Source organism: Dermacentor andersoni, chromosome 4, assembly GCF_023375885.2.
Source record: "Dermacentor andersoni chromosome 4, qqDerAnde1_hic_scaffold, whole genome shotgun sequence".
NCBI lineage: Eukaryota > Metazoa > Arthropoda > Arachnida > Ixodida > Ixodidae > Dermacentor > Dermacentor andersoni.
The window spans coordinates 174,738,399-174,810,487 of NC_092817.1; the positions used below are offsets into that span (position 1 = coordinate 174,738,399).

At 48.7% G+C, this 72,089-nt stretch overlaps 2 protein-coding genes and 1 long non-coding RNA gene across 3 annotated transcripts; 2 read left to right on the forward strand and 1 right to left on the reverse strand.

Annotated features, from left to right (window-relative positions):
- Positions 1–1,624: 1,624 nt before the first annotated feature.
- On the forward strand, positions 1,625–46,678 carry LOC126531943 (uncharacterized). The gene is made up of 6 exons (XM_072287670.1): positions 1,625–2,032; positions 18,449–18,657; positions 33,121–33,388; positions 34,572–34,703; positions 44,551–44,823; positions 46,333–46,678. The coding sequence occupies exons 1-6, from the start codon at positions 1,625–1,627 to the stop codon at positions 46,540–46,542; spliced, it is 1,500 nt and encodes a 499-aa protein (XP_072143771.1). The 3' UTR covers positions 46,543–46,678.
- Positions 46,679–64,820: 18,142 nt separating this feature from the next.
- LOC126522601 (uncharacterized) lies at positions 64,821–67,651 on the forward strand. The gene is made up of 3 exons (XR_011893692.1): positions 64,821–65,250; positions 65,980–66,136; positions 66,924–67,651. It is a non-coding gene; the product is annotated as an uncharacterized lncRNA (long non-coding RNA).
- A 367-nt stretch (positions 67,652–68,018) lies between these two features.
- On the reverse strand, positions 68,019–70,185 carry LOC126522598 (uncharacterized). The gene is made up of 2 exons (XM_050171368.3): positions 69,669–70,185; positions 68,019–69,098 (listed from the first exon to the last, which is right to left on the reverse strand). The coding sequence occupies exons 1-2, from the start codon at positions 70,088–70,090 to the stop codon at positions 68,162–68,164; spliced, it is 1,359 nt and encodes a 452-aa protein (XP_050027325.2). The 5' UTR covers positions 70,091–70,185; the 3' UTR covers positions 68,019–68,161.
- Between the last annotated feature and the right edge of the window lie 1,904 nt (positions 70,186–72,089).

Genomic DNA, 72,089 nt, shown 5'->3' on the forward strand with positions numbered 1-72,089 from the left:
ACGCGAGCACTTGGAGTCGCAACCACTATAAAGTATACGCTGCTCCATTCATCCATTTCTAAATTTTTACTTACACACAGCTGGTCTGATTTCCTCACCGAGAACTGCCTCTCTTTTGGGCAACATGAAATAATAGATCACTTTCTTATTGATCGTCAAATGTATTCTGAATTGTGAAAAAGAAGATTATGAACACCGTACCCGCCTTAGCTTGAACCTAAATGCTCAAAACTTACTATCTTTGGGGGCCTCGACCCTTGCGCTCAGCGACAGGAAGGTTGGCGATGCTATGCAGGATTTTATTGCAGGGTCAGAGAGATTTTGACAATATATAAAATCAGAATACAAATTTCGCCCGCGAGAGGAACGAGTACGCACCTTCCGACCCATCGATGTGGTCTAGGTTTTCATTTGATTTCAATTGTATTATATTCAGTCACAGATACTTAAAAAAAATTCTTCTTGGCTAGTGAGAGAGAGCCGCTTGGGGGCCGAGCCGACAAGACGGGATGCACATTGGCTCCAAAACTTTCCATGATTGTGGCGGAAAAAGGCAGTTCTCGAGTCTAGAACTACCACACTTAACACCGGAAGGTCGACGGACTACGCAGGCATCGGGATTATCCCAGGTGGGCAATTTCTTGAGCCACAATGACAGTCTTAATACACTGCCACGCCGGCGGCCTGGCTAACCCTAACTAGCTAGGTCTACGACGCCACTGTTCCCACCACTTCGGCGGGAACGACGCCTGACTCGGGTGGGGTCGGGCCCCCGCTTCGTCGAGAGACGCGAAGATGGAGGACGTAGAAGTGGAAGGGGAGGCAATTTCCCCGGAGGAATATGATGGCCAGGCCTGGATTGCGGCTCGCGAATGCCGTAGTAACACCAAGAGTCGCCCAGACCTCGATGAACAGTCCAAGAACATCGGAGAATCACCGGTTACAACGGCGTGGAAAACCGCGAGCGCCCGAATTCTACAGCGACCAATGGCCCTGACGCAACCTCAGCTACCGGAGGATGACAACAAGATCGTGATTCGCCTGAGAGGTGGGCTCGACCTGGCGCAACAACGCATTGTGTACATAAAAGATGGCGTTCTGCCGGCAGCCGCACTGACACCAGAAATGCCGGAGGAGATACGCTACGAATCAATCCAAGACAAAACACCATGATCATGAGCATGCCGAAACTGGAGAATGCGAAACGCTACAGCCAGATACGGGAAATCAAACTTGGATCGAACACCTACAGTACGGCCGCTTACATCACTGCGCCGGAGAACACCTCCAAGGGAGTCATACACGGTTTACCAGAATACGACACCCCGAAGACGTTGGATAAAGCCTGGGGAACTGCATAATCCCGACTATACTACACGCAAGACGCATGGGACGCACCGATTCGGTTGTGATAGTGTTTGAAGGTGCATACGTACCACACTACGTCTACTACCGCGGAGCTGAATACCGATGCCAACTATATCGTAAGCAGTACGAAACATGTACCACCTGTGGCCGCCTCGACCACCGAGCGGATGTCTGCCTGACACCGAAAAGCAAGACATGTCGCGGGTGCGGAACTCTCAATCCACCCGAAGATCATCAGTGCGAGGCAAAATGCTTCATGTGTGGGAAGGGACACCTCACCGAGGACAAAAAGTGCCGTGAACGATTCAAGACCCCATATCTTCTTAGAAAGAGGCAGTGGAAACAACAACAACAACAACAACAACAACAACAACGGAATGAACATCAACCGCAGAAAGCTATGGTGGACAATCGCCCGAGTCGGTCCAGGGAGCGATCGGGCAGCACTGAATTGCGCAAGAGATCGACATGGACCAACAGCAACGGCAGCAGACGCTGCGACAGGAGCAGCTCTAGCTCATTCCCGAGACTCCCCGGCGGAGGCGGTGGCGGCAGGTCCAACTCCAAGTCCCGGTCCCGGCCCAGGTCCGAATCGAGATCGAGAGGGTCCCCACTACACGGAACCCCGGAGGGCTCTGGTGGGGACGACGGCAACAAAACGCCGGTGAGATGGGCAGACACGGTCTCCGGCGCTGCTTCTCCTAATATAACACCAAAAATAGAAGGGTCTGCCCTGGAGCAGGAAATGATCCAAATTAGGAAATTACTAGCGCAAATTACTCGTGAAAACGCTAAGCAGAGGGAGGAAATTCAACAATTAAGGCAAGAAAACGCTAGGCTTCAGCAGAATAGGACACACGAGCCAAGTCACACGCCTACCGCCAGTACGGCACAGACGCCTAGCCGCGAGTCAACGCCCGTTCTCGCACAAATGACAGGGACGCCACCCCCACAAAAGAAAAGCTGAAGACGCGCCAGACGCACAAAGCAGCGTCTCAACGCAGTTAGAAAAGCAAGTAGAGGGAATGTTTGTGGAGTTAACTAAGACGCTACAACAATTCGCCGGGTTACAGGTACAGTTCGTGGAAATTCTGCAATGAATAGAAGGCATTGAAACCTGATTAACAGTTGTTGAAAACGCGCGCGCAAGAAGACTTGAGGCCCGCGGGAGGGGGACCGGTAAAAGCGACCACCAAACCATATAATCGACCCGTATTAACAGAAACCAGTAAAGTCACCGGGGAGAATCAAACAATTAAACATGGCTCCGCGTAATAAATACATAATATACCAATTGAACTGTCGTGGGTATCGCCCGAAACGGGGACACCTACAGCAGTTCAGAAGTAGCAACGAGGCCCCAGACGTCATCGCGCTGCAAGAAACGGGGGTACTGGCTAAATTATCCGGTTACAACGCATACGGTGCTTCCGATGAGAAGGCGTCCGTTACAACGCTCGTACATAGAAACCTTACGGTCATAGAACACAACACTGGCGTGACTGGTGTAGGCCACGTCCTGATTGAAATAATTCCCACGCGCAAGGGAGAAGGAGGCGTTTTCATCTTAAATGTATACAGTAGCCCTCGACATGAGATGATATTCAGCCCGCTTCTTCGTAAATTCTTAAATTTTGCAGAAATACATGCAATGGTAATTGTAGGGGACTTTAATGCACCACACGCGGCTTGGGGGTACTGTTTGGAGAAAGTCAAGGGTCGTGGTTAAACGCTCAGCAATAGGGTCTTACTCTCGTAACGTATCCACAGGCGCCCACTAGAATGGGTAACAGTGTGAGCAATGACACCACACCAGCGTAACTTTTACAAAGATCACACCTGATGCGAAATGGATAAAGAGAGGGAGAGAGAGAACGACTTTAGTGAAAATGCCTGCAGAGTCGGTTAGGCTCCCTCCACGCAGGGAGGACAAGTTTTTACCGCGACGCGGCCACTACATCAGTCTCGTGCATTGTGCTCCTCGAGGTCTTGGTTCCTCGCTACTTCCGCGGGTCCGAGAGGGCCGCCGCCCCCTTCCTGTGGGTGTTGCCCCCCTTCTCCTCGGTTTCGCGCGGTCGCTGCCTCTCTAGAAAGTCCGAGACCTGCTGGACGGCCTTGAGTTGTGTCTCTTGGCCATAGCTCCTCGTTGCAGCCTCTAGCTGCGGCGGGATTGTCGTCTTCTCGCTGGCTTCTGGCGGATTTATGCTACAGGCCCAAAGGATGTGAGCCGCGGTGGCTCTCTCCTTCGCGCACAGTCTACACACGTCACTCGCGTACACGCTCGGACACACGTGCTTAGCTAGCACCGGGGTGAGCAGGGACCCCGTCTGTAACTGCCTGTATAACACTACCTCCTTCCGGGTGAGGCCCGGGTGAGGTGGCGGCAGAGTCTGTCTGTTCAGTCTGTACCACTTCACTATTTCGGTGAAGGTGGTCTAGGTAGTGATCACTTCATTGTAGCAACGACTGTACACGCAGGGCCATCAGGACCGAAAGGCAGGAAAATAACGATTGTCGAATGGGACTCGTTCCGCAAAATCCGGGAGGAGGAAGTTGATGAAGTCATACATGACATCGACATTTGGACTAAAAAACTTAATGAAAGTGTGAAACGAGCCACTCAGACTATTCCGGAAAAAGCGGGGATAGAGGTGGCGGACAGCAAACTCCTACATATGTGGGAGGCAAAAAGCAGCATGCAGAAACGCTGGAAACAGCAAACATTAAATAGAAACCTGAGAAGGAAACTCGCCATGCTCAATAAGGAAATAGAGGACTATGCAAATAGATTAAGCCGTCAAAATTGGGAGGCCACGTGCAACGTCATGGAGAGACAGATAGGGCTACCTAAAACCTGGAATCTTCTGCGTTATCTTTTAGACCCGGAAAACAGCCAGTCCACACAACGACACTACCTGCACAAAATAATTCACAGATACAAAGGCACGGCAGAAGAACAGAAGAACCAAACAACAACATCAGTATACTGGTAAGGACAACCCGGATCTTGACAGTCCCATAACCGAGGCTGAAGTTTTAGCGGAGCTCATCAGGCTCAACACGAAGTCCAAGCCAGGCCCAGATGGAATCACCAACAAAATCCTGAGAAATCTTGGTGATGAATCTATCTCGGCCCTCACCAAGTATATTAACAACTGCTGGGAACAGGGTAATATTCCACCCCAATGGAAAGCCGCCCAGGTTATAATGATTCCAAAGCCGGGAAAGAAACTTCAACTTGAGAATCTGAGGCCTATATCGTTAACGTCGTGTGCTGGCAAGCTCATGGAGCACGTCATCCTCACACGTCTAATTACATGGACGATAATGGCCTTTTCTCGTACACCATGACCGGGTTTAGACCAAAACTGTCTACACAAGACATTATGTTGCAAATAAAACACCAAATAATAGACGCGTGACCTCAAACACTAGATACCAAAGCTATCCTTGGTCTTGATCTTACGAAGGCCTTTGATAATATCACCCACAGGGCTATTTTAGAAAACTTACAAGGCCTAGGAGTGGGGCAACGAACTCATGCGTATGTTAAAGACCTTCTCTCTGACCGTATTGCGCAAATCACAATCGGTGAAGTGAAATCCAAAGAAATAGAGCTCGGAAGCCGGGGCACACCACAAGGATCAATCTTATCTCCCTTTCTTTTCAAAGTAGCTATGATTGGCCTGCCAGCAGAACTAGAAAATATAGACGGATTACAGCATAGCCTGCATGCCAATGATATCACCCTTTGGGTAACAGGTGGAAGTGATGGGCAGATTGAGGAAATTCTCCAAACATTCATACATACGGTTGAGAAATATGTCGTGGATAAAGGATTGAGATACTCGCCGCAATAATCAGAATTACTTCCATACCGACCGACACGCAGGAGCCGTAGGAGTTCTACGGATGAACCAAATATCACGCTTTTTCTAAATGGGAAGCAAATACCTACTGTCGACAGCATTAGAGTCCTCGGACTCCACGTATTAGCGAACGGTCACAGTGGGGAAACAATTAGAATACTAGAAAACAGCGCACAACAAACAATGAGACTAATTAAGAGACTTGCTAATCGCCATTATGGGATGGAAGAGAACAATCTTGTGCGACTAGTCCAGGCTTTTGTCATTAGCCGCGTAGTATATGTAACCTCTTACTTAAATCTCCAAGTAGCAGATAAGACAAAAATCGAAGGCATCATTAGACGGTCACTCAAAGAAGCCATAGGTTTGCCGATAAACACATGGAATGACAGGCTCCTAGCCTTAGGTGTCCACAACACGCTCGAAGAACTCATAGAAGCCCATACGATAGCGCAATACGTAAGACTCACAAAAACACCTACTGGCAGACACATACTTAATAAGCTTAGAGTAACACACGCATCACAGTATGGCACTAAAGTAGACATTCCCCACGACATAAGGAAGCAGCTTATCCCACCGCTACCCAAAAACATGCATCCCGAACACTACAGGGAAAGGCGGGAGGAAAGGGCAAGCGTTATACAGATGAGATTCCAACGCTCTCAGGACATGGTGTACGTCGACGCGGCAGAGTACACGACTAATCAGAATATGTCTCTCGTTGCAGTGGACTCGGAAGATGACCTTAAGGTCAGCGGATCTATTAAAACCAACTGAGCCGAGGGGGTTGAGGAATCGGCCATTGCTCTCGCAATGGCTTCCACACTGGCCACGATAATAGTCAGTGATTCTATAACCGCGATTTTAAATTACGCAAAGGGGCACATTTCGCTGAAATCGCAACGTATCCTTGCAAACTTCCGCGGTCAGCGGGTTGTCCATATCATCTGGGCGCCTGCGCACTCCTTCCTCCCTCCCCGGCAATGAGGTGGCCGCCACCGTGGCTCGAGGACTCACAAGCCGAGCCACCGGGGCGCCGCGGCTGGGGCTGACAGGGGGCCGGATGGTTGGCTACAGGGAGATAACTAACCATTACAGATTGGGGAGGTTGCGTTTTCCTCCCGCACACCCATCACTTAATAAGCAGTAGGCGGTGGCATGGCGCCTCCTTCAAACAAATACATATCCAAATCCGATGATTTATAATCATTATTACCCAGACCAATATTCGGCCAAATGTAAATTTTGTCAGGAAAGGGTGGACCTGGATCATATTTTCTGGGCCGGACCTCGGGCGCCCCGACAGGGCCAAAAATTAAGGATCGGAAGCAGTGGGAGACCGTGTTGCTCAGCCAGGCCCCCGAAGACCAACTTATGGCCGTCCAGCAGGCCGAGGATGTCGCTAGAGCTCAAGGCTTCTGGCCGCCATATAGGCGACGTTGCCCCCCCCCCCCAATCTTTCGGCTATATAATTAGTTATTTCTCTCTCTCTCTCTCTCTCTCGGCTAGTCACCATTGTGTGCGTGAGTTCTTATGTAGAAAAAGAAAAAAACAATCAACCAACCATGGGTGAACTACCGCCATATTGTCGAATTTGGCATTGGCGGCATCTTGAAACAGTCGGAGAGGCTCACGGCAGCCTCCGATTAGGTCAAAATGACGCTATTACCAAATCCGACAACATGGCGGAATTTAACTATGTCCAGCACATTATATTTTCGTTTCCTTTTTCGTTTACATGCACAAGATATATTCCTCCAGATCTTTGTTTGCCGTCTTGCGTTTTTGATTATGGTTAAAAATTTTAGAGTACCGAGATGTACAGTGAGGCCGCAAACACAGACATTTCATAAGGTAACGGAAACATCTGTCAGGTTGCGTTGTTAAAGGGAAGTCGTCCTTGCTGCGATTTTTTCGCCACATGTTATTTCGAATATTTTTATTTTCTCAATATCATTGTAGCTGCTCGTGAAACATATTTCCTGCTTCTTTCTAAATTTTCCCGTATGTATTCCCAAATTTAAAATCACATATTTCCTTCAGTCAAGTTTGAGATAACACTCCTCAGGTCGGGGAAGGGGACTGACACTTAGTCAGGCATTCGTGCCTTTTTGTCAGCCTCCTTGACAGAGATTCTTTGTATTTTATTTCTGTCAAAATAAACATTCACATAAAGAATACATCGAAGAGCCACGTCCATTAAAGATGACGGACTAGATATCCCGATAATTTAACTACTAGCCAGGCCCTAATGCTATGGCTAAATCGTGACTGGCGCAGCATGGCATTAGTCGCTTTTGCGCCATTAAACCCGAATTAACTAAGTAACTAGCTATGGCTCAATCAAAATTTTTTCGCTTTATTTTAATTTCTTCCACTTCTCATGTATTATTTCATTTCGAGCTACCTGGTTCAAAAGAATGGGAGTAGTGCGCCAAGCTTCCTCTTCCTCTGTCCTTGCTCTAATTCAACAAGCGAGGCTTGCTGCCTGGCATTCAGCGTTTCCCGAAGCCAGACCCTGCTCAGAACCGAAACATCGTAAGAAAAAGAAACATTTTTTGTCTAGTGCGCTGCCTGTACGAAACACTCGTCAAAAGAAGTTCATAGAGACATGTAATAACTCATTCGTTTGTCCTTGTGCGACCGGTCCCTTTCGCGCGTACGTGCCACGTTCGAAGGATATGAGCGTCGTCAAAAAGAAGCTCATTATGGGTACGAGCCATCGTAGAGGTTCATCATCATCATCAAGAAGACGGTGCACGGGGGCACGCACAGCACGTAGTCGAAGGGACACGGCCAGAGACGCGTTGCTTCGGCCGACCCCAGTCGAGAAGAGCTACATATCTACATTGGAATTAACGCAGGCACTCCAGAGCTCGTCTCTACCTGCCGCCTGGAGGGACCGCGGTAGTCGTCTTGTTCGACAGCATACACACAAGGCACCAACACGGGTGAGTCAACAGTGCACAGCTGTAAACGGAGATTTAGCGCGACGGGTGGCGAGTCCACCAGTGGCAGGCGTGGCCCACGGGTTGGCCTACCTCGATTAATGGGCGTATAGAACAGCGAATACCTTTTGCAGAAAGTGTTTGTAATGACCCGAATCAGTTGGCACACTGTGTTATGAGGCAACACCCTTAGGTCTCCGGATTAATTTTCGAGCACGCCGTGTTCTTCAGCCCTTTAACTGGCAAGGATAACAATAACTTGGCCTAGAAATGGTTTCATTGCTTCATTTCTTTATATTGCTCAAGTACATACGAACTGTAACATTGAAGAGTTTTTCTTAAAGCTTGAGCCAAATACAACAGGTAAAAAAATATTGTTGACGACCTGGTTAAAGGTAAATGTAGGGTCCAGAACTGGTGTTAGTTCACGACAAGCATGAACAGTATAGCGGCGGGCCGCTAAAGTTGCAGGGAAAAACCGTTGCAACCAACTGTTTTTGTTTTCTTTGCCTGCTTAATAAACTTATTCTGAGTAAACAATAGCTAAAAATGTATTACAGGTAGCAAGTACTGGTTGTGATGATTTATTGAAAGCTTTACTTGTGTGTGACGCACCATGTCTTAAGCCAAGACAAGTTCGAGACAATCATCGCACACACACATCGCGGCATCCCCATGTTGGCGCGTCCGCAGTTAGGAAACTCGCATAGACAGTGGCGCTAGGTTGCACTCCAGGTAACATTGCAAAAAGCTCTATGCCCATAGAGTGGCTTCTGAGATCACCCCGGCGCAAGGTGTGTCGTTGCGATCTTGAAGGCCACGCGAGAGCTCTGCACAGAGTTCGACATGAGCGGCGCAGTATAGACGGGGTATGCATACGCGGTCTAGCGCGATTACGCCTGCGATCCGATGTGTGACTTACTGATAGCAAGGAATGTCAAGAAGGGGTCCTACAGCGTAAAACTATTCCAATATGTGTTTATTCCAATGTCCTGACGTTAGACTTTTGTAACCGCCGGCATAGGCATCGGGCGGTGACCCGCAGCGTTGCCTGAACAGCTCAATCAAACGCTCTCCTAGTTTATATGAGGTGACTTTTCTTTGCTTTCAAAATAAATAACATTGCCTACACTGACCGGTTTTTCGTTTGTAATTGGCTGCCAGGAGGCGAGGAGCAGGCTCAAGTGGAGAGGGTTTCGATGGGGCCGAGCCAGTGTACTGAAAATAGATAACCGGATGAACAGGATGCTGCTGGCATCTGTCATTGGTCCGTTTTCTCTTATTTAGCTTGCTGTGGCTGGTCGAAAATCGCAACTGCGGGCTACGGAAGGTTAAGAATGCCACTAAAACGGATCCTCATCAGAGAACAGTTGGCATAGCGAGGTCGTAGTGCTCCAAAACGTTACACGGCCACGCAAAAGGTTTTATTATACACAAGTAAACCCATGCTCTCCGTCAGGGGCGAGCAGCCAGTGTCTCAGGGATCGGCGGCAGCAATCTTTTATTCCTTTCGGAACGCGACAGCCTGTGGCTATTCAGAAGAATATTCAGTTTTGTTCCGCTTATTAATGCATCTTTAACGCGTACACGTAACTTTGACGCGATGAGTTTTTGCGGTTTTGTGACGTTGCGGGACAAGCAGGTGAAGTGGGTGCAGCCAGAAAACTTTTGACCAATAGCAGAGGGATAAAGGCGAAAAGGCGTCGAATCAGAAATAACCCTTTTTCTTTTGTTCGGTCCAATCATGCATAATCAGTGTGTACACGTCATATCATATCAGGAGGAGTTCACCTTCAGTCCGACTTAACCTGGAACTATCACATTGATCTCATTCTAGCAGCTGCTAACCGTTCTCTTGGCCTCAAAACGTTACCTTCGACACGCTCCGGCGCCTGTGCGTAAACTTGCTTATATCACCCTAATTTGACCTAAAATAGAGTACGCTTCAGCCATATGGGACCCGGATCAAACCTACCTCATAGATAACATCGAATCCCTGCAGAACCGTGCTGCTCGTTTCATTTTTTTTTCAGATTACTCACGTTTCACTTGCGTCACAGTGTTAAAGGCTCGTGCTGGTCTTGATAACCTTTCCCATCGTCACAAACTTGCTCGCATAACACTTTTTCACAAAATTTACCATCATCCGTTGCTTCATGACGATTTCTTTCAATCACCATCGTCGCTCTTTCCACGCCGTGACCATCATTTCAAGATCAAACGCATCATTTGCCGCACTTTATCTTTTGCGAAATCATTCCTGCCTAAAACAATTATTGAGTGGAACCAGCTGCCTGCTTCAATCGCAACTGAAATGAATTCGTCTAAATTTCATGAACTGCTAAAAGATGAATGCGATGAGTAGCTTTTCTTTTAGTTTTTTTCCGTTTCCGCAATGTGTTTGATTTTTAATATATATATTGCAAGCATTTATGCGGACTTCATCTTCACCTGTACAAAGTCATCATCAATCATCGGCTCGTGTTCGTTTTCGCATCGGCGCCATTTTCCCTTTTTGGAATAAAGCGTCGTCTTGACCGTAGTATTTCAAGTGGTGGAGGCGCTTTAAGATTCCTTCGACCTCAATCTACTTCAACATCCCTCCTGGAGCTATGTTCTGGATGCTGCTTACGCCAAGAAGCCGCCATGTCGCAAGACGAGACCGCAGCGTCCACCATCTCGGTTCAAGTGCCAGCCACCGCTACTGCGAGCCCTGCTAACAACCGGTATCGCGATCCTGAAATCTTCTCTGGCTTGCCCGGTGGGGCTCGACAACTACGATCGTCTCAGCGAATACAACTGGAACGAGACATCGAGGTTAAACAACGTGCCATTTTACGTCTCTCAAGTAGCCAAGACATGGTTCCTGAATCATGAGAGAGACTTCCGTGATTGGTCGTCTTTCAGGGAGCAGCTACGGCGGATTTTCGGCACACTTACGGTTTGTTCGGAAGTTGCGAAAAAGAGGCTGTCTGAGCGCGTCCAGCATTATGGCGAGTCGTATACCTCGTACATTGAGGACATCCTCGCGCTTTGCCGCCGTGTCGACAGTGCCATGCCAGAACCTGATCGCGTGCGACACCTTCTTAAGGGTATCGGATCTACTGCCTTCAACGCACTCGCCGCTCAAAACCCTTCGACGGTGTCGGACGCCGTCTCCGTCTGTCAGCGCCTCGATGCCCTGCAATCAATCCGCTTGCAACCGGACTTTTCCGACAACCCCCTGGCAAACAGTAATGAGCTCCGGTCTATCATTCGAGCAATAATTCGTGAGGAATCGCAAGCGCATGGCTCAACCGCTTGCAGCAGCGCTCACGTCCAACCTGCTTCTACTGACCTGCGCGGTATTATTAAGGAAGAATTGGCCTCCCTGCAGAACGCCCAGCATACCAACGCTTCTCCTTGCCCACAACCGGCTTCTTACGCCCAGATTGCTGCGATGCCTGTCGCGCCATCTCCAATCACACCACCTGCGCCTGTTCACGATCACCTGGCACCTTTAGTCACCCGAGCTCCGAACCCGCCTTACTACTCTGCCTGGCGTTCGTCGCGGCCTATCTGCTACTACTGCGGCTTTCGAGGACATATCTCCCGGTTTTGCCGACGCCGCCAGCAAGACGAACGTCGTGGTTACGCGGCCTTTGAACGCGATGCGCCACCTTCTCGCGTTTACCTCACTTATGACGATAATCCCCCCGTTCGCCGATCTCCATCTTCCGTCGACTTCTCCAAGACCGCACTCAACACACGTGCCTCGAGACGCCGCTGCCCATCGCCGCTCCGACATTCTGTTTCGCCACTTCGACCTGTCTCCCAACTCCATGTCGAGCGACCGGAGAACTAACCAGTGCAGTTTTCCCTCCAAAAACTTCACTGGTGAGTTTTCCGGTCGCTGGACATGGAGTTGGGAGACAGGTCGAAGTGGCGAAACAGAACGTCGGAGCGGCGTTTTTGGAGGGAAAACTGCATCGCCGCGAAATGCTCCAAGTCCTCCTGAACGTCCTTCGAACATGTTATTGATGTCTGTGGAGGGTGTGCCTTTGTTAGCTCTGATTGACACGGGAGCTACTATACCTGTTATGCGTGCGGACCTGTGTTCTCGTCTGCGGAAAGTGAAGACGCCTTATATTGGATCATCCCTGATTGGGGCTAATGGAGCAATCATTCGACCATCAGCCCAATGTACAGCACGCGTCTTCATTGATGGTATCCGTCATCACATTAAGTTCGCGATTTTATTCCCGTGCGCTCATGAATTAATTTTAGGTTGGGACTTTCTCTCGTCAGCGTCCGGTTTAATCTCTTACCGTCAACGTGTAGTCCATATGACCGAGACAGTTCATTGCAGCGGGAGTGCCGATGAGCCACGACTGCGTTTTCTCACTGCTGCCGATTCTGTACTGCCTCCCGGCCACGAGCAAGTCATAAGTCTCTCTTCTACAGACATCACCAATAGTGACGTGTTCATCACTACTTACGGTCGCTGTCTTACCCGTGGGATTATTTTCGCTTCCTGCCTGGTGCAGTTCAAAAAAAGCTCTGCGTTAATCCTCACTTTAAACGCGACCACTGAGACAATCCTCCTACCTCAAGGCTCCGCAGTGACCTGTTATGTGGATACCCAACCAGTCTCCCTGCTTCCTCTTGCCGCCTTGCAAGCTCTTCCTCAACAGGACAAATCTGCTTCATCTGCCCTTGCTTCCGTGATAAGTCCTGACCTTACTGCTGCTCAACATGAAGCGTTGCTCAAATTGCTTGCGAAGCACCAGGCCTCCTTCGATATGGATACTTCGTCACTCGGACAGACTTCCGTTGCCTTCCATCGTATCGACACCGATGGCCAGACTATTGTACGCCATCGTCCCTACCGAGTCTCTTTGGCCTAACGCAAAATCATCGAGGAGAACGTCGCCGATATGCTGAAACGAAACGTCATACGTCCCTCCGCCTGTCCTTGGTCATCACCCTTCGTTTTAGTGCAGAAGAAGGATGGATCGGTACGATTTTGTGTTGACTACCGTGCCCTAAACAAGATCACCCGTAAGGATGTATATCCGATGCCCTGTATCGATGACGCCCTTGATTCATTGCAAGGCGCGCAACACTTTTCCAGGCTTGATCGTCGCTCCGAATATTGGCAAATTCCAATGCACGAAGCGGACAAAGAAAAGACCGCCTTTTCTACTCCGGATGGTCTTTAAGAGTTTAATGTAATGCCTTTCGGTCTATGCAATGCTCCCGCCACATTTGAAAGAATGATCGACACTGTTCTTCGCGGCCTCAAGTGGAAAACTTGTCTATGTTACCTCAACGACATCGTCCTGTTTTCCGCTACTTTCACTGACCATCTGCAACGCTTAGATGAAGTGCTCACATGCCTTTCTAATGCAGGACTTCAACTAAACACGAGGAAGTGCCGTTTCGCCAGCACAACGATTAAAGTCCTGGGTCATCTCGTTAGCAAAGACGGCATCCAGCCCGATCCGGATAAAATTGCCGCGATGCTCAACTTTCCACGCCCACTTCGTGCAAAAGACTGCGCAGCTTCATTGGACTCGCCTCATACTTTCGACGTTTTATCCAGAACTTTGCCAGCATTGCCTCACCCCTCCACAAGCTCCTTGCTAGTTCCAGTTCCTTCGATTGGAACGATCAGTGTGAAGCCACGTTCCAAGAACTCAAGCGCGCAGTAACATCCCCACCTGTTCTTCGTCATTTTGATGACGAGGCGCCCACATTACTGCATACTGACGCCAGCGGTCACGGAATTGGTGCCGTACTGCTGCAGCGCGAACACGAATTTTGCGAAAAGGTTGTTGCATATGCAAGCCACACTCTCACTTCCACGGAAAAGAAGTACTCGATAACCGAACAAGACTGTTTGGCTGTTGTCTGGTTCATTCAGAAATTTTCTCCATATCTCCACGGTCGACATTTCACGGTTGTGACCGACCACCACTATGTTGGTTGTCGGCGATCAAAAACTTGTCTGGGCGCCTTGGCCGCTGGATACTCCGATTACAAGCATATGATTTCACTGTCATATATAAGTCCGGACGGAAGCACCAAGATGCCGATGCTCTTTCACGATGCCCATTACAACCATCATCGGAGCACATCACATCACCTTGTCAAATTGGCCGCACGGAGTACTCTTCGTCTATTACACCGATTTCTTCCTTGACTCCATCAAACCGCCCTTCAGTGCTTTCCACTCACCAGCGCGCCGATTCCTATTGCCATGGTATCATCAATCGCCTTAGCGGTGTTTCATCTCCACCCAATGCCAGGCTACGGTAACAGCTCAAACTGTTCAAGTTTGAAGACGACGTGCTCTACCGGTACATTTTTCACCCGGAAGGCCATCGATGGGTTCCCGTTCTACCGCGCTCTCTTCGCGCTGCAGTTCTGCAGGCCTCACACCATGACCCTACGTCAGGCCACTTGGGTTACCACAAAACACACGAGCGCATACGCAGCCGATTCTATTGACCAGGCCTTTCCACGAGCATAGTTAGATATGTTGCCTCGTGCACGCTTTGCCAACGCTGTAAGCGACCTACTACTGCTCCGGTCGGGACCCTACAACCACTTCCTTGTCCAGCACAAGCCTTCTCTGTCGTCGGCATTGACCTTTTCGGGCCTCTACCACCTACTCCAGACGGCAACAGATGGATGGTCACTGCTGTTGACCATTTGACCCGGTACGCTGGAACAGCCTCAATACGCTCAGGAGCTGCCTCAGAAGTAGCGGCCTTCTTCTTGCAGGCTGTCTACTTACGTCACGGGGCGCCTCACGTTCTTTTGCGCGACCGAGGCAAGGCATTTTTTTCAAGCACTCTTAATCAAGTTCTGCAAGCGTCCAACACCGTGGATAAGACAACGTCTAGCTACCACCCTCAAACCAATGGCCTAACAGAGCGATTTCATCGCAGGCTGTGTGACATGCTATCCATGTATATTCAACCTGATCATCGTAACTGGGATGCGATTCCCCCATTTGTAACATTTGCGTACAACACGTCTGCTCAACGGACCACCGGATACTCTCCGTTTTTCTTAGTATGCGGCCGCCACCCAACCTCATCACTCGACGTGTCTTTCTTGTCTGGCCCCATCAACGCTTCACCATTCATTTCCGACCAGTTTGTGTCTCGTCATGCCCAATGTCGTCGTCGCGCCCGTATGAACACTGCAGCCAGCCGAGACGATCGCAAACATCGGTACGATGCCTCTCATCGCGTCGTTTCCTACCGCCCTGGTGACGATGTGCTCCTATGGACACCTGCACGAACACCCGGTTTATGTGAGAAGCTTGAGTCTCGATATATTGGCCCCTGCAAAGTCATAGAGCAGACCTCGCCGGTGAACTATCGCGTTACACCTGTTGAGGCGCCAACCGACCGACGCTGCCGCGGAACAGAGATCGTGCACGTTTCTCGCCTGAAGCCCTTTCATCTCCGTTCCAATGTCTAATGTGTGACCAGGCTGGCCGCTTCCGTCCACGGGGGAAATTAGGGTAAGCATTTATGCGGACTTCATCTTCATCTGTACAAAGTCATCATCAATCATCGGCTCGCGTCGTCTCGACCATGGTATGTCAACATATATATATATATATATATATATATATATATATATATAATATACTGATTATATAATTATAATATACATATATACATATATATATTATAAAGGAGGTTTATTGGGGTTCGTAGCGACCGCCGGTTCTACGATGCACCGAGCACAGACCCCGAGCTCGAGCCTCTGCTGCGCGCTTGATGCTGCCGATGCTGCTGACTGCGCGCACGTTCCTCATCTTCCTTACAATGGCCCCGCAGAAATAAAGGAGCCATCCTGGCGACTTAGTTTTCTGGAAGGAGGGAGTTTTCTGGAAGGAGGGTAGAATTGTGATACGGCTTGAGACGCTGAACGTGAACGACTTCGCGGTTACGACGTCGCATGTCGGACGGTGGCGTTAGCGGCTCAACCAGATAATTAACGGGTGATGTTCTCTCGAGAACGCGGTATGGACCGTCGTACTTCGGAAGGAGTTTTGAAGCGAGCCCAGGCGTGCGGTGTGGCACTAACAACCAGACGAGAGCGCCCGGGAGAAAAGTGGGAGTCGAGTTCTGGGCATCGTGAACGGCTTTTTGGCGGTTCTGGTCGTCCGAGGTGAATCGGCGGGCAAGCTGGCGACATTCCTCTGCTTGTCTGGCGGCTTCCGAGATATACCATATATATATATATATATATTATAAAGGAGGTTTATTGGGGTTCGTAGCGACCGCCGGTTCTACGATGCACCGAGCACAGTCCCCGCGCTCGAGCCTCTGCTGCGCGCTTGATGCTGCCGATGCTGCTGACTGCGCGCACGTTCCTCATCTTTCTTACAACATATATATATATATATATATATATATATATATATATATATATATATATATTATTGTGTGTTCTGTTTATTATGTTGCATTTTTCCATTATGTCTCATTGAGTGTTGCTGTTCTGCCTTTTCATTCTTGTTGTCTATTCCTGGAATACGCTTCTCTAGATGTTTGTAGAATTTTTGTCACCCCCCTGTGTAATACCCTCGTTGTGAGGGCCTTTAGGGGTTTCTTGCAATAAATAAATAAATATGAGGAGCTATCGCGGTTTCCGTGTCGCTGCATGACAGATAGGCGAAGTGGCGGGTGGTTCCAAAAATGTTTTGACCACTCATGGAGGGCTGATTGCAGAATAGGTATAGAAAATACTTGCTTGATGTTGTTCGGCGTCTTTCGATTCAATTTTCTGTTTTTTTTAATCTATTGATTTGTTGTTAGCTATGTTTTTTGCTCCTGTTTTCACTATATGTTGTTTCTCTTACCCCCCTCACGCAATACTCCAGTTGGAGCCTGTGAGGTATGTGTTTAAATAAAAGATAAATGAAAATTTGGAAGAGCTTTACGTTGTAGCGCCCAAGTTTTCAAAATGCGTGCATATAGCCGACGCAGTCATGTAACAGATGCATCGCATGTTATTGCGGAAGCCGTGTCGAACCATGTGCCTGCGGCATTATGTGGTGCACAGTATATGGTTCGTTCTTACAGGGAACGCCCGTTAGTGTTCAAACCAGATTATCTTGGACGTGTTATCAATTTCATATAAGGAAGAAAAAAAGAACAATGTAGTCGGCAGCGGTGGCATCGAAGGCACGAACGCCCCTGTAGAGCGCGTATCATTGCAATCGCAATAAACATGATAATGTGACGCGTTGTATAAATGTCAGTAAAGAACTTGCTGCCATGGCCTTTGTGTCACAACTGAGCCATAACGGGATCCGAAATGCTAATTTCATGTTCTTTTCAACAGTGTATTGTACTGCGTGTAAAGCCATTCCATCTGTCGGACAATGTGTCAGAAGGAACTAGCAATATATAGTTTTATTTCTCAAGGCCTACCTCCACGCGTAATGAAATTCGATCTCACATGATATACGGTCAACCATGCCGCACGACGCATACCCGTCTGCCTTGAGCGACGGTTGTCATGCGCGACGGCAATCTTGTCTTGCAAATAAGGCAACATTGGGACGACATTGTGTTGCGAGAATAAGCAGGCTTCAATGTCGGTTATCGTTACTGAGCCATCAGCGTAATACTGCTCGCTAGCTGCACACCACTATACTTGCAAAGCTTTGAAAACAACAAACAATCGAACGCAAGTATTATGGCTCATTGGTGCACCTGCCTATGTACTTCTATGCGAATGAATTCCTGACATCTTCAGCAATGGCGTTTAACAACTTCAATAATCTGGGCAATTCCCTCTTGACGCGAATATATTGCACTGAAGTCTAGATCTGAGCTAGTTAGTCAATAAATGTTGACGCGGCGCTATGAGCAGAACGACGACCGGCGAAGACGGCGATCATAAACGGGACGAAGAAGACGGCGCAATGCTGCTAGGCTAATATATCTGCCATACTACGTGTGCCCAAGCTAGCTTATGCAAATACATTTTTAATAATCCATATCTCTATATACCCGTATCAATATCTTCGAAAGGAAAATCATAGAGAACCTGCAATGCAATTCACTTTGTCCGCACGCACAGTGGCTTCAAACGTTGCTCGTGATCCTTTATATAAAAGGACACGGGCCATTCAGCAGTAATGAACTCCGTTGTAGATCAGTGCCTCCTGTAGCGACTCGGCCCTCTCGTCTTTCGCGCTGTTCCTTTCGGAGACGTTGCGAATGTGTTAATTCTTCCGCGCAGATGGCGTCGCCTTCGAAACCGACAGCCCCAGACAGAAAGTCCCATGGCCTGGTGCATCCCTCATCGACAGTGACGGCCGCTTCGTCCGTGCCGCAGCCGGAGGGTGAGCAGCCACAGTCGCCGACGAAGCCAACCGCCAGCGCCAGGGCTAGCGCGACGCCTTCGGACCTGCCGGGCGGCCAAGAGGCAGCGGCAGCAGCGAAAGGCGGGTGAAAGCTTCTTGTTGCGAGACGGTGGGAAAGCAACGACGAGCCCCACCTCAAACAAAAGTTCTTCGATCGCAGCAGCCCTAAACATGAAGGAAAAGAAAATCACCTGCGATTGCGATACTCCCTAACGCGAAATTCGAGCGCAGCGCTATACGTGTTTTCATTTTGCGTGTAAATATTTTATAATATGATTATATAGGTACACGGTTTGCATTTGAAAGAGAACGCCGTGGGTAGCGTAGCCGGCCCGGACAACCTGTCTCGCGCGGCACATTGCAAACAGAGAGGAGTGTGGCGCGACTGCCTCGCTAATCGGGAGTTCGCGATGAGGCAGCGCGTGAGTGATACTTGGGCGCGACTCACAACAGCCGCCATGCAGCTCACGCAGTGCTTTGTTTCCATACAGACGACGTGCGCTACGCCGACACCATATCGTAGCCATCTTGTCCACACTGCCCGTCTTGAGCGGCATCCCGCTTTTCACAGCACGCTTTGGTTTCACCAACAACATTAGAGTGGCCCTTCGTCACGGCGAAATCGGGCCACCATGTGTCAGCGGCGACGACACCCAAGGGAGCGTCACACCGAGCGTTAGACGTGGCCGCTCGCCATCACCCCTGACTGAAGCAGTGGTTCCCGTTACAGCGTTGTTACCGTGGGCTGACCTCAGCAGCTGACGCCGGGTACGAGCGTAGCCCTAAACATCTCACGGCCGCCTGTCTCGCAGGCTTTCATTTCTACACAAAGGATACGGCGCGCTGCCGCGAAGTTGTGGCGTTTTTCCTTTATACGAAACATTATGGCTACGCCGACGAAGACGGAAATTCATCTGCAGTGTCCATCATCATCATCATCATCAGTCGGGTTACGCCCACTGCAGGGCAAAGGCCTCTCCCATACTTCTCCAACTACCACGGTCATGTACTAATTGCGGTCATGTTGTCCCTGCAAACTACTTAATCTCATCCGCCCACCGTTGCGTACTCCAGGGTAGCGTATCGTACTGCTCCCGAGTTGTAGCGACGCCTGCCAATTGAAGCTCGACCGACGTTACGATTGGGTAGCGTGGCGTTGTCGGCGGACTGCAGGCATCCGGTAGACCATGGCGACAAAGCAAGGGTGAGACGATTGCTAGTGCGAAAGGTGCACGGTTTATTCAAAGGTTGGTGAAAATGAAGAGAAGAGAATGAAGTGTTTAAAAGTAAATTTCGGAGCCCTTTAAATAGGCTCTCTGCAATCGTGCCAGGGATCTTGCTTCCCTCGATGTCACGTGGCCGGCGCAGAAAGAGGGCCCCTCCTCCTTCGGTCGCACCGAGTCTGCTGCAAGGAGGAGGCCGTCCCGCCTCCTGGAATTGTAGACGCCTGTCCGTCTCCGCTGCAGTTTGCGGGTTCGTGGAAGTTCTGCTGTAGAATTTGTTCGAAGAAGGGCTCCCTCTAAACTCGCTCATGCACGCACGCACGCACGCACACACACACGCACACACACACACACACGCGCGCACACACACACGCACACACACACACGCACGCACGTACGCACGCACACACACACACACACACACACACACACACACACACACACACACACACACACACACACACACACACACACACACACACGCACAAAAAGAGGCCTGTACACTGCGGGGCTTCCACCAGACCGGCAGATTGTCGAAATGGTGATGGCGCATTAGGAAGTCACGCTTCATTTCGACGAGGCAGGGTGAGAGATGGTCGGTTGAAATTCCTTTCCGCACGTGGTGCCAGACGCCAGCCCTAACAGCATCTCCGGGGGGGGGAGGATCCCGACGTGTAGGGGCCAGCAGCCGCTGTGCGAGGGATCGGCGTTTCAGTAGCAGAATTCCCCCGTAGAGGTGACAAACCCTTACTTCGTAGCTGGTAGATTCCTGGGAATGGTCATCAGTCCTCATGGCGCTCTTGTGACTTCTCTCCCTGGTCCGGTCCGGTGAAATTGGTCTTGCAAGCCGGTCTCGCAACTTTTCGTCGCCTGCGTGGGCAAGCAATCACTCCGGAACGGGGGCTGCGGGGGCCTGCGGCTTCGTCAAGCTGTCCATGTGGCAGCTTTTTCTGCATGCCCCTCGCGTCATGTACTGATGCAAATAAACATCATTGTCATCATCATTGTCCAGAACAGTGCCGGGCCCACAACCACAAAGCAGCGAGCACAAGGCCACCCTCCTCCAAGACACACCAGGCTTTAAAAAATAAGAAAACCCGCTACACCTTTCCTATTCCTTACGCGCGTCTCCCCCTCCCCCCCCCCCCCGCACACTAAAAACAGCCATTTCTTGACAGCGTCAAGGCGTGGTTATTAAAATACCCTAACAATCAACTACACTTCGGAAAACCGTATGAAGGAACACGAACGTAAAAATGCCACAGAAACCCGGATGAGCATGAGGCTTTTGTTACTCTACGGGCAACGACTCAAACCATCGGCATTGCCGTTAAGCTTACCCTTCTTGTAGCGAATATTGAAGGTGTACTGTTGAAGAGCCAAGCTCCAGCGCAAAAGACGACCATTTTTCGTAGACATGGACGGCAGCCATGTGAGGGGAAAGTGGTCAGTTTCTATGGTGAACCTTGAACCAGCGATATAGCAAGCTAGCTTCTGCACCGCCCATACTACGCAGGCGCATTCTTTTTCTGAAGCACTGTATGCTTCCTCACGAACTGAAAGCTTTCTACTGGCGTACAGTACAGGGTGTTCGTTCTCGCCATTTTTCTTTTGACAAAGCACCACTCCCTTACCCCTGTCACTCCATCACACTGAAGAATGAATGGCTTAGAGTAGTCGGGCGCGTGGAACACTGGCTGACTCGTTAGTGCTTTCTTCAGCATACTAAAAGCCTTTTCTTTGGCGTCATCCCGATTTACCGTTTGTGGTTAGGTTTTTCTGAGAGCATCCGTTAAGGAACCTGCAATCTCGGAATAACAAGGGATATATCTTTGATAAAACCCCGCCAAGCCAAGGAATGACCGGATGTCCAGCTTGGTGCATGGTTGCGGGAAGTTGTCTATGCGGTCAGTTTGACGTCGGAAGGCCGACGATGGCCTTGCCCTATTACATGACCTAGATAAGCTACCACTGCGCGCCCTAATTGGCATTCTGGAGCCTGAACAGTTAAGTTGGCCTCGCGTAGACGACACAACACGGTTCGCAGGTGTTGCCTATGGTCCGCCCATGATGAAGAAAAGATTGCTATGTCATCGAGATATCAAAGTGCAAAGTCCTCCATTCCTCGTAGCACCTGGTCCATAAGGCTAGAGAAGCAATATGGCGCATTGTTCAATCCAAAGCTGAGGACTTTCGGCTGAAAGGTTCCCATCGGGGAAATAAACGCCGGAAGCCTGCTTGCCCTCTCGGTCAACGGAACCTGCCAATACCCTCTGACTAAATCGGGCGTAGAGATGAAATGAGCACTGCTCACTTTCTCAAGCCTTTCCTCGATGTGCGCTATTGGATAAGTCTGGTCCTTCGTGATTAAATTGAGCCTACGCTAGTCGATACACGGTCGCGGCTCCTTTCCTGGGACCTCAACCAAGATAATAGGCGAGGTATAGTCAGTCTATTCTGGCTCGATTGCACCTAGCTCTAACATCTTGTTTATTTCACCGGCCATGACTTCACGTTGACGAGGTGAAACGCAATACGCTTTCGAACAAACTGGGTCCAATGAGGTTAAATCGGTGTCGTGAACGATCGAGTGGTCCTGCCCGGCGTGTCTGAAAATACGCCTTTAAATTCAAACACGAGTTCCTTCAGTTCGGCCCTTTGATTGGGATTCAACTGCGCCTGTTCTACTAACTTGTCAGTGGTCTCGTGAATGTCTTTTGCCTCCGTCACCGCTGTTAACTCTGGAAAGTCGACAGGCATCTCCTTAGGTTGGTTATTCAACGAGGGTTTCAGGATCATTACCTTTTCCCCAACTTTAAAGCGTCGCGTGCCAGCCGTCCTGTCATACTAATACTGAGCATTGCTTTGCGCCTTACGCATTTCCTGCTCGGCGATCATTGTGGCAGGGCTTACGTTCAATAACTTTCCGTATTCTGCCTCGCGAGGCATTTCAGGCTCCGCTGCTTTCCTGAGCTTTTCCTTAGCTGGTGCGCTTTCCGCATTATCCCCTATATAGCTGTCCTGTTTGGTTCTGGTTAACGAATCATCCGTCAAACCTGTTTCCTTCACCACTGGGCATCGATACACTGCCTTGGCCGCGAGCTCCTTTGCCTGGGAACGAGTTATGGCTTGCACTGTTCTCTCACTAAACCCGATTCCCTTGCGTCGTAGCAGATCCTCTGATTTGTTAGAAAACAAATACGGATACTGCGGCGGGTGATGTGCCGAGACGGCGGCTTCAGTGTCCAGTACTCCAAAAGGGCCTTCGATACGAATCTTGCCCACAGGGAGACAAACACTGGAGGCCTCTACGGCTTGCCTTATCGAAGCACATTCTCCGGTGAATTGGCCTACCTCTACGTACGACGGATGCACCACGTCCATTGTGGCTGCCGAGTCGCGAAGCACTCTACGCGGTTTGCCGTTTACCACGAGGTCTAGAATGTATCGTTCTAGCAAGTTCAGATTTTCTACGTTACTACTTAGTCACAGGAATACTAGTTTGGTATTTCTGCACCTAACGGAGATATGCCCCGTTTGCTGGCAGTTGCAGCAAACTACTGGTTTCTTTGCTCGAAAGCTTTTTCCTTCTGCCTTTCTGCACTCCGCTCGGGCGGTTCCTTCTCTCCCTCGCTGTCGTCGTCACTATTTTTCATCGAATCTGACCTTTCCATTGTTTTACACCGACTCGACTTTGACCATCGCTTTGGCTTGTCGGGTCTGTACTTATTTATCTCCTTCTTAGGAGCTTCGTTGCCTTCGTCCGCACGGCGAGTTACGTACTACTCAGCGAGATCTGCCGCTCTCGTGATAGTGCCTACATCTGGTCTATCCTGAACCCTATACTTGATGTTTACTGGCAGCCGGTGGTAGAACTGTTATTAAGCAACGCACTGCATTGTCTTTTCGGCATCGCCGAGCGCACCCTCTTCTCTGAGCCATTCCTTCAGGTTTACCTCCAAGGTGTATGCAAAATCTGTGTATGATTCACTTTGGTTTTCTCGACTTCCCTAAATTTTCGATTGAATGCTTCTGATGATAATCTATACTTTTTGAGCAGGTTCGCTTTGATTTCATCGAAGTCCTCAACTACTTCTTTCCCGGCCTGCCTATTTCGACGCCTGCCTATTGAAGCTCGACCGATGTTATAATTGGGTAGCGTGGCGTTGTCAGCGAGCTGCAGGCATCCGGTAGATCCAACCATGGCGACCAAGAAAGGGCGAGACGATTTCTAGTGCGAAATTCACACGGTTAATTAAAAGGTTGGTGAAAATGAAGAGAAGAGAATGAAGTCTTTAAAATTACATTTCGGAGCCCCTCAAATAGTATCTCTACAATCGTGGGAGGAATCTTGCTTCCGTCGATGTCACGTGACCGGAACAGAAAAAGGGCACCTCCTCCTTCGGTCGCACCGAGTCTGCTGCAAGGAGAAGGCCGTCCCGCCTCCTGGAATTGTAGACGCCTGTCCGTCTCCCCTGCGCGTTGCGGGTTCGTGGAAGTTCTCCATCAGAATTTCTTCGAGGAAAGGGTGCCTTTAAACTCGCGCACGCACGCACGCGCGCACGCACACACACGCACACACACAAACACACACACACACACTCACACACACACACACACACACGCACACACAAAAGAGGCCTGTACACTGCGGAGCTTCCGCCAGACCGGCAGACACTGGAAGTGGTCATGGCAAATTAGGAAGTCGCGCTTCATTTCGACGAGGCAGGGTGAGAGACGGTCGGTTGAAATTCCTTTCTGCACGTGATGCCAGACGCAAACACTAACACCACCTAGCTTTTTGCCGCCCCTTGCTACGCTTCCCTTCCCTTGGAATCCAGTTCGTAACCCTTAATGACCATCGGTTGTCTTCCCTCCTCATTACATGTCCTGCCCATGCCCATTTCTTTTTATTGATTTCAACTAAGATGTCATTAGCTCACGTTTCTTCCCTCACCCAATCTACTCTTTTCTTGTCCCTTAACGTTACACCTATCATTCTTCTTTCCATAGCTCGTTGCGTCATTCTCAATTTAAGTAGAACCCTTTTCGTAAGCCTCCAGGTTTCTTCCCTGTACGTGAGTACTGCTAAGACACAGCTGCTATACACTTTTCTCTTCAGGGATAATGGATAGGATAGGAATAAACTTTATTTGTCCAACGGTTATTGATGGTGCCCGGAGCTAGGCTGCCAGGGGTCCATCGCCTGAGGAAAATCTTTCGAGATCCTCGGCAACGGCCCTGGCCTGCTGGACGGCCAGCTCCTGGTCTTCGGTTGCCTCGCTCAGGAGGGCAACTTGCCATCTCTCTCTGAGGCGCCCTGCTTCAAAGGGTCCTGATGTTGTCTTTTTCTTTCCTCCTTGTCCCTCTTCCTCATGGCGTTGGCATTCCCAAAGCACATGGCCATATCGGTCCGTTCGTGCTCGCACCACGGGCAGCCGGGCGACGGGGGCAGCGCGGGCCAGAGGTGGTGCATGTGGAAGGGCTTGGTGAAAGTGCCCATCGGCAACCGTCTCAGGTCGACCGCCTGGGACCTGTCTAGGCGCCGGTGGGGTTGTGGACATTTTCTTCGTTCTTTCCTATAGTGGCCAAGCACTTCTCTGTACGTTGCCGGAAACTCCTTGACATCGCAGTCGGCGTCCGCGTGATCCCCAGCTGCGTCCGCCGCGATTTGTGTTGTGTTGGCAACTACTGCGGCCGCGCCAGACGGGGTGGCCGCCGCCGTCGCCGTCACTCCTCCGCTGGAGTCCCGCACAACAACGGCAGCGGCTGCCCTCTGGGGGACCGCGTCGCGGCGGGTAAGCAGCCTCGCGACGAGGTGGGCGAGCTCGTTGTGGTTGGGTGGTGTGTCAGGGCGTCTTCGGCCATTAGCATTGTTGTTGTCACTATTGTCGCGGCTGTTTTTGTTATTGCCAAGCTCCCCGACGTGCGCGGGGAAGCACTTGAAGGACTTGTTTGTAATCGTGCCGGATCCGAAGTCCCCGGCCCGGGCGTTGAGCATGCGCGCCACATCCGCGGACACCCAACCTTTGGTGTAGTTCCGCATCGCTGATTTGGAGTCGCTGATAATCAGCTTATCCTTCGCAACTCCGTGGAGTACCGCGAGGGCTATGGTCATCTCTTCCGCTGCTTCGGCAGACGGCAGCCTCGCTGATGCCGTGGCTCGGATCGTTCTCTTTGTATCTACGACTGCTTGGAGAAGGCGGGCGCCGCCGCCGTCGGCCGGCCGTGTCGATGTTGCCGCCGTTGCTGCTGCCGTTTTGCTCGTAATAGTAGTAGTGATGGTGGTGCTGGTAACTGCGATTCGTGGCGATGGTGGTGCTGGTAACTGCGATCGGCCGACAGGCCGATCATGACGAGGTTGAAAAGCATAGGGGAGAGTACGGAGCCCTGCGGCGTTCCCGCACCAGCCATTCGGACCGTTCGTGGTTGGGCCCCGTCGATCTTGACTGTCGCCTCGCGCCCATTCAGGAAGCTGCTGACATATCGGTGGAACCTCACCCCGAGATTGAGTGGGCTGATCTTGTCCAGTATAGCCACGTGCTTCACAGTGTCGAAGGTGCTCTTGAGGTCTAGCCCGAGCAGGGCGCGCACTTGCATGCTCGGAGCGTTCACGACCTGTTCCTTGATCTGCAGCATGGCATCCTGCGTGGAAAGTCCCATCCGGAAACCGGTGATGTGGTTGTCGAAGGCGTCCTGCTTCTCAAGCAGCGTCGTCACCCTGTTAAGGCAGGCATGCTCCATCACTTTCCCTACGAAGGACGCGAAGGAGATCGGCCTCATGTTTCGGACCTCCAGCGGTTTACCCGGCTTTGGTATCAGTGTAACGTCCGCGGTCATCCACTCTTGCGGAATTCGGCCCTCCTTCCAGCACGCGTTGATGTACTCGCAAAGCTTCTCGATGGCGTCGTCGTTCAGATTCCTCAGGATTTTGTTGGTGATCCTGTCAGGACCGGGCGCCGAGTTGGTCTTCAGTAGCTGGAGGACCGTTCTAATTTCCTGCACGGAAAAGTCCGCGTCCAGCTCCTGGTTGGCAGCCCCACGGTACTCAGGGTGACTCTGCCCTTCCGAGCGTGCGAGGTGCGTCTGCACGATCTCTTCTGCGAAGGCCTGAGGGTCGTCCTTGTACTTGTGTCGCAGCTTGGCCATCTCTGTACGGGTCGCCGTTCTGGTGTTTGCCGGGTCAAGCAGGTGCCTGAGAATCTACCAGGTGCGTCCAGCGCTCATGTTCCCGTTCATCGTGTCGCACAGCTCCTGCCATTCTTGCTCGCAAAGGCGGGCGCAATGCGTCTCGTTCTCCCGGTTGATTTCGGCGATATTCTTGCGTATCTTCCTGTTGAGTTTTCGCCTAATCGCTCTCCGTTGCATGGATTTCTTGGCCGCAACGAGATGTGCCTGCCGGCTGTCGACTCTGGGCGGTTGGGGAGCGCCGTCGCCCACGGCTCCGAGGGATCTGTCTGCCTCTGCTTTGGTTGGTTCTGATCGCCAGTCCATCCATTCAATCTCATCGGTGGCTTTCTCTACGTCCGTGAGTAGTACTCTGCACCATTCACTGATGTCTTCGATCGGGCTCTCCTTCTTGTCTTGTTCTCTATTTTTCCGGAATCTGTCCCAGTCTACGATTCTGGCCTTTCGGCAGACGTGCTCTTCTCTTTCATCTTCTCCCACAGTCATGCACAGGATCCTGTGGTCACTCCCCAAGTCCTCGAAGGAGATTGACCAAGTGACCATGCCCGCGCCTGACCAGACGGAGAGGTCGGGGGATGTGTCGCGGCACACTCCCTGTCCGATCCTGGTGTGCGAAGCCGGTTCGTTGAGTACAGTCAGGCCGAGCTCGTCCATCAGTCCGGCTAGCCTCTTCCCTTTCGGCGAGTCGGCTCCGTATCCCCATTGCGTGTGCGGTGCATTGAAGTCTCCTCATATCGGCAAGGGACTGGAGGCGGCCTTGGCCATCGCTTCGCGAAAGAGGGCGTCGAACGTGTTAGTGCGGTATCTTTGCGAGGGGGAGCTATATACGTTGAGCACGAAAAGGCCGGTTTTCCTACTTCCTATTCGTGGTACGACTTCGATCAGTACGTGTTCTATGTCCGACTCTTCGTAGAGCACGAATTCAGGTTCGATGAAGGCCGTCCCGCGCTTAACCAGGGTGCACACCCTGACGTCCCTCCCCATGCATTCGTAGGGGGGACCGCACGTCACATAGCCCGGGAGCTGGGCCCGGTCGAAAGGTTCATGCAAGGCAATCACGACAGGAAGTTTGTTATTGGCAAGCGTTTTCATGTATTGCACCATCGTTGCTTTCTTGTTTTTGAAGCCCCTGCAATTCCACTGCCAGACTATCCGTCTGTTGTCGGACTTGCGGGACACAGCCATGATTGTTATGCGGAGGTGTTCGGGGGACACAACTGTCCGTGCGTCCCTCCTGCCACGGTGCGGGTGGTGTTGGCGTTGTTGTCGCTGGCGAGGATGGCCGGTGCGTTTACGCTTGTGACGATGGTACCCCGGCCCTTCCAGGCAGGTGGTGGTGATGTTGCTGTTGCTTCAGCTGCATTGTCCCGCGTTCCAGATCTTCGATTCGCTTATTCATGGCCGTGAGTTGGGTGTTAGCCGCTGCGTACTGCGCGTTCCGTCCCGCGTCGGATTCGTTCATCCTTGTCAGGAGTATGCCAAACATTCGCTCCGTCTTCTCCGTCAGTCTGTTCACCACCTCTTCAATCGCGTCTATCTTTCTGGCTCCTGACCTGGGTCTCTTCAGTGCTTGTGCGTGGTCCAAAGCGTCTTCCGTAGGTGGCGCATCACATGAGCTCTTGCGCTTGGAGCCCGCCGTCACCGGCGCTTCTTCTTTGCCGCAACACATGTCCATCTGCCCTACTTCGCTTCCTGTCGCGGTCGCATCGCCTCGCTCGGCGGCCTCGCTGGAGGTGAAGGAGGAGATCCTCTCATGAGGGGATTCTCTCATGCCCTTCAAGATTTCGTTGAGCGTCTGTTGTAGCTCGTCGATTTTCCTCGCTGATTGTTCGTTCTGCTTTCTGGCCTTGCCCAGCTCTTCTCGAAGTTCCTTATTCTATTGCTCCATTTTCTCCATCCTCGCCGCCAGGAGGGAGTCGGGGGCTTCCCTCGTGCTGCCAGAAGGGGGGGTGCTCTCTACAGAGTTTCCATTTCTTCCCGCGACTATGTCGGACCAGGTGACCTTGCGCGGCCCTGTCTGTATCTCGCCATGTGTGGCCCGCACGCCGTCTGGCAAGGGGCGGTTTCGGTTGCGGTTGTGGTTTCCACTCCGACTCCGGCTTCGACTTCTGTTCTTAGGTCTGTTACGACTTCGGCTACGCCTTCTTATCGGTGAGAGGGATCCGGAACTCGAGCGACTTTGGCCTTTTCCCTGCGCCATACTGTACCCCGATGGTGATGGGGTCCGCTGAGGGGTCGTCTTTCCTTCTTCCAATGTGCGTTCCCTTTCTTCTCTGCTTCTCGCCCGCCACCTTCTCTCCTTCACTATGTGTGGCAACTTATATTTTGCTTTGTACATTCGGTCGGCCGTGGGGTGCGCCTTGCCGCAGATCCGGCACTTGGGCGTGCACTCGTGTTCGATGGTCGGGTTCTTCGATCCGCAGGCCGGGCATAGTTTGATCTCCGGTCTGGGCATACGTCGGGTCGGTGGCCGAGCCTGCCGCACTCTTTGCAAAAGTCAATCTGTTTCCGATACAATGATACTCTTATCATGACGCTATCGAAGTAAGCCCATGTGGGGACTCTGTTTCCCTCATACAGCAATATCGCGGTTGTCGTACTGCCGAGCCGCTTGGCGTATGTTAAAGAGGGGTTTCTCGAGTTCACCAGAGCATGCATGAGCTGGTCTTGCGTATACTTCAGGGGAATGTTGCGGATAATCCCTTTTGCCATTTGCTCAGGCGCCAAAACGTGCGCGTTGGTCTCGTGCCTCTTTCCGTTGATCGTCAAAACCTTGATCTTAGCGATTTTCGTCGCAGTTGTCTCGTCCGGTGTGCTTATCACCAGGATGTTTTGCATGGGACAGGGACAGATCGTGATCATCTCGTCGTCGCCCACTACCGCTTCTTTGCGTATCGCCTCGTCGAGACTCGTTCCGCACATGTTCCTTATATTCAGCCCGTCTTTCGGTCGAACAATTATCTTGATATCATCCCTGGGTAGTCTGGGCATCCTACTTCCTCGTAGAACTTCGTTTACTATGCTTCGGCCGCCTCGTGGCATAGGGCTTCGCGAGCGGGTGTCGTCCTTTCCCGCCATCTGGGTAGCTTTCGTGCGGTGCCTCCTTCTGTGTGCAACTTCGATCCAACAGTTCGCAACGCCTTCAGCGTCTTCTCCCAGAGAAACGCGTTTTGCGTCGTTGGGTCCGGTGTCCGGGGTCTCCCCAGTTCCTGCCTCGTCTATCTCCATCTCGGTGGTATTTCGTTCAATCCCCGAGTCCAACGAAGGATGCGCCAGGCCCAGCCGTCGTTAGGCCTGGCCGCGCTCACACGGTATTCGTGCGATTTTCGTGCCGTAAAAACACGCAAAGTCCACGCTCACCCAAAACATTGGTATCCCTGGGTTCGCGATGACTTGATCTTTCAGATGATATGCCGCTTTTGGGTGTAGGACTCAAAAAAAACTGCGGAAACACTCATAAATCGATGGAGCCGAGAAGGTTCCGCTCCCACTGGCGACTTCTTCTTCAGAACCTGAGGGATAATGGCAACCTGTTCATGATCTGAGAATGTCTGCCAAACGCACCCCAGCCCATTCTTATTCTTCTGATTATTTCAGTCTCATGATCCGGATCCGTGGTCACTACCTGCCCTAAGTAGATGTATTCCCTTACCACTTCTAGTGCCTCGCTACCTATCGTAAACTGCTGTTCTCTTCCGAGACTGTTAAATAATACTTTAGTTTTCTGCAGATTAATTTTCAGACCCACCCTTCTGCCTTACCTCTCCAGGTCAGTGAGCATACATTGCAATTGGTCACCTGAGTTGCAAAGCAAGGCAGTATCATCAGCGAATCGCAGGTTACTAAGGTTTTCTCCATTACCTGTTATCCCCAATTCTTCCCAATCCAGGTCTCTGAGTACCTCATGTAAACACGCTTTGAATAGCATTGGAGAGGTCGTATCCCCCTGCCTGACGCCTTTCTTTATTGGGATTTTGTTGCTTTCTTTATGGAGGACTACGGTGGCTGTGGAGCCGTCATAGATATCTCTCAGTATTTTTACATACAGCTCGTCTACACCCTGACTCCGTAATACCTCCTTGACTGCTCAGGTTTCTACTGAATCAAACGCTTTCTCTTAATCAATGAAAGCTATATATAAGGGTTGGTTATACTCCGCACATTCCTCTATCACCTGATTGATACTGTGAATATGGTCTACTGTTGAGTAGCCTTTAGGGAATCCTGCCTGGTCCTTTGGTTGGCAGAAGTCTAAGGTGTTCCTGATTCTATTTGCGATTACCTTAGTAAATACTTTGTAGGCAAAGAACAGTTAGCTGATCGGTCTATAATTTTTCAGGTCTTTGGCGTCCCCTTTCTTATGGTTTAAGATCATGTTAGCGTTCTTCCAAGATTCCGGTACGCTCGAGGTCATTAGGCATTGTGTATACAGGGTGGCCAGTTTTTCTAGAACAATGTGCCCACCATCCTTCAACAAATCTGCTGTTACCTGATCCTCCCCAGCTGCCTTCCCCCTTTGCATAGCTCCCAAGGCGTTCTTTACTTCTTCCGGCGTTACTTGTGGGATTTCAAATTCCTCTAGGCTATTCTCTCACAGCATCTTCGTGGGTGCCACTGGTACTGTGTAAATCTCTATAGAACTCCACAGCCACTTGAACTATCTCATCCATATTAGTAATGATTTTGCAGGCTTTGTCTCTTAAGACAAACATCTGATTCTTGCCTATTCCTAGTTTCTTCTTCACTGCTTTTAGGCTTCCTCCTTTCCTGAGAGCATGTTCAATTCTATCCATATTATACTTTCTTATGTCAGCTGTCTTACGCTTGTCGGTTAACTTCTGTAGGGTTAGAGGCTTTCATACATTGGCGTTTCTTGATCAGATCTTTCGTCTCCTGCGATAGCTTACTGCCATCCTGTCTAACGGAGTTTCCACTGACTTTGATTGCACACTCCTTAATGACGCCCATAAGATTGTCGTTCATTGCTTCAACGCTAAGTTTCTCTTCCTGAGTTAAAGCCTAATACCGGTTCGGTAGCTTGATCCGGAATTCCTCTATTTTCCGTCATACAGCTGACTCATTGATCGTCTTCTTATGTACCTGTTTCTTCCGGTCCCTCCTCAAGTGTAGGCTAATTCTAGTTCTTACCATTCTATGGTCACTGCAGCGCACCTTGCCGAGCACCTTCACATCTTGTATGATGCCAGGCTTAGCGCAGAGTATAAAGTCTATTTCATTTCTAGTCTCGCCATTCGGGCTCCTCCACGTCCACTTTCGGCTATCCCGCTTGCTGAAGAAGGTATTCATTATCCGCATATTATTCGGTTCTGCAAACTCTACTAATAACTCTCCCCTGCTATTCCTAGAGCCTATGCCATATTCCTCCACTGACTTGTCTTCAGCCTGCTTCTTGCCTACCCTGGCAATAATGTCGCCCATCTGTATAGTGTATTTTGTTTTGACTTTGCGCATCGCGGATTCCACGTCTTCATAGAAGCTTTGGCTTCCTGGTCATCATGACAGGATGTAGCGGCGTAGACCTGTACTACCTTCAATTTGTACCTCTTATTAAGTTTCACAACAGGGGTGTCCATATAATCAATAAAACCAGGAGGCACCGTCAGGTCAGGCAGCTAGTCTCGGCAAGCAAACTTCATCTGGCGTCACCTTGTACCCTCTCTTTGGGGCCCATCTGCACGTTCACTGTGGGCAAATATGCCCCGCCCTCGTAGGACAGATCTATCTAGTCGCTGTTTACTTCGTGGCATACGTCTTAGTTACGCCCTCGTAACGAATAGTTCTGGTCACCAGATCTACACTCCTTTCGCGCACACTTCCCGTGCACTCGACGGCTAAAAACTATACGGCTTGTTGATCATGTGGTGAGGGCGTGTTGAGGGCTGTATGTCTAAACCTAGGCTTTTAATGCGGTCAAAGCTTACGGTGCAGTTGGTCTTTCAGCTACCATTATGCTGACGCTCAGGTGTAAGGGTGACCGGTCCCCTCAGGCTGCTTATTCAGCTTTCTCTCCTGGTCCTCCGCAACAATGTGTTGCAAATGAAATTTGCCCCTGTTCTGTATACGCAGAATTATGTTGAGCTACATCCCACATGTCCGACATGTACGGGCGCAGGCAGCGATGGTGGCGCGCCTCCCGAACCACCGCCGGAGCTGCAGCCGGTGCAAGACTGCGGCCGTTTGCTGAACCGGCTGTCGCAGTCGCTGCTGGCATCCATGCTGGACGTGCCGTCGCGCGTCCAGTGGAACCTGCTGGTGTCACCCATCTCGCTTGCCACCGCCCTGGCCTCACTCGTCGCGGGCTGCGAGGGCCCCACCAAGGAGGACCTGTGCAACCTGCTGCGTCTCACGCTGCCCGAGGTAGAGGCCATCGTCGAGCGCTTCAAGGTACGTGCGTGCGGAAGGGGCCTCGCTGCTTCGCCGCGCACTCCTTGCTTAACCGGAAAGATTTCCTATATTAGAGCTTCAGCCTGTCCTTACGTAACTACTACCATTCATGGAGTACATGGTTATACCGGGGACGTTGAAGCCGGTAGCAGCGCCCGTGGCGGCATCTTCGTCGCGCTCTAGGCACGGTTGTGATCGGCCGTTTACCCACGCGAGAAGATCGCTCACGAGGGACGTAATAATAGTGAATGGGCCCATGACCTCGTCCGAGCCATCTCCGACCGTGACTCATGGCCAGAAGTTGCGGTCTGCCAGGAGCAGGGGAAATTCCTTCGCATCACTTGTTAGGCACCCAGGTACTGCCAGGTGCGCACCTCTCTCTTTCCCTGTTCATGGGCAGTGATGTGCGTGTGTTTCGGACAAAGCTCTCCTCGGAGGAAAAGGGTACCAACCTCCGGTTTGGTGGGACCTGATTTATCCGTCCCCTGACGCCAAATTGGGGCAAGGCGACTGGACAAGGACCACAGAGGAGTTAAAAGAAGACATGGACGCTTGGTGAAGAAGATGGCAAGCTTTATCTTAGTCATTAACTTCTACTGTAATTCTTGTAAAACGCTTGCGCATGATTTGACAAAAACGTGTGCGTTAAACGTCTTGGATATCGGTAACAACCCCACGTTCCCAAATTCCTCCACTCTGAATCAATACCACACCTCTCCGGACCACTGCTGCCACAGCATAACGAGTTAGAAATGTTTCAGCGTTACATGCGTCTCGTCCGGGGAAAAACAATAAAGGCAGTATTTCTTTAAATGCGAAGCAGGGACGCGATAGCTTGGCGGAATATTATACCGATGCCACAGGGCATAATATTCCGCTATTTAGAAAAGTATATAATATTCAAAAAGTTATAACTTGAAATTTACGGCTTTCAATCGCCATCGAGCCCCATCTGTATCGCACTTATCGACAGCGATTGGCTTCCTTCTGCTGTTAATACGCGAGCAAGCCAAATGACCACGAGATACCGTTGCCAGCGTCGCTGCTGTGAAGTCTCGCAGCTGCAGTGTGCGTTTGCAGTGTTCCAGTATTCGCTAGACGACAACATAACCCGAACACGCTAAAACTCTCCAATTCCTTTGTTGCGAGGAAATGCTTAGCCTCTCCATCAATAATTGTGCAGATCGAGGCGGCGGAGCACATGTTCTACGTGGCGAACCGGATGTTCCTGCAGTCCAACTGCCCGCTGCTGGCCACCTTCCGGTCGCAGATCGAGGCCAAGTACATGACTTCCGCGCAGAACGTGGACTTCGAGGTATACGCGGATAGGAGACGACCAAGCCGCGCGGCTTGTCCACGTTTTATGTGCCGCCGTACCTGCAGACTGCGCTATAAATGGACTAACTTTTGTAAAAGTGAACATTCTTCACGTTTTTATAGCACCGCCTCTTCACCTTAAGTAACGGTAACACCTCCCCGAATTAGGCTATGCCTAATATTTTTGTCGAGCCTGAAACAGACATCAAACAAACAGGCGTCCAGGCGAGTACTGTCAATCCGCTTGTCAAGAGGCATGCTGTACCGGGTCAGGCCGGGCTGGGTCAGCTTGCCTCAGTAATCGACCTGCTTACGTCGAGTTCATTAAACGAAGCCCACAGTACAGTGCCGTTGGACGCTGCGCCCGCAACGCAATTCGTACACTTCCTCTGACTGAGTGGCAGTAGCGGCATCTTCGCGGCTCATTCAATGTGTACAAATAACAGCGGTATTGAGACGAGATATTGCTACGTCTATCCTTAATTAACCCTTCATGGATATATTGCGCTTAGTTTTATACTGACGATATTAGGTGATGGACAGGACGTGGACGTACATAGCGCAAGTACGTCCACGTCCGTTGGAACGGCTGTTGGAATTAACCCGTTGGAATGGCTCACCGGGCACGAGCACGACGTTGTGTGTTCGCTGCCTTGTCGCGGCGGCTACTTACTGAATGGGGCAGAATGCAAGCGTTAAACCATCCCACGTGTTCAAAATGAAACGTGGAGCTCGCCACTATGGCGTCCGTCATAACCACGGTGCAGTTTCGGCACGTCAAACCCCGCAAATAAAATCTGGAGGATGCTTAACCTTCACCTTTAAAAGTACAACGCGATAGCATTCAAAGAACCCTGACTGCGTCTCACGCTTCCCTGCAACTGGAGCGTATGGCACCGTAATGTTTACCTGGAAACGCTTGCCGCGAATGCTATGCAAGAAGGCGAACTTTGTGGTAAAACCACGGCCTCTTGCGTAGGCCGCGATGCGGCGCAGGCGAGCGCCAGCTGGAGATAATGCTAGGCTCCAAGGCCCCAAGACACCCACCGCGCCGGCGCGCACGAAATGGAGGACGCCGCGGCCGGTTTGTGTGTGTGTGTGTGTGAAGGGATTTCTTTGAGTTTTCGTGTAACACAATTATGTGTTCTCGTATAGTAAAATTATAATCCGAGATCTATATTGCTATACGTTGCGTGCAAATCGTAGTTTACGGTTTTTCTACGTATCTTAGCTTGAAAAATTATATTAGTTCACTCAATTTCTTGCATCATATGTAAGGACTGGGTATACGTGGTTCGAAAATAGTTTTGCCGGTGCGACCTCCGACGCGGGACGCCATATTTACTGCAACCCGGGCTGCTTAACGCTGTCGCCTTAATACATCCTTGTCGAGTGACACAATGTGTTTCATTCTTACTACACTCCTATATGTGAAGCGATGCTTCGATAACACGTATATGAGGATACGTGAATTATTTAGACATCGTACTGCTCAGCAAATAAGTTTCCGTGGAAATGGAGGAAGTTTCACGGAAGGGAAGGTGGTCATCGACTGTTCACTTGCACTTAATTAGCGACAAAAGAAACGCATACGCAGCTTTCTCAAGAAGAAGGATATTGCGTGGTCGTAGGAAAGGTTTTCTGGACGGTCCGCGGATCGAGTCCGCCACTGCCAGCCTTTTGTTGAACCATCGGTCTGACAGGACAAGGAACTGGGAAGCTTTCTGACGAACCATAAGGGGTCGCGCATTAAGCGTGCCTCATGATCATATCATGGACTTGGCATGCAAAGCCCAATAATATAGAGCCCAAGAGGCCGGTTATCAGTGCCTTTGAAAGAAAGCAACAACCACCTCGGATTCGCACCTACACCTCCTACACAATCATAGATTAGTAAAATCCTATAATAATAGGCATATCATGATAAATAATGCATTTTGTTACGGCTCAGCTTGTGCGGCCATGAGTGGAACGGATGCCAAGCGCCTGAGACACGACGTTCATAATCGTCACGCTCGTCAGCATGAAAGACTTGTCCTTCGGGTGTGTGCGAGGCGATTGTGCACCATTGCGAATTCTACTCTAGTTTGTCCTAGGTCTAACCCCTCTACGCTAATAAGTGACTTCTCTCTGAATTCCTCTGTGTGGGCTGATCAGTGGGCTGACACGACGTGCCGTACGTCCACCCCCTCTAGGCCAGGGAGTGGTTTTTCTCCGTATTCCTGTGTGGGCTCACCAGTGTGCTGACCAGGCCTCCTACCAGGGAGCAAGAAAGAATGAGGTTGCCCGTATGGTGTAGGTTATTAGAATGCCAGCGAGACGCCACGGATACTTCTCTCCCCTTGCGTGCGGGAGCACGCACGCCGAACGTTTCTGTAATTTTTGTCTGGAATGCACCGCTCGCTGGTGACTATGTATTAAACTTCTGTTATTTGTTTTTACATAATCTCGTTCTCCCTGCCGGACCCTCTCCCATGGTCAATCTGATTCAAGACGGGGAAGCTTTTGGCTAGCTTGTACGACATGTTTAAAAGAGGAAAAGAACCGCGACTTCAGACGGGTCGTAAGACGAAGAAGAGGACAGGATGAGCGGTAACTAGCAACTCGTTAACTATCAACTAGCCACTAGTTAACGCTCGTCCTATCCAATTCTTCGTCTTACCTCCAGTCTGAAGTCGCAGTTTCTTTCCTCTTTAAAGATGGTCAATCTGGTTCGACCTTGAAGCATGACGCTGTTGAAGGTCGCCGGAGAACCAGTACCAGCTTGTGACAACAGGTGGCAGCCGTAACAACATACATTGTCCTAGCTTTACCTTGCGCTGGCCCTCAAATGCTGAGCCATTGCCAACCGGCCAGCAAGCAAAGTGCGTGCCACGACGAGCGTCGCGGTCTTCTGTGTGGCGCACGCCGCAGAGCCCAGAGCAGACGTACGTGCGCGCCATCAACGAGTGGTGCAGCAACGCGACCAATGGCAAGGTGCCCGCCGTGGTGACGCGCAACACCTTCGGGAGCAGCTCGTCCATGGTGCTGGTGAGCGCGGTGTACTTCAAGGGCCTCTGGCAGGACAAGTTCGACCCGGATGCCACGCACATGATGAAGTTCCACGTGTCGCGCGCCGACACCCTGGACGTGCGCATGATGACGCGCACGGGCCGCTTCCCGTACGCCGAGGTGCCCTCGCTGAGGGTACGCGCACTCGAGCTGCCCTACCGAACCGGAAACCTCTCCATGGTGCTGGTGAGTGGGCACCCCATACTTCCTTCTAGGATTGATACGCAAAGCATTGGCGGTTCACTCAAGAGATGCTATGTACGCCCATACACCCCCAATCCGCCGCGGTATAGCTTAGTGCCACTATGGCGTTGCACTGCTGAGCTCGAGGTCGAGGGTGCGATCCCGGCCGCGGCAGCGCGCACTGCGATATAGGAGTGAAAAAATAAAATAAAAACAAAACCCCTGTTTGCTTAGATTCCGGCACGCGTTAGTGAATCCTAGGTGGTCAAAATTGAACCGGAGTGCCCTGCTTCGTGGATTGTGGTTTTGGAGAGTAAAATTCCGGAATTAGATAAATTTTGCATCCCTCCCCAAGACTTGGCGTGTTGTCGTCATCTGTCTCGCCGAGTAGAAGCAGTCGCTATACTCAAGAAGACACCATATACTGTCGCTGTCAGAGATGCGATCAATATTGCGAGGTTTCGTGTGGCTCATTCGGCACAGCGCTTGTGGCGTTCGGTGAACAGGAACGCTGTCGGCCGTCGATTGGGACTCGCCCGATCCAGCCGATAGTGTGGATAGTTGATAGTGTCACCGAAACTGAGGACTCCGGAATATCGCCTCTGAATGAAACTTTACCTGCTGCAAGGTTCGCTTTATCCCGGCGCGTTGACCGTTGCGGGCAGCTTTTACGGCACGCTGTCGTCGGCGAAATCCGCTGAGCGTTTCTTATCGTGATGCGCCGTTTCATCTTTGCTGGCTCGTATCAAAGCTTCTCGTCACACTGATTATCGCAGTGTGAGGGATGTGCAAGTTTCTTCTTTTTTAATTCTGGATAAATAGGAAATGTTTGTTCTTCGACCTTAAGCGGGCATTAACAATTACACACACTGTAGACGGAAATAGCTCCCAGGTGGGAGTATATTGTTTGCCCTACATAAGCCCCCGGTTGGAATTTCATTATCCTCCGTATCATCGTGCGAGCGGAATTTTTGCGCGGAACCATGTGAGTTTCTTTTCTGCCTTTTTTTTTAATTTTTTACTGTGCATTGGACGGAGTGTTGTCGAGGTGCAACGGGACTATAAAAAAAAGGTATCGCGTTAGTTTTCGTGAAGAATCTTATATGCAGAGGGTACAGCTCAAATTTCGAAATATACACACAAGACCGCGTCAAATTCAACGAAACAAGCCAATGAAAGCGCATAAAACATGACATAAATAAACGTTTCAGAAACGCCCAATGCAGAACTTTGAAAGACATCCAGCGTACAATGGCAATAAAAAATGCGCAGCCCATGGCTACGCGCGTAGGAGACGAGACGTTCATTTGAGGAATCGCCAGTCGTTCGTGCGCAGGCGCGAGTAAGAGCGTGAGTGAGAGAGAAAATGTGGAGGCCTTTGCTCCTTGAATATATGACTCTGCCTAGGCACTACAGAGAAGCTTTCTTGCGTTTGACCCCTAGACATGGCGGCATTGCCGAGTGCGGTCGAGTTTGTTTACGCTCCGCCGCTGCAACCCACGCGGTGAGGCAGTGTGCATGGACGCCCCATTTGGTGACCGCTGCCTGAAGGTGGCAAGATTCTGACTGGTGTCGTATAATTCATCGGTCGCTTTTTTCGTCGCGATGCTAGATTGGATTTTTTTACAAGCACTGCTCCAGGAGGGCACATGTAACCGGCAAACGGAGGCCTCAGGAGAGCACCTGAGGTTGTAATAAAGCAGGCAGCGCAGGATCTCCAGGGCACCCAAGGGGTTAAAGCTGGAAGCAGGGCGGCCCGTGGGTTGGGGCCGCGGAGGCCGAAGAGTGCCAGGGGTGTTCGCATCAAAAATTGGCTGTCCGCGATAGCGGACAGCCGATCATTTACAATCCTGGCACGCGCAGGCCTCGGTGAGCCCCGACCCACGGACCAGCCCGGGTTCTAGCTTTGGCGTCCCCGTTGCCGCTTTGGTGTCCTGGAGGCACCGCCAATAATGCGAAATATTGACACGTTGTTAAAATTATAAAAAAAAACACGATTGAATTATTATAATTACGTCGAGCTACCCGCTTGTGACGTTAAGTTCAGCACTACCGCGCCCCGCGACTTCTGCAATATCAGTCAGAACTTTGCGCCTGAAGATACGTCTGACAGACTTTCTCGCGCCTGCAGCGCTGGCGCTGAGTAAGTCATCGTCAGCGGCGGCCTTTCAGTGCATTCAACCGCGCTTGCTAAGGCGCTCTGCTTTCTAGATTTTCAATATATGCGGTCCGGGCCCTATTACAGTCGCTACTGCTCCCACAGAAACATTGACGTTATTTACGAGGTACATCACCGTAAGGAGGGAGAAAGCTATGAGCCGTCACGATTGACTTAGCACGAGCGCCGCAGGTGCGAGACAGTCTTTCTGACACAGCGGTCCCCAAATCGGGCTTAAAGCGCCCGCTGCCTCGCCTATTTTACCGCGCTGCCAGCCAGCGTCCGAGCGGAAACAAACTCGACCCCACTCCGCAATACCGGCACGCCTAGGGACAAACGCCTACAACGCGTGCTAAGAAATTTCCGTAGTGCCTAGGTAGAGTCATATTCAAGGAGAAAAAGCCCCCAGACTTTCTCTGTCGCGCTCGCTCGTACTCGCGCTTGCACACAAACGACTGGCGATCCCTCAAATGAACGTCTCGTCCCTCAAAGCAGGCGCCCGATGGAGATAGCAGCGCAGCGGTGTGGCCCCGCTGCCACTCCAGCGTATTTTTGATTGCGACTGTACATGCGACACAAAAGAAGCAACGCTGCCAGTATATATAGTCACGATACTGTGTGCCTCGAAACCGCCTAGCGAGCAGCTGTGCTGTTCAGAGAATTACGACTCACATGCTCGATCATACGAGATCTACGTCTCTGAAATTAACAGAAGACCTTAACCAACACAAAAGTGTTAATTCAGAATAGCTAGAAAAAATTTATTCGCTCAATGTTTTGAAAATTAGCATGTCATTCCGTTAGTGCTGAAGTGACTTCGCACACTGCCCGCGTTCGCAGCCAAAAAGTATTGCGTTAGTTACAGTAAGCAAGGAAAATGTAAGTGCGTGAGCTTCATGGCAAAATTAAATTTTTGAGAAATAGTCGTAGCGTAGCAAGAATTGATTACTTGTGAGCATGACCCGCAGCAGCCGACGTAACACAGAAAAGTGCGTAGTCATACATGTTCTAGACTGCACTACTTGCGCATCGTCCAAGCAATCTCTCTCGGTTGTGAAAAGGAGCTACATCGCTGGTCTGTCGAGCGAATCCTCACACTCGGAGCCAGCAGGCATGCTTCTAAATCAATGGCTGAAGTAGAACTTAATGTTAATGCAATATGGGAAGCAACGACGTGACCAAAACCGAAATGCGCGATAATAATTCGATTCACATCGCTCAGTAAAAAGCTAGTACGCATACTTTACAGTACGCATACTTATGTACTACCATTTTTCTTGAGCGAGGATATCCGTGCACAGATACATAAGAACAGTTGCTTGCACTTCGGTCCTTCTTACTGACAACACAGCACCGCAACGAACTTGGAGTTTGCCATTCATGTGCGACTAGCACGGAAATCGTCGCTCGAAAAAGTGGCTGCTGTTGCAATTGCTACGTGGTCCTTTCAAACATTACGCGAGACATGGTCAGTATGTACCTACAAGGGCATAAAAGTCGCATTGCACGTACTGAAGAAAACAAGCCACTGTCACGCAGCATGAAAACACAGTCAGAAACCTGTGCCGACATCACGAGTCAATGAGCAGCTTCGAGCTATACCTAAGCCTTTTTCCGCACTTGAAAACGTTGCAATTGCTTTCATCGTTGTCAACAAAGTAATCACAGCTAACGTACTTGAAGGTGAGACACAGTGAGCTTCAGGCGCGCCTATAACACTTTTTGGAAGGAAATGCGGGAAACAAATTGACGAAAAGTTGTCACGGAACGGCACTACACAGCAGGACGCGGCCGGTCGCTGGCGCGACGCACAGCCTTATGGGAAGCTCTACGTGACCAACCTGTTTCGGCGGAGGGGAGTTTTTTAAAACTCCCTGTCGGAGTTTTCACAGGAGAATAAGATTTTCAAGCGGAGTAAAATTGCGGTATGTCGCCTTAATCCTCCCGCATCTAGACAACGGAGTGAAACGAGGGATTGCCGCTGCATTGCTCCCATAGATTGGAGTAAATATTCGAGGAATGGGAGGTATTAGGGCCCATCACCTGTTAAAAACTCCCAGGTGGGTTTGTTTTCCTTTACAGTGATATTGACGGGTAAAAGCCGGTTTTTTAAGCTTAGGTCGATATATATTCTGGGAAAGCCATTTGCTGCTCAGGACCGATCACCGGTGGGATGTTAGAGTAACAAGATGGTTATCAAGGCAAGAAAAACGCGCTCGAGGACGGAGGCACCTCATGGTGCGATGAGATTGAAAACAGAAACAACTTTTGCAGGCTTAGGACACAAGACGGGCCTAGTTGGAGGCCATCAGGTAGGTGCCTCATCCTGCCGCGTACTTTGATTACAATACAGACTGGGATGATGACAGAGATGATGACAAATCACTTTAGTGAGGAAAGCTCTCCGTGATGCTGGTACGTTCCCGCTCCGGCTCAAACTGCGTACGAAGTCCTCATTAACACGTAAGGACCATTATATAAAGAGGAATATTAGGTTAAGCTATATTAGCCAACTGCCGTTTATTATAAGTGAAACGGCCATTCGTGTAGTGACAGGCTCCATGGTGTACGCCCGAGACAGGACCGAAAAACGAAATAGGCGTCTGCGACGCCGCCCTCTAATAGCAGCCTCGACAAACCGCAATACACTGCGGGGCGCCTTGCTGTGCACGAGTGCTGTGTGTCGAGGATGCTGTGAGTTGGCGCACCAGCTCTGCCATGACGTCAGTTGTTATTGACAGCGTCTGCTCGAGCTTATACAGTTAAGTGCGTGTTCGGTAAGTGAGGTGTACTGCACTGTCCTCGAATGCTCAACCTAGAAAGACTTCATACTTTCTTCCGAGACAAAACGGCCAAAATGAGAGAGTATTCGTTTAGCAAAGCGTGATTTGTGAGCGAAGTTGTCCACTATATGTATAGTATAGCCAGCACCTGTTAAGAAGGAACATCTGTCTCTACCATGTTATTTCTAAAAAAAAAATACCCACCGTCTGTATATAAAAGCTACTCTTTAGCGTAGTGCTTGAATGCGCAGGATTTTTTGGCAAGTACCACAGCAATTTTAACGCGATAGTGTTAAAGGCCCCGTGTCGCAGAAAATCCGGTGCTGGCATCCTGCGGCCGGCGTCCAGCATCGGACGTCATTGCGGCAAAAAGAAATTTGAACCATGCATACTGAGGCCCACTATGCGGCGCAAGGAAGTTTATTTATTTATTTATTTATTTCCTCAAAGATCTCTTGTTGAGACATTAGATGAGGGAGTGGGGGGTTATTAACAAAGAAAGATACTACAAATTAGGGATATTTTCGATGAGTCGCTTGAATGCAAGTGGGTAGATTGAATTACTCAAGCTAAATACGTAAAGTTCGACTTACACACAACCTAAGCGTCGGAGTGTAATTTGAATATACGAGAAAACAATTCTGTTACCCGGCATCTGAAAACACAAACCCATTTCGCATAAATCAAGGGCCATAAACCGGTGCGCCCAGTTTCTCGCTACACCTCCAGATGGCGCTCACCTCTGCCACATCGCTGCCCACGCAAGAGCCCGCGTTTCTACCAGCAGGCTCGCCTTCGTGCATAGCATTCGCCGCCAGCGTTTCCCGGTAAAAATTACGGTTACATAAGCTGCAGTTGCCGAGAAGCCTGAGAAGCAGTCAGGGATCTTTGAATGCTATCGCGTTCCACTCTTAAAGGCGAAGCTTAAGGGTCTCCTAAATTTTTTGTAGAAAAATTGTGTCTGTAACGCAGAAAGCGGGACACTTTTTCCGTAAGCATACTTAGGGCTTCAGAGAAAATGCATAGATTTGGAGTGGGTCAACTTCAATGGGGGACTGGATGAGCCTAAATTTCAGGGTCATATGAGGGTGGGCCAGCGTAAATTTTATGGCTTATATGGGAGTAGACCAACCTGAATTTGGGGGTCATATAGGGACAGGTCAAGCTCAATTTGAGGCCAAGGTTACATAAAATTTGAGGGTTCGCAAACTTGAAATTTGGGGTCCGTGGGCCAACTTGAAATTTGGGAGTGGGTCAACTTGCTACTGGGGCTGAACTTGCTTGGGAGGTAAAGTACAAGCCGAGCCAAAGAGGGCCACGCATTAGGAGGCCATTCTCTGAATTTCTGTAGCTTTCTTTTGGGAGGGGGGATAGAGTGAGAATGACCAAGCAATACGTAGTTCACTCCCACCGCAGCAGAGGCCACCACTATGAGAGCTGACTGTCTCAACGGTGAACGCCAGCCGCAGTTGATGTCAACTGTCGCATTGATGTCAAATGCGCTTGGAGCTGCTGTGTAACACCTCTCAAGGACATGAAATGCGCCCAATTACACCGTTTCGCTCAACCGCTGTTCAAAGGGCCCGCGTGACAGGCGTATATAAATTGTTCTAAGCGTTACACTTTCTGGTGTCTGTATAGAGACCTGGACTTTGTGTCGGCGAGCGCAGATCCTGCCCACGGAGGTGGACGGTCTGCGGCTCACCCAGCAGAGCCTGCTGGCTGGCGACACCCTGTGGGAGGTGACGCGGCTTCGGCGCCCTCGGGCCAACGTGCGCCTCGGCCTGCCCATGTTCGTGCTCAAAGCGCGAAACAAGATGCGAGACCTGCTCGAAGGGCTCGGCTCGCATCGGCCTTTCGACCCCGAGCAGGCGCAGTTCATCAACATCTCGGGCTTCAAGGGACTGCACACCACCGAGATCATACAGGCCGTCACCGTAGAGGCATGTTGGGAACTTATCTCCCATGTACATTGTATCACCGTGTATTGTATCACCGTGTACATTGTATCACCGTGTACATTGTATCACCATGTGTATCACCGTGGGCATTAAACTTTTTTTTTTCAATATTATGCGGAGGCGATAAGCAACACACAACAGCAACGACAGAATACAGCCTGTCATTTCAAGCCAGATGCTAGTAGTACCGGTCCCATACTTCAATTACATATTTCTTGCTGCCAGTTCTTAGTAACACTACTTTCAACGAATACCACCTGCCGTGAAAGCGCATTTCAAGTTCCGAAAGATGACGTCACGAACCGGTACGCAGCGTCGACAATTCTGAGACGATGTTACGTGTTCATCAAACTACGGGAAGCAAGAGCGGTTTTGTCTAATGCAAGCTATAGGAGATGGCCACTTTTTTCTGCGAAAAGATAGAGTCCCTGTTTGGAGCGCAATTAACTATGCTTTTTGAACGGCGAAGGCGTTTTGCAAGGTTTGCAACAACCGTCTTTGATGAGAACTGACATAAAATGCTGCTGTATAACTTGGTTCGATGAAGATTGGAACACCGCCTAACTTCTGCTAACATAACTATCGCCAAGGTAAAGGGTAACAAAATCGACGACGAAAAGAGATTTACTGATTTGATGATTGATTTATCAATGATTGGCTATGCAGTGATGTTCACTTTGATTGGTCAACTGGCTAAATGGTTGATTTACTGCTTCTTTTACTTATAGAGCACGATTTCTAGAATTTGGCGTTCTGTCCTTTTTTTCTTTTTTGTTTCTATGTCGCTTGCAGCATTAAATGAAGAAACCCGACTAATTTACCTACTGACTGCATGAATTATGCACTGACAAGTCGATAGAATAAGTTCTACTGACTCGCGGGCTGATGTGATTGATTGTTGAGCACTACTTGGCTTAGTTGGTACCTTCTGCGGGCTTTATTATTTGTCCAATTTTTGTCAATCTTAACGCTAAACACATAGTTTTGATTGATTGATCAAATCAATTCAGCCACAACGACACGGCTCATATCTGCGCCTGTACGTGACGTCACAACTTGAAGTGGCGAGATCACGCACACCTGGACCGTAAATCGCGTACATTTGCCCATCGGAACGTATGCGCTCAGATAAGCGGAAATAATTAAAATTGGTCGTAGTACGCATATAGAGTTACCTAAAATGCATCCTTCTGGCTTTAAACGGCTTCGTGATTTACACTCATGCAACGATTCGTCATAATCATTCGTGTGGCCAAAGGCACTACCTTGCCATGTCTATGGAACTATGGGGAAGAGGGAAAATATAACCCCACAAAACGTATACGTAAAGCCGCAATCGCGAACATTGAACAGAGCAATTCACTACCTATCGTTACCGTGGTAGCTGTGAAATCTCAGCGCCACCTGGAGTTCCGCCTAATAATTTTTGTTGGAAATGTCGAACCCCTGCTAAGACGACAACGCGGCCATGGGTGGCGCGTATATGTGCAGGTGTCCGAGGACGGCAACGACATAACGCGCACCTCGGCACTGCTGAACGAGGTGGTGTCCAAGATGGCGCCGACCACCCAGTTCCTGGTGGACCGGCCCTTCCTCCTCTTCGTGCGGAGCAAGACCACGGGCGCCATCTTGCTCTTCGGGTGCGTCCGACAGCCGCTAGAGTGGCGCCCCGACAGCCCGGACAACTCGGCGCTGCTTTGAATGTCGGCGCCAGTCCGCTATATCCGGGGCGGCTCACGGAAAAGCGGTGCACGCTATAGACATGCGCCCGCTCTGTTCTTTATTTTAGTTTAGTACGTTCATTAAAAGGCACGCACTTGGTGCTGCTGCGTGCTATTATTTATTATTATTTTTTTCACATAGAGTGACACGTGCCCGAGAAGTCGTGCCTCGGGAGAGCTCTTCCATACGTCATAATGTAAGAAAAACAACAAGCAATGAGACGAAGAAAAACATATAGGGAAATTACTTGTACTTACTAACTACAAGAAATGAGAATTAATGGTGTAACATAGCAGCGGCAGCGTTGCTGCCGTCATGTAAGAAGGGAGACGTTGACGATCCAGTGGTTAGCCAAGAACAACGCACAAGAGTTTAATGCACGTATATAAAAAGCAAAAGGGGAAAGGGAAAATGAGGAGTGAACATAGAAAAAGAATGTGGCGCCTGCGCATTGACAGCGTGCACATGATGCGACGGTTTGATACCACATTTTACAACATTTCTTCCCTCTTAAAAACGCACTGGCTTGCGGGATCTTGTGGAGCGTCGAACAGGTTGCATGGTTACTTGGTCTGCCCCGGATGCCACGAGTGTTGGAACAGGCACCTGGTGGTCCAGGTCCCGAAACACTTCTTGGGGTGAAGATTCTCCCGCGTCGTCGGAGCTCGCGGATGGCTCTTGGCAGAGTGGCGGTGCGCACCGAGTACTGTCTCTGCTGATCGAGCCTGGGTCGGTTCCTGGTGGTTCATCTGGAGAAGATTCAGTACGGGTGCGCACTTGGTCGATGTGACGCCGCGCGATTGCTTGAGGAGTCTCCACTGCGACCATCTGTCCTCCCGATATCTCTGTTACCCGTCCTGGTATCCATTTACCATTTGACCCGTAGTTGCGGACATGTACACTACAGTCTGTTGGAGGCAACCACTCGTCGTTTTCCTTTTTAGAATTATACACAGTCACCGCAGGGAAGCAGGTGTCCAGGCGCGATCGTATCTGGTACCCCAGCAGCATTTCAGATGGAGACTTTCCGGTTTTCTGGGGAGTCCTTCAGTAATTAAGCAAAAAAAAACGCATAAGGTTATGCTCCAGCTTTCCGCGTGGCATCTTCCGGAGACCGTCCTTGATTGTCCGTACTGCCATCTCCGCCGCTCCGTTTGATTGCGGGTGATAGGGGGCGGTTCTTAGGTGTGTAATGCTGTTCCTGTCAGCAAACGTTGCAAATTCCTGGCTGGTGAACTGTGTTCCATTGTCGGATACGAGGGTTCTTGGTACGCCGAAATGGCTAAATATATCCCGTAGGCAGTCAATGGTGGTTGCCGAAGTAGCCTGGTTCAGCGGCACTGCTTCTATCCACTTAGTGTGGGAATCTACTACCACGAGAACCATTTTACCTTCTATTGGTCCCGCAAAGTCGACATGAACCCGCGACCATCTCTCCTGCGTTTGAGGCCAATTTAACGGCGGGGCTGCTGGTGGCATAGGCAAATTGGCAATGCAATTCTCGCATTGCGCTGCCATGAGCTGCTTGCGCTGCCATTGCGCTGCTTCGCGGTCTATTCCTGGCCACCAAAACAAGGACCGCGCCACTGTTTTCATTGCCGAGGACCCCTGATGCGTTTCATGCAATAATTGTAGCAAGCGCTTCCGCGCTGCGACAGGTATGACGACACGGTGTCCCCAATAGACGAGCTCGTGTGCCAGAGATAGCTCCAACTTGCTATCAGCAAAGGGGACCAAGGAAGGGTCAAGTTGTTTTGCGCCTTTCGGCCACCCGTGTAACACGTTTTGCTTTACGCGAGCTAAGGTTGAGTCATTGGCGGTCAGCTCCTTCAGCTCACGTGTTGTGACTATCCCTTCATCCGGGCTTTTCAAACAAAATACGTACTCTTCAGGGCCAGGTTCCGCAACGAGATCGGAGCCCTGCAGCGGCAGTCTGCTCAGTGCATCCGCATTCAGTAGCAGCCTTCCCGGAGCATATTCGAGCTTGTAACGGTAGCCTCCCAGGTAGAGGGCCCAGCGTTGGATGCGAGCTGCAGCCATTGCAGGCGTCTGGCGGTCGGGCCTCAGCAGTCCTAGAAGTGGCTGGTGGTCGCTAACCAGGACGAACTCTCGACCTAAAAGATAATCCCGGAACTTAGTCACCCCAAAAACAAGTGCCAGTGCTTCACGTTCTAATTGAGAATAATTTCTTTCGGCATTTGTCAGAGTGCTTGAACGGAACCCGACTGGTCTGTTGGTGCTTCCAATTGTGTTAAAAAGAACAGCACCTATACCACGAGCGGATGAGTCACATTCCAACTTCAGTTGCCTCGATGGATCAAAATGCACAAGGACCTCGGCGTCCTTAAGATGCTGCTTTGCCTTGCGAAATGCAGATTCCTGTGATAACTTCCACTGCCAGCGTGCGTATTTTTCTAGCAACTGGTACAATGGGAACGATGTATCTGACATATTCGGCAAAAACTTTGAATAGAACGAGATCATGCCAAGGAACGAACGCGGCTCAGGTTTGCGGGACTAGGGGCATTCATGATAGCATCTACATTCTTCTCAGTTGGGTGAAGGCCGGTACGATCAATACGATGCCCAAGATAAGCGACAGATGGCTGGTTAAATTTACACTTATCGTATCTGAGCTTCACGCCGTGCTCTCTGAACCGTTCTAAGACAATCTGCAATCGAGCTCCGCAGTCAACCTTTTCCGCGACTAGAACGTCATCCAAGTAAGCCTGAACGCCAGGTAACCCAGACAGTATGGTATCAACTTTTCGTTGGAAAATTGCCGGAGCCGAGGAAATGCCGAACGGAAGCCTATTGTAACAAAACAGGCCTTTGTGAGTGTTAATAACGCAAAGCTTCCGAGACTCCTCGTCCAAAAGCACCTGGTTATAAGCATCCCGCAAGTCGAGCGTACTGAACAACTGGCCTCCTCCAAATGACGCAAAGATATCTTGAATTACCGGAAGTGGGTACTGCTCCATGGCGCAAGCAGGATTTAAAGTAGCTTTAAAATCACCGCAAATTCTGACCGAGCCATCTTCAGGACGGGTACAATGGGCGTCACCCAATTCGAATGCTTGACTGGCGATATTACACCCAGCGACACTAACCGGTCAAGTTCTTGCGGTACCTTGTCACGTAGAGCATATGGAATAGGTCTCGCCTTACAGAATTTGGGAACAGCGTCGCCCTTCAGCAGGAGGCTGGCTGGTGGTCCCTTGATCAACCCCAAGGTTTCCGAGAAAACGTCCTGGTATGTGGCGCGGATGGCATGGATCCTGTGACAGTCCACTTGATTCGTCGTGGCCTTGCCTTCACCCGTCATTTGTAGTACCGGAACGCCCGCTTGTTCCAGTAGCATTAGCAGGTCTCGGCCGCACAAGCTTGGTCCGGGACAGACGCACTACAAGGGCACAGTTAACAGAAATATCGCGGTATTTCACACAAAGTTGAAGCTCGCCCACCACCGGTAATCTTCCATTGTAGCAGGATAGCTTCACGTGTGAAGGTTTCAAGCTTGGCCAGCATTTGCGATGTTTATCAAAAAGCTGTCGCGATATTACGCACACCAGGGAACCGGTATCTACTTCCACGGATAAATCCACGTCTCCCCAACTAAACGTTCGTCTAATTGGTGGCTGAATAGCATTCTTTCGTGCTGACGCCAACGTCCAGATGTGCGCACTATCGCTGTTCTCCTCTGAAACGGAGTCTTCCACCGCCAAGGCTTTCGCGTGATAGACTCGCCGATTGCTGGGAACACCATTACCATTGCGGCTGCGACACATTTTTGCCAAGTGACCCCTCTGACCACAAGAGTAACAGAGGGCTTTAGCCCATCGACAGCTGTGGCTGTCGTGTCTAAAACTGCCACACCTTCCGCACTCTAGTCGCCCTGCGCTTTCCGTGCTTGATCTCGATGGTAGCTTGCGATGTGCTTCCACTTTAAGCACAGGCGGTACGTCTACGGACATTGTCCTTGCGTTTTTTTCGGCAGTTTCACCGGCTATTGCTATAGACTCCGCTTCCTCCAGCGTTAATTCCTTCTTTGACAGAAGTTGCTTTTGCACAGCGATTTAACGCACGCCACAGACAATTCTGTCTCGAAGTAGCCTGCTCAGCGAGTCGCCAAAATTGCAATTGTCTGCTATTAGCCGAATTGCAACGAAAAAATCATGAATGGATTCATTCTCCTGCTGACAGCGGTTGAAAAACTGGAAACTTTCAGCGATTTCGTTGCGCTTTGGGTCATAGTGGTCATTTAACACCCTGACTACTTCGTCATAGCTTAGGGCATTGGGCTTTGCAGGTGCTATCCTTCCCATTAGGATTCGGATCGTCGACGTACTAAGTGCAGCCGCTAGAAGTGCCCTCTTCTTAGAATCCGAAATGGCATTAGCTTCAACATACGCTTCCGCTTTGATGAAGTAAGGCTTCCACTTATCTGCGACGTCGTCGAAGTTCGGAAGCATGTAGGAGGCCATCGTGGTCAGCTGTACGGCTGTCTCCAGGTACTTAGCGTTGGGTTCTACCTTGACTGCGTGGGTGCCTTCCTGGCTCGTCGCCACTGTAACAGCAGCGGCAGCGTTGCTGCCGTCATGTAAGAAGGGAGACGTTGACGATCCAGTGGTTAGCCGAGAACAACGCACAAGAGATTAATGCACGTATATAAAAAGCAAAAGGGGAAAGGGAAAATGAGGAGTGAACATAGAAAAAGACTGTGGCGCCTGCGCATTGGCAGCGCGCACATGATGCGACGGTTTGATACCACTTTTTACAACAAATGGAAATGAAAGTTGATGAAGAAACAACTTGCTGCAGGTGGGGAACGATGCCACGTCACGTGCGATGCTTTTGCAATTGAACTACCGCGGTGCCATTTTCCCACCCACTTTTTTAGTACTAGAAATGTTGCTTTTGCATTCAGTGCCATTTACATTAATTTATCATTTCCTACCAAGGATTGGCCCGGCTACTTTTCGTGGGAGTCGTCATGAGGATCGCCTCACAGCGCTCGTAAAATGTCGTTAGTCCTCGTGTCCGCCACACGAGCAACGATTTTTACACGTGCACGCGCCCGGGTCGCCTATACAGGGCGACCCGTTACCGTGAAATTTTTTTGCAGGTGGGTATTTGTTGTAAGGATACACCGTGTCCCTTGCAACGAGAGCTACAGCGATACTATTACTTTTCCATAGTATAACTCTGCCTGTTTATTTTCGCGGCCAGAAAAGATGCTCGGTATATAAGTATATTTTCTACGTCATAAAATTATTTCCGGGCTATGGTGTTAGGCTGCTGATCACGAGGTCGCGGGATCGAATCCCGGCCACGGCGGCCGCAATTCCATGGGGGCGAAATGCGAAAACACCCGTGTACCTAGATTTAGGTACACGTTAAAGAACCCTAGGTGGTCGAAATTTCCGGAGTCCTCCACTGCGGCATGCCTCATAATCAGAAAGTGGTTTTGGCAAGTAAAACCCCATAATTTATTGTTTAATTGTTCCACGACAATGCCCATCCTCACGTCACTGATATGGTTAATACAAAACTGGCAAAGTTCAATTGGGAAACGCTGCAACATCTGCTATACAGCTGAGACCTGTCGCCTTGAGACTTGCACATATTGGGACAAATAAAAATATAGCTCTAGGGAAACAGATTCGTGTCGGACGATTACGTGAAAGAGTCAGTTGCAGGCTTTTTGAAGCAGCAACCCATGGAGTTTTATAAGATGGGAATCACACGACTCGTTGGTCAATAGGAGAAATATCTGAATGCTCGTGGAGACTCATTTTAAATAAAGTGCCCCGTTTGTCGTGTATTCGCATTGGCTTAGTTTTATTTGACTCGCCCTCGTATATTTTGCAGAACGGCTTTGTATACGTGCTATCTGTTGGGACAATAATATTGGTGCAATTCCTCACGATACACGACCGCTGACAGCTGCTCCTGCGAAATACATTGGAATAAATGACAGCGTCATTGAGATTTTCCACTGGCTGTTGCATATGTACAAAAATGTAAACAAGGTTCTTGATTGACAAATTAACATATTTATCCTCAACTTGTTCTTTTCATGGCCTTTACATTTTGATATCAGTGGCATGAACTGTTATGCTGGTTTCGAACTGATATAGTTCTAAAGCTCCCGTGATATTTTCTTATTTATTAAATAGGCAAAAACACGGAAGCATCGATATCAGTGATTTAAGGCACTATTTTTGACACATACGAGTATAATTTTTAATGAAAAATACATATTTCACTTAACTTTTACTTAATTCGTTTGCAGCATCTTTGGCAATGGCAATGCAGTTATTATTCATGTATTTGATCCCTCGACAAATTGTTCAAGAGGAAGCTTTAGCTCGGGCCCAGCTCCGATGCGGCCTATTCAAATACATGAAAAACGCAGAAATTCTTTTCTGAGATAACCCCTAGATCGCTTTTAATGAAATTTGTTGCATTTGAGAGCGAAAGGTAAATTCATTTCTAGTATCTGTTGGAAGCGCAATTTTGATTTAGGGCCTGAATTTTGTTTTAAATATTTTGAAAATTTTGAAAGTGCGAGAAAAATATAAGCATGACGTTTACAAGCTAATAGTACTGCATCAGGAACAGATATCGCGGTTCTGTAAACGCATCTATTATAAGAGTCAATGCGGACAAATTTGGTATGTCAATGTTTATCTTAGGTGACTTTGTTACGTGGCGTACAAGGGTTCTGCAAATGCCGTATTTCCATAACACTAAATTTTTTGACATTCATGTGTGGCATATCAATTTTGTCCGCTGTAGATGCACTATTAGACGAGATTCACATAATTATGATATTATTTTTCATTGTTGAATTACAGAGTTTTTAACGTGATAGTTTCATTTCCTGGAAATTTGCGATTTTTGCCAACTTTTAATAAAGAATTGACAACCGAAATAAAAACTTCCAAAGCAGAAGTCAGTAGAATTAAAGATTTTCTTTGGCCACGGCGGCCGCATTTCGATGGGGGCGAAATGCGAAAACACTCGTGTACTTAGATTTAGGTGCATGTTAAAGAACCCCAGGTGGTCGAAATTTCGGGAGTCCTCCACTACGGCGGGCCTCATAATAAGAAAGCGGTTTTGGGACGTAAAACCCCATAATTAAATTTTTTAGACTTTCTCTTTTAAATGCAACAAACCTCAGCAAATTTGGTGCAGTAGTTGCCGAGAAAAACGAATTCACCTTCTACATCTATTTAGATAGGAGCACCCGAGCTAAAGCTTCCTCTTAAGGAAGAGGCCAAGCGGCAACGTGAGCCCCCCCCCCACCCGAACGAAATTTCTGGCTACTCCACTGATGCTCATGACACAAAACCAGATTATTTATAGAATGGGCTTTGTGTCCCTTGCATGCTGTTGCATCAGTGCTCCTTTTAAAAGAGAGTTCACAAAAAATTGCATGCCCATTGTAGACATTTACTTCAGGGGAGAGTTTGATGGCATATAAACTAAGGCTGCTGTCATGGTCAGTAGGGATACACATGCAACACAAGAATCAATGAAGCGCCAACAATAAAAAATCTGGCAAACACACAGCAAGGTGATAGCTGCAAGGGAAGTTTATTATGTTGGCAATATAAAAAATCTGAACAAAGAGCAACATGCTAGATACAGTGCAAATAAATAGTTTATTCATTTAGCACACAGGCTCAACAATTATGGTTTGACAACATAGGCATAATGTTTTCAACCCTAAGAACATGGAAATGCGCAATCACTTCTTACAAATAATCACAGAACATTAAGCAACATCGACAAGTGTTGACTAAATACAAATAAATTAGATGCTTTGTGATCACAACAATGCAGCTTGTAAAATAGATGTCATGCAAACTTTACTTTTCAAGATAAAGAACTGCAGGCACATATTGGTGAAAAGCTATTACAACAGCTTGACGAAAAACATATGTTCATTACACAACAGCGATATTCACAAATACATAACATATTTAGCACTGAACGAAGAAAAAACGAATATGGGAAAAGATATTTCCAACAGCAGAGGTGAATTTCAATACGAAAATCTGGCACCCAGTATATGGCCAGCATATAACAGTAATGCACATCTAGAAAGAAAAAAAAAAGGGCTTTATAAACTGGAAAGTGAAAAGAAACATTGCAGCACCACGGAAGTAGCTATAAAAAATCCAGTGCTAGCAAAATAGAAGCTGTAGAAGACATTGAGAACAACGTATTTGGCATTTTAATGAGGAAAATCAGTTGTGTAACTCCCTTTTACTAAGACCAGCTATGTGTTTATATTTGTTAATTACTCTTGGTATATTATGTGCTAAGGATTGCAGCTTGCAGATGTTTCGAAACCATAGGACTTGCCATGCCTTGGGGATGTCACACTTCGTATTAGAGGAGGACTCTAGTGTAGCAAGTAGACATGCTTGCATTTCGTGCCAGGTGTTCATCACTAGACTTATCAGGAATGTGGGAAGTTGCGCCAGTTTGTGATTAATCATCATACCTTGGTGGTGAAGCAGCACACTTACAAGGAAAAGAAGAAGGCACACACGAGCAGCGAGGGTCATGTATTCTTTGTCATCGCCTTGTCCTTGTCAGTGCGCTGCTTCACCACCAAGGTATGATGACTGAACTTATCATTACCAAGCACATTGCACACTTGAGATGCCAATTAGAAGAAACGTAAACAGAATAAACAGATCTTAAACAAATGTTTCTTTTCCCGGTGTATGTCGCATTTGTAATTCTGTTAAATTGAGGGAAAGCTTTCACTGTTTAGTAACTGTGCTTTACCTACTTAAAACACAAGAACCACTGCCAGAACTGCATTATGAAGAGCCGGTATGGTCATCCTATTAGGTAACTGCTAAGCTGCATATGAAATAGGCCTTAGAATAACATAATAGGGATATTATCTGAAATATACATTTGTTGGTGAAGAGAGGATATTGTGGCACAAGTACGAGAAAAGAAGAGGCTCTACCACGCCTTACTCAACAACAAGACATCAGCAAACTGAGAGGTCTACCACGAAGCAAGGAGAGCAGAGAAGAAAGCCATTGCTGCGAAGAAGTTGGCCTACTAGGCCCAGGTGAATGAGAGACTGCACATGCAATGATGTGAAGGAAATTTCATCCACCTTGTCAAACGTCTGCATCAACAAACATAGGACATTGAGCGGTTCCAATGAGTCAGCGGTGAAAGTGGCAAACTAAATTTTGACAACAGAGCCACTGCAGCAGCACTTTTAAGAGAAAATTTACGGCCAGATTTAGATGCAGGAAAAAGGCAAAGCAGTTTTCAACATGTGAGGGAACATAGAAGTATTCAAAGAGTTATTAAATATAGATGTATTAACCCAAGGAGCTCATGCACCGACCTATCCCCCAAGCTTGTCCCGCCGCCGTTCCGCTTATCGCTGCGAAAAAGGACACTGAGGCACTCAAGAAGAAGTCCAGCAAGGCAGCACGACCTGATGACATTGTGGCAGAGCTCGCGATAGGCAGAAACTGGAGCCCCACTACTTGGCTTGCCACGTTTTTCAATTGCATTGTTGAAGAGAGAAATATGTCCACCAACTTACAGCAAATAACAATGGAAGCCATACGGAGCTGACCAGGTAACCCAGCTGAATGCACCAACTACAGGCGGCTCACATCCTCTCACACACTATGAAAGTATTTGAATGTGTCCTAGATAGGTGGATCCGAGATACCTAGTACACTTTCAACAAGGCTGGCTTCGTGAAAGGCTGCAGAATGACCCACGCAATTCACGCAACACTTCTGCTCCTTGAGAAGCACAGCTAAAAGCAGAAGTCTCTCCGCATTGCATTCTTTGGCCTCAAGAAGGCGTTCCACCAGGTTTTTTCGCAAGCTGACCTGGCACATTCTCCACCGGAAAAGGGGGCCAGAGAAGCTGACCGTCTTGGCTCAGCTTCTCTACCATCCGTAACACGAGGAGTCAAGTTTAAAGGGCCGGCGGAGAGTGGAAGCAAATGGAAATTTTGGTCGCGGTGCGCCAAAGCTCCAGCCCCTCGCTGTAACTGTTCGTGCTCTTCTTGGATGCTATCATGCACGATCTCCTATGAACAGCATCCTACACCCTGCTCTATGCAGACATCATCCTCGCCACACACGCGTCTCATCTGCGGCTTGTTATTCAGTCTTGGTGCGACTGCCTAGTGCAGAACCGACTCGACCTCAACCACAAGACCTAGTAGCTGAAGATAAACACAAATGAAAAAAAAACTCAGTGCCCTTCCACTCTGAAGAAAGATGACCAGCGAAGCTGTGTATGTGGACGCCTCAAGGGCAAACTGCACCTCCACTGCGGTCGACCCGGCATTGCACTATCTTCCGGATCGGTGCACGTATGGCCAGTGCTTAACGCCTGCTTAACCTCCGCCATGGGTCGGCCTGGCATTGCACTATCTTCGGTATCGATCCACGAACGGGGACGTTTTTGCTTATCACGCCAATGACACGAACATTTCCTTGCATGGTAGAGGTATACAGCTCCGCTATAAAAGGCAGTCAACAGCAGCAGTGATGACCTGCACCGCACCAAACACTGAAAGTACCTCGGCTCATCGATATTTGCAGACAGGGGCCTGAAGCACGAAACCAAAGCAGGCGTAAACGATGCCTGGCTGAAGTGACCCACCGCAACATGTCTGCTCCGCACACACCGCATGAAAGCCAACCTGAAGTCTAAGATCTATCGCACAGTCATCCGACCTGCTTCCAAACATTGTTTTAACAAAACGGGATCTAAACAAGCATATAAACTTCCCCTTCGAATCCCTATACAGAATCATATTGCACTACACGTAATAATGAATATAACGAACTAGCTCTACTTCCCCCGTCAGCTTCATTATAATGACACTTTGCTGTACATGGGTGTTAATGCTGGCTGGCCATCAAGAAGATTCAGCACGACCTGGTCGTCATGATGAAAAAAATGCGCTGAATCAGAGGCATCACTTGTTTCGACCATAAGCAAAATTATATCCATGCTACTGCGCCACTGGAGTCGCCAAGAAGATGCATGAAACCCGTCTCGAGTGGCGCGGTCACATACTTGGGTAAGATCCCAGCTTACTCATTCACATTAGCTACAGTGTCACAATGCCCGCCAAGCACCCGAGGGCCTATCCAGAACGGCGCTAACACACTGAACTCACCACCATAAGATTTCACGAAAACCAGATCCGCGACCTAAGAAAATAGACTGAGGTCTTAAAATGCTGAGCCCGCAATAGAACAGAATAGGGTGAAGGAGAAGGTGGCGAATCTCAGAATTCGTATATATCTTTAAGGTATTCCTTTTGCTCAATCTAGACCATAAATGGAGGTACAGCTTCCGACAAATGGGTGGCCACTTGCTGAGGCGTTTGCTGCAATGGCTGAACTGTGAAGGTAGCACGAAAGCCCACCACACTGAAAAAATGCGTGCTCACAAGTTTGATATATGTCTTCAATGTCATTCACAAGTGTTATCTGGTCTAGCATAATAATTACAGTAATTAAACAAGAGAATGACATGTCAACAAATGCAGTGTTGCGCCCGTTGTAGAAGCTAATTGTAACAACAGCTCAAGGCAGGAGCTGGTGAGGACTATTGTCACACAGATATTAAAGTCAAACAAAAATAGCATGGTTCGAAAAAGGCACCCAACTGAGATACAATATAACAGTCCTTTCACATAAAAGCTTCACAAAAAATAACTCAGTAACATAACTAAAAACAAGGTACATTGCAAAACAAACATTTCAGCTGGCATACTAAAAAGTTTTAAAAAGTACATGTTCCTGAACATATGAGTTACAAGAAATATAATACAAAAGTACAGAAAGTTGGGCAGTTTGGTACGGTAGTATATTTGTTTGTAGCGCTATGTGGCAGACGCGTAGACTAGAAGAAGAAAGGACGAGCGCTCGTCTTGTATTCTTCTAGTCTGTGTGTGTCACTTCGCGCTACAAACCAAGAATGAGCTACAAGATCTTTCACGTTGAATGGTTCTCAAGAGCATGACAGTTTTGCTTAACTAGCGCAGAAAATTCTTTTACAAAACTATAATACAAACAGCACCCTCTATATTCAATAACATGAAAACCAAATGAATTTGCAGAAGTATATTGACGCTCAAACTGTCTCTACAGATCACAAGCCAACTTTAGGTCCACTGCAATGGAAGGCTGCGCAGATGCTAATAGATAGTTTTAACACCGTCAGCAGACTTAAGCAAGTCCTCAGGCTCTTAATTACTGCAGCAGCAGTTTTTCACAATGAACGCCACCATCGTTTAACAAACTGTGTGAATGCCAAATGTTACCATCAGCAAGAGTATTGCATGCTCTGAGTATTAAAATAGCTCCGCAGGTGCTAGCTGTGGGAAGGTTATGGTGAACGCCACCCCTACATTCATCAGAATGTGTTGTGCAGTGGCTTCGCCCTTTGCACCTTGCTCTCAACTGCAGACTGTTGCAGTGGTAGGGACTGAATACTGAGGCAGAGAGCTCAGGCGCACAATTTCCATTGCAACATAATGAAGAGATGACAAAGAGGTGCCTTCGCGACAGCATAACGAGAAAAAAATCGGCAGGGACACTCAAGACTGCTTACGTGTCGGAATGTGAAAGTATTATAGTCCAGTTGGTGAAATGTATTTATTTTTACACATGTCGGGGTGCCACCTCTTCGCCATTGGCTGCGCCATCACGTGCCTAATAAAGCATGCACTAGGCCACACCTTTAGTCAAAGAGATGGCTGTGACGTGTTGAGACGTGACGCACGCACTATGCATATCTCTATTCCGCCACAACCGTGGAGCCGCCACGGTGTCTAGGAAGCCTGCTTGTCTCGCCTTGGAAGCCCGGGTTTGGTTCTCACTCAGACCAAAATATAGGAAATTTTCTTTTCGAAGCCAATTATTTACTTCGTTTACAGGAACCCCCCTGAGAAATTTGACATAAATTCAAGCGTTTTCTGACTTTTTCTAAATCGTTGTGCCGTCGGACATATTATGTACCATCGCTCGGTCACGTCGCCGACAGCGGATATTTCGCGTAGTGGGGCTCATAATGATTTCGCATTGAAACTGAACGGGTAGAGTAAACCTATTTTCAAGCTTTTAATTCGTCTCACAGTAAGCTGCACAATGATGTAGCAGATTCTCTATAAAGGACCCCTACCAGGTAACTGCATTTTATACTGAGGAGCACAGTACATTTTTCAAGCGCTAATAATTGTGTCTGCAAAATTTACAGTGCTACGTGCTACAAAAACAGCTGAAATTTTAAACCAATCACCACGCGCCCTTTTTCTCTAGAGAGCGGTGCTCCCAGCCAGGGTTTAAGTAACATGCACAAGCACCATGCCATAAAACGCACTCCTAACAACGTCACTCATTGTCCCTGAAGTTGTCTAATGAGAAACACGCCATGTCCAATGAGAAACGCGCAATGGTGCTACGGGAAGTATACCGCGCAGCGAAACAAAGTAACAAAAACAAAAGAAAACCAAAGCTGGGCTCGTCACGCGAATCTGACGCATTCCCTCTGCTGATGTATGGGAGGAGGAGGGGAAGGAACGTTTCTACCAGACACAATTCAAGGCAAATCGATATAATGTCTTTATTTGCAGTTGTGCGCACCTCCAGGCAGTTTCCTAACAAGGCCATTAAATTTCTTTCATCTTCTCAAGTGCTACGCCAATATTTAAAATTATTTCGGTAAAAGAATTCCTAGATGACGCTTTGGAAGTTGCACTGTATTACTAAAGTTTGGAATGGGGTCTGATGAGGGGCTCTTGAAGAAAATGAAAGCTTTGGATGCGAGGACAAATTTTCGCTGCCTTGTAAAACGGGAATGAAACGCGCATGAATGAGAAAGAACCTGTAACTTAAACTCGCCGCAATGCAACAGTGGCTGTGGCATGTTGCTACTGAGCACGAGTTTAACGATTTTATTTTTTGGCCACTGCAGCTGCGTTCGTATGGGTGTAAAATACAAAAAAACGTTACTGAAATAACAGATAGAGAATGGAGAAACGCAGGTGTTTGAAATAAATCTAGAGCCTACCACTACAGAGCTTTTCAGAGACTTTGTTTTGTTTTGAGACACTAAACCCTGTATTTTGTGGACTTCATACAACTAAAAAGAACAATTCAGAAAATTTACTAGTTCATGATTCCTCATGGCATCTCAACCCTCTGTAGAACAATATGTACATTTACAGCGTGAATGATAGACGAGTGCCTGAGTTACATTTTTGTAGAAACCAGCCGGCATGCACTCGCCAGGTCAGATGCATACTGAGTTACTGCTAGAGAAGCCATGGTAGACATCTGTTAATTCAAACCCAACAGTACCAATGAATTATCCAGTGGGTTGAATGGAACACCAAGATTGGCAATATTTGGCAATATTGTTTGTCCAATTCTAGCATGTCCTAGGATTGAAGGAGTGCCCATTTTGTAGGGTCAAAGTAAAGAACTAACATTGAAATTTCATAAGAGTTCCTAAACAATGCACTTATATTACACGCACACAGTTCTTAAAAAAAGTGTAGCATGCCTCCAATTCTGGCATTAAAGATGTTTAAACTAGCAAACAGTACTCATGCAAAATGGGAACTTATTTACACTCAACAACAATTGTCATGAGCCTTGGACAGTAATTTATCGCTGAATATGAAGCAGATGTACTTCGTGAAGTCCACTGCACGTTTGATGTTCTGTATTTATCAAACTCTGCAACAATGGCCAATGGGATGGTGGCCCATGGCTACACCAACCACTTCACTTCTTCATCCTGTGATAAGTGCTATTATAAAACCATCAAAAATACGTTACGCCAGTCGTTGCCACTAGCTCTGCACGTAAGACAATTAGGGGTGTGCGAACAATCGGATCAAACAGTCCATACCATTCAATTCATAATAAAGTTATAATTGACTGCTCCAAACTGACTAAAAAATTTTCGGTTCAGAAATAGCACAGATACCCCTTTGTTAACGACCTTACGCCTATCCATAACGCAAATAAGTCTTACCCAAGTGAATTCCATCAATCATTTTTATTACTGTAATCACTCATAGTCAGCGCCTGTTTTCACTTGATGACCTTCCTAGAAGAGCAGGCTGAAAACTGCCCTTATCAGCGGGAAAGGACTTGCGCTTGGTGTTTTCACCGTCCCCTAGAGATAGACATTGATGCTACTTTGGTCAACGGCATGCGTGCTGACCAAATTAATTAAAATTATCAGTCGAAGGCCTATTTTAGAATCGAAATAACGAAAGCTTGGGCCCAGGGGAATATTAAGGTGCGCCCGTCACCCTCAGCCGGATTCCATTTACTGAAAAATTGAAATATGCAGTCACAGTGATGGAAGTCTACTGCACTTTCATTCACACAACCTATAGAACATGGTTGCTTTCGAGTGGGCTCACAAAGTTTGCCTTCAACTGTCATGCCAACCTATTTCTTAACTTTGTTCACGTTGACCTCCATGAAAGTTGAGGAGGCTTACACCAGGCATATGTTGCTGGTAGTTGGACTGATCTCGTGCTTGATTATCCTATCCTTAAGGCTCAATTTACTCAAGAAAAAGATTATGACGTTGCAGTGGCAGCCTTGCACATTGTTCTCACAGGATGCTTGAATGATAGATGTCACCTGCCCAAAGACAGGGTCATCCGACTTCACCTGGACATAGAAATTAGTACTACACGATTTGTCCAGTACACTAACATTAGTGGTGAGGTCAGCGACAACAATCTTTTTGTACTATATTGCATGTGGTGTCATCTGTCCTTTGTTAATAAGAGCATATTCTGGTAGAACTGTACAATAGACTCTCAGCCTGTACCCTTTTAACACTGCAGTGAAAAGGCGGCTCACTGGTAATGGTGAAACCACTCTTGTCGGACAAACTTTAAGGCATTGCCAAAAGAATTAGGAATTTCTCCACAATTTGCTACTGTGGATGTCGCGTACCGTTCACGAATCGCATGAGACGGCCGTTCATGCTCTCGTAGGGATAAGCCGAAAAGTTCTGCAAAGGCCCCCACTTCCGAACTGAGTGAACGAGATGCAAAAGAGAATGGGCGTTGAAAGTAATAATCTATTTCCCGTATAGCAGCTCATATTCTTTCAAAAGCAAAAACGTGCTTCTGCGCTGATCTTAAGAGCTAAGAAGGCACGCTGTCTGCAAGAAAGGCTTACATCAGGGACGCAAACTTCAGCCAGTTATTATGGTAAGGCTGCGGAAGAATTCGAACTACTAGCACAACGGGCGAAAAAAAAATAGGAGCCAGTTGCACCACTCGGAAGAGTTCCAATACTTTCTGCGCGGAAGTGACCTTGGGAGGCGAAGCTTCTCAAACACTCTCTGGAGTAGACTTGGGCGCTCATCAATACAAGAAATGCTGCCTCCACGATTGTAGGGATGTGCCTTCTCATGGTCGAACCACATGAATGCCATGCGCCGTACAAAGCCAGAGCACACAGCATGCATTTAGTCAACCACAGAACTCGATGGAAACTTGAAAAATGAAAGACAAAAAAGAATGTTGTTTTCCGTTACGTCGAGCTCAGGCACTTTTTCTTCTCTGCTTCACGTGTACAATGCGTCATGGAGACATCAGTTCGCATCTTGCCTTTGGAGGACTCCACGAGATACACTCTAGCATGTCCGTCACCCATCTGTACAACTTCCCCTTTTTGCTCACACCAAGCAGAGCTGTAGACTTCATTGAACTGAGCCATCTTCATTGTCGTCGCACGTGGAACTATGTCACCAACAGACGGCCCAGGAATCACCCGGGTGCGCTTGGAGAAGCCGTCTGAATATGTCCAGCTCAGGCCTGCATTTGATAGACGGTTCAGCTCATGCATAAATTGCTTTAAAAAACAATTCGTATCCGACTTCTGCTCGCCGAACCACAGGCCTGTCAGCAAAACTCGCTTGACGCGATATTTAAATGATTGTTCATTAACCTGCAGCTATAGTGGCCAGGTCAAAAACTTTAAAGACTCAAAGAATGGTATCCCATCTGTGTTCTATGACACTGAAATGTTATCAGTTCCCGCCCCAAATTCATTGTAAGCTTTAATCTGCGTTATGTCACTCACATTCAAGGCTCGTTATTTTTCCTTAAGCTAAAGTTACGAGTCGTCGTCCTGCAATATGCCACGAATTTGCGGCTCAATGTCAAGGACAAGGAAGTAGTGACCCCCTTTTGTAAACTCTTCGAACACTGTAATCTTCGTTCCAAGAAGGGTGATGTTATTGTGCTGCTATGCCAGCATTCCCAAGAAAAGACTCTCTTTTACAATAAAAGAACATTCGTGGTCCTTTCATATCTTGACTAAGCTCCTCAAAAACCCAGTACTTGGTTGTCAGAAATGACGACCTACTTGTCAAATGTGCCTCAGTCACTTGCAGAAGGCTTTCAGTTGCCTCCCTGCTTGTACAGTAGCGTAGGCTGTGGCCCATCAGTAGAAGCAGGCTTCCCGCGCAGGTTATTCGGCATCCTGGGTATACGTAGCTCTCCTGAAATATAAACATTATGACAACCACCGCAAAAACAGTGCGCGCTCACAATGTGACTCGGCTTTTCCCCTGGAAACAAAGTTCATACTTGTCAAACATTACTCTATTATTGCAAAATGTACGGCTCGTTAGAACTTGTGTGCAATTGTCATTTTGACTATGATAGTTAATGGTTCATCAGGCAGCCGAAATTCATCCGTTTTCGCCCACTATTGCAGACCTCATAATCAAGATTGCGGTTTGGGTACGTAAAACCCAATAATGTTAATTTAATAACTCGCTGAAGTTTCGCAGCGTTTAGGTGTCAACATTCCGCTGGATCTGCATGCTTTTGTCTTTCCTTTTGCTGAGATGCCTGATGCAATGCGAACACACTTAATGAACATTAGCAGGCTTAAATGCCGCGTACAGACTACGTGCGCTACGTACAGATCGTTCGCACGGATCGTAAGCGTAAACGCAAAAAGCGCAACTAGTTTGTTCACATTACTGTTGCATTGAGCGTAAAGTACGCAACAATCGCAACCAAATGTTGGAGTACCCGCTACTTTTACGACAAGCACAGATACGACTGTTACGACGCCGCCAATGCACGAAGCAGTTTCGGTTTGCATCTTCCGGTCACGGTGCTTCCGGCCTCCCCAGATTCCGCGTGTTCATTCGGTGCCCGCCATCCCAGCAGTCCGACGTAGCACCGTTCTTTGCGTCTCTATGCGGTTTGACGCTCTTATTGTGCTGTGTGTGCTAGTGGCTGGTGAAGATACTAGCTTCGGAAGCCTCTGCGTGACCGCCATCCCAGCCATCCGGCGTTGCAACGCTGTTCCTTGCTGCTGCTGCTGCCGACGCCATCCGCGTTTTCCCGGGTTCGCGCCGAACGCGCGCGGTGTCCCTGAGTGCAGTGCGGTTTTCCGGTCTCATTGTGTTGTGTACACTGCCCGTGGCTAGTGATGATGCTAAGTGCGGAAGCTTCTTCGCTGTGCAGCGATGAATTACTAATTGAAGAAGTGCGACAGAGGCCGATACTGTATGACCAGCGCCTGAAAAGTTACCGGGACAAGCAACTGCAAAACGACGCCTGGTTGGAGATAGCGAGCGCATTGAAACAAAGCGGTAAGTGTTTTTAATTTTTGCATGTGCGCGAAACTTGTAGCAATCAACCGCTTCTCAGTGTCAAGAGAAGTGCAACTTGAGCGCTAGGCGAGCATTGACAATGTTGACGACGGTGCGCTGTCGGTTTCGTTCCAGTGCATTGTTGCAGCCGACGCGTTTACGCCGCCGTAGTATCAAGTGCCGCGCCTACAACGATGGTTTTATGGCAAGGAGGCATGTAGACATGCTCTCGGCGTTGTTTTGTCGCGTCACGCTCGGTGAAGCGGCGTATTCTGCGGCAACAATTGCAGGCCCTGAAATTGTTGCACAAGTGTGGGATTGATTGCGTTCGGATCTGCGTCAGACCCAGCACGGAAATGCGAGTTGTAGCTTGTGTCAGCCATCGGTCGGGAGTCGAACCAACACTCGCAGAAGTGTCTGTGGGTCATATTATCAGTGTCTGTGCGGACCGACTACGCTATCGCATTGTGGCGCGTAATCAGCGATTAAGTGACCCACTCTTTTTGTCGCTACCATCGCGCCGAGCGCAAACTGGCACGCCGTGAAAAATTTTTCTAGCTCACTTCCACGGCTGTGTGCACAAATGTTCATAAGCGGCATATTCGGCTACAAAAATGAGACCAGCGTAATATGACAGGAGTGAGGTTTCTTTAGACCAACGTATATTTCATAGTGTCTAATGTGCCCTTTATAACATGTGAACGCCTTCTTTTCCTATGTGCAATGCAGTGGCAGAGTTGCAGCATCGCTGGAATTGTCTTCGACAGAAGTTCCTTCGACTGCGAAAGACATACGCCAAGTCTGGCAGTGGCGCAGCGGACGTTGCTAAATCATGGCTATTGATGCCCCATCTCATGTTCCTGGCAGACGCTATACAACATCGAAGGTAAAGGCCAACTGTTAGCTTCTTTGCTACTTAATAGGCGTCCATTTTGTTGATAAGCATGGGATATATTGAGTACCAGCTGCGGTGGCCATATTTTGATGAAATAAATGCAAACACACCCGTTTACCTGCACTTTTGCGTACACTAACTGGCCCCCAGGAGGACAAAAATAATTACTAGTCCACAGAACGACATCCTCTGAAGTCTAAATGTGGAATTGGGGCTTCGTAGGTGATCTGTTCATGGCACGTTCGGTATACGTGTGTAGTAGTTGACTTCGATGCTTTCTTAAGTAGGAGCAGTGAGTGCGGCACAATTGCCAGCACGTCGGGTGCAAAATGAACTACCAAAACACGGTGGTGTCATTGGTTGGGACTTTGTTAATTATTCAGGTAGCATTCATGCCCGTGTATCCCGTTCCTGCGCATTTCTAATATTTTACTCTCTTGTAGTTCCCATGCATAGTTACATTCAAGCGTTAAAAACCACTGCCACAGTTACATGTACTGCTGATGAAAATTTACATTATTCCAGAGTCCTCGGGTAGTGTTTCTGCTCCATTCTGCTGTGACAAAGGGCCACCAAGATCAGAATAATATTTAGAAGCTACACCCAGTATGTAAAATGAGGCATCATTTACCTGTCAATGTTAACAGGAAGCTGTATAAGGAGCCCTGTGCGCCACAACTTTGTATGTGCTGTTCTCATTGTAATGTACAATTACTTCAGTTTATGCATGAATATAAGCGTCTCATATAATGTTTTCTTTTTCCTCTGCCACCCACAGTCTGGCGAGACAAGATGCCTCAGCTGCTCTGTCTCTAGGTCACTCAGTCGAGTCAGCCAGTGACTCAGCATCGTCGGTGGGGGGTTCGTGCCGCACATTCTACATTGACAGCACACAAGATGCATCAATTCCTGACGAGGTGCTTCAAGTTTTGTCCACTCTAGACGCTTCGTCGAACCCAAGCAGCGAGGTGGACTCACGGCCTGTCACCATCGCACCAGGGACATCATCAGTGTGTTCAGACAAAAGTTATGCACCACCTAATAACACAAACAAGCCTGCGAAAAGAAAACAAAAAGACCTAGATGATTTGATGATCACGACACTTGCCGCGAATCGCCAGCGACTGAATGAACTTACGACAGCTGCAACATCAGTAGATGAGGATGAACATTTTCTGTTGAGCTTGAAAAGTCTTTTAGGTAAAGTAGATGGCCGCAAGAAGAAGCACATCAAGCTGCAGATTTATAGCCTATTAGTTGAGGCAGCATACCCTCCACATGATGCAGAGCCGTGAGCACGCGGTCTAGGTCCGTACCTCTCATGTATTACAGCTGATATTTGTGGCCATTTTTCTCATGACCTGCTAGGTGTAAGCAGACTTACTGACATCCATATCAGTTCTTTGCTCTGTGTGTTGAAAAAGATTTAGTGGAAGCTTGTAATGTTTTTCCTGGGCCACTGCAATTTTCAAGGTGAAATGTGCAATAAACATCCTGTGGAACAAATTTCTCTGCATTATTTTTCATAATTCTTGTTAAATGGACACTCCGGCGTGTGTGTTACCTGCTGGGAAAAAAGATTGTTTCTAGCATTGCTGGTGCTTTTGGAAAAGGGTGTAATGTTTCAAAATGTGGTGTTGTTAGATTATTGACATTTACGTGAACAAAAAGAACTTCAATACACAGTTACGCTCAACAAGTACACGCTGATATGATTCAAATAGCCAGCAAGTAGGTATTTATCTCTACAATCATTTGCCTGCTTTATTAGCTCTGTTTTATTCCTATTATATCTAAAATATCGAGCAAGGTCGTCATGAAAACTCCATGCAGTGCACAGGCGCTTTGCGAATGAAATAAAGCATTATCGACACAAGGCTTGTGTTTGCTAAACGTTTATTGCTGGTCATATCTCAGTACTTATGGAATCTAGTCATTACAAAAGTAAGTCGCAGTTAAGGCAGCTGTAACTTAAATAGGCGGTCAGATAAAGATATTGGTTAAATATGGTTTCATTTAAACCCACTGCCAGCTCACAGAACCCGGGCCATGAAAATAGGCAGCAAAGCAGTCTCTGACTTCAGATGCTCTCTTAGAGTAAGCATTAGAGCCTTGCTGATTTATTTGTGGCAGGGACTCTGTATTGTTCCTCCATTCACCTGGGATAACTACACCTGCACTGTTGGTAGTGTCTGCAAACTGCGGTGGACAATAGCCACCTGGCAGCCTCCCCTCCTGCATCAGGTAATTGTGGAGACAACAACAAGCAGCTGAGACTGCAGCTGCATTCTCTGGCAGCAGACTCATGCGGTTTCGCAGCACCCTCCACCTGGCACACAAAATTCCGAATGCATTTTCAATGCATCGCCGTGCTCGAGAAAGCCTATAGTTGTAGACCCTTTTCGGTGTGTTTGGTGGTTGGACACCAGGATATGGCTTCATTAAGTTCGCTTTTAAAGGAAATGCGTCGTCTCCTACCATTACAAATGGAAGAACAGGCCCATCACTGGGCAAGGCTGCAGGGAATGGCAACGTTTCCTGTGCATTGTCGACAATGACTCCAAGCCCGCACGCTGAGAAAACACCACCGTCGCTTTCTCTGCCAAAAGCCCCTATATTAGCAGTTGTAAACCTGTAGCCTGCATCACAGGATGCCATGAGGTTGATGCTGAAGCTACGTTTATAGTTAAAGTACACAGAATCAGAGTTTGGCGGTGCGTCCAAGTGAATGTGCTTCCCGTCGATAGCGCCAACACAATTTGGCAAGTTCCATTTCCACATAAACTCATCAGCAATAGCCTTCAGTTGCCTATGATCTGGCCGTCTCAGGACCCTTGGTTGCAGAACCTTCCATATGGCAATGCACACTTGAGGAACCAGTTGAGAGATCGTTGATTTTCCAACCCTGAAGCTATATGCCAGAGACTGGTAGCTGTTTCCGCTTGCCAAGAACCTGGAATATAATTGACAACGTAAGTCTATACTGCCTTTTGTTTAACGCCTTCTTGTGACTTTAGGAAAGAAAATACAAAACAGCAGTTCACAGCTGCTCTGCATAATGTGCTTTTGTCAAGTGGCGACAGTTCGTATTCATGGACTACGCTGTGAACAGGCGGGATGATAAACAGCCACGTTAACTTCTGAAACAAAAAACTTGTGTGACTGCCAACCTTATCAAAACCGTTTATTTGCGGACTTGTTTTCTTTGTGAAATCAGAATGCTGCACTTAACGTCTTTAGGACAACGCAGAAAAGCAGCGCGCACATTGTAACGGCGTACTGCGCGCTAGTATACCATAAATACACTTTCGACACGAGCTTGGGGGCGCGTGACTGTCGTTAAGATATGCGTATCGCAGTGACTACAACACGAAATCTGTAGCTATACAGCAGGTTTCCGTCGGCAAAATGCGGATTTCACCAAAACACTCCACATAGCTCCGCAGTTAAAGAAGCCCAACTGCTCCCGCGTCTACCATTCCAAGTATAGAACACGATAGAAATTGCCATATAATATGCTTACCTCAGTGTTATAGCCAAGCGCTCAGCTGATGACAGGGATTCTCGCAGCTGCGTCTCTTGTACTTGTATGTGCAGTCGGAGGAGGCTTTCCAGGAAGTCAAACTGCTGCGGTGACATCCGCACGAAGTTGTAGAACAACGCCGTATCGCCAGTCCTCAGCTTCGCAAAAAGATTGTGGAAATCTCCGTCAACGGCTCTGTCGAGGAAGATTTGACGAACCCACATTCTTCTACGACGCCTCCGTCTGCGTCGGTTAAGCGCGTAGACGATGACAAGCTCACTTTGGGCTTGAAGAGCCTCGACCTGCGCTAACAGCCGCTTGCTGATCGGCGCCATGTCGAAAAATGCGAAACGTGGCTGTCCCAGAACGGTGATTGGCCAGTCGTAAAAAACGTATCTTATCGAAAGGCTCAATGTGAACATAGGCGGTTGTTAGCTGCGTAAACACTCGTTCCAGCAGTTGCGCAAATGGCAATAAATACGCCACTTACAGCGGATGCGACTGTAGTCTGAACGCGGCATTACGAGAGCTCAACCCAGCTCCTCAGGCGCGGCGGTGTCGCCTTCAATACCACGTGACACCGTGACGTCACGACAGAGGAGAAACGGGGCTCCAACTCGCGCCGTCGCTCGCGGCGTCGCGGCGGTAGATAAGCAGCTGCGCTTGTTTCTAGGTGGCTTTGGCTCAACTCTTGCAAGATGGGCTGGGTGGGAATCGAACCAGGGTCTCCGGAGTGTGAGATGGAGACGCTACCACTGAGCCACGAGTACGATGCTTCAAAGCGGTACAAAAGCGCCTCTAGTGAATGCGGTGTTGCCTTATAGACGAGCTGTTTCTAAGGCTCAGGCGTGCGTCGCTGCTCAGGCGCACATTTCGTTGCCGCGCCGAACGCTGCGGTGCTCGACGCTCACCGCGTCCAATGCTGGGCGCGTAGTCGCTGCGCCGTAGCCCATTGTCTTACACCCCTTGGCGGGTCGACGGGAACGCTTTCGCGTTCCACTCTTGAAGGCGAAGCAGAGTAACGCATGAGTTGTTTCTTCGTCTAGCCGAACCAAATTTAGCCAAGCAACAGCAGTTCACCAGGCTAAACAGTGGTTCAACAACTAAAATAAAGGCTAGTATGCTTCGCATCCTGGGCTTAACCTTAGCTAAGCCACAGCCATTTTTTTACCTCTCATTAAGTTTCACAAGACCTCCACCCTCTCGTTAATGCTATAGAATTCCTGTATGTTACCAGCTATATTCTTATTAATCAGGAATCCGGCTCCTACTTCTCGTCTCTCCGCTAAGCCCCGGTAGCACAGGACGCGCCCGCTTTTTAGCACTGTATATGCTTCTTTTGGCCTCCTAACTTCACTGAGCCCTATTATATCCCATTTACTGCCATCTAATTCTTCCAATAGCACTGCTAGACTCGCCTCACTAGATGACGTTCTAACGTTAAACGTTGCCAGTTTTATAATCCCATGGCGGCATGTCCGGTTAGAGCTTAGGTTACAGTTGCATATAATAATGCTGTTCAAGAAACTAATGTTTACTATTTCCAATCGGTACAGGGCCGTGAGACTTGTTCCTACCTATGTTCCTACGCTATGTTCCTACCCGACCAACACATTACCATTATTGCGGATGAATTTACGCGGCTCGCAGACAAAGTTCGCAGGATTGCATAAAAGCAAATTTAGTACCAGCAATGCATAGACTCCCTGAGGTATGGCGCTCACACTGGTGGGCTTACTTACCTATCAAGTGATCAACTTTGGATATGGACTCCCATTGGGCAACGCGGCCGGTCGGAAATATTACTGCGCTGCTACTTCAGGCCATATTAATATGCTGCGCCGCGTCAGCGGCGTCAATTATGAAGTCCTTTCGGAAGACCCCACTCGCAGATCCCGTTGTGTTCAGCAGACTGATATTGTCCCTGTTTACAGGTTGAAACCATACCGCTAGCGTTGACGACGTCATTCTCATTTACACTCGCCTTCATCCTCGCTACGCGTCGATGGCCCAGAAGGCCGCGAAAGCGCTCTTCAAATACCTCAAGTCGACTGTTCTTGGGAACCATGTGTAGACTCGGTGCGAGCCTTCCACTGTGCGCGAATCTGTGCTCTCTCTCTCTCCTCTCTTTCTCTTCATCCCCATACCCCCTTCCCCCAGTGTACACTAGCAAATCGGACGCGCGTCTGGTTAACCTCCCGGCCTTTCCTGCCTTCTATTTCTCTCACTCTCTCTTTATCCTCGCTTGTGTGACTCTTTCCTCTTCACAAATTTTATGAGTGTTACAGCGTGTGGGCTCTGTACCTTCTTTTAAGTCGAAGCTTTCTTTGCCTCTCCCTTCGACTTTCCCACTGCTACTGTTGCTGCTGCTGCTACTGTTGCTGTCGGCCACACCGCGCCAAAGGGTGGTTGAGAGCGTGT

Excerpts from the sequence above, each read along its gene's own strand:
- LOC126531943 (XM_072287670.1), top strand. The coding sequence starts at position 1,625 with ATGTGTGGGAAGGGACACCTCACCGAGGACAAAAAGTGCCGTGAACGA. Across the intron at positions 2,033-18,448 it reads ACGACGGCAACAAAACGCCG|ATGGCGTCGCCTTCGAAACC; the intron begins GTGAGATGGGCA and ends TCTTCCGCGCAG. Across the intron at positions 34,704-44,550 it reads CGCAGAACGTGGACTTCGAG|ATCCTGCCCACGGAGGTGGA; the intron begins GTATACGCGGAT and ends CGGCGAGCGCAG.
- LOC126522598 (XM_050171368.3), bottom strand. The coding sequence starts at position 70,090 with ATGTTCACATTGAGCCTTTCGATAAGATACGTTTTTTACGACTGGCCA. Across the intron at positions 69,099-69,668 it reads CGCTTGGCTATAACACTGAG|GTTCTTGGCAAGCGGAAACA; the intron begins GTAAGCATATTA and ends ATTATATTCCAG.